Raw genomic sequence first — 72,089 nt, forward strand, 5'->3', positions numbered from 1 at the left:
ATTTTCAAGTTTTATGGAAGAATATTGCAAGAAATAATGTTATTCTTGGAGATAGGCATTGAGAGGCATTCGAGTTTTATGAAAGAATATTGCAAGAATAATGTTATTCTTGGAGATAGGCATTTAGAGGCATTTCAAGTTTTATGAAAGAGTATTTCAAGAATAATGTTATTCTTAGAGATAATAGTGCTCAAGACATTGAGGGACATGGTGATATTCTAATTCAACTTCTTTTTGATAAGAAATAATGTGTCAAAGATGCTTTGTTAATTTCAAAGCTAAATTTGCTTTAATTGGTTGTATTATGGAGATCAAGATATGAAAGTGGAATTTTATAAAGACAAGTGCCTCCTCATCAAAATGACATGAAGAACAACTTTAAGGTTATTTCTTGTGGTGTGAGAAATGATGGAAAGATTTATGATTAGGTAGGTAGCTTTAAAGGACGACAAAAGTCAATCATGGCACGAAACATTTTGACATTTGAGTTATGAAAAACTTTGATTACTTCATGAGAGAAAGGTATGGTTCTTATTCTTCAAAAGATAATGATGAATTCAGGTGTTTGTCAGCTTTGCATAATGGGGAAGCAATCAAGAGCTTCATTTCCAAAGCATGATGTATATAGTGCAAGAGGAGTGCCTAACATGATTCACGGTGATATTTCGGGATCATCTTCAATACTCCAATACAACCTCATGGAGATTCATCATTTTTATGTTACATTTATTAATGATTAATCACAAAAGTGTGGGGTGTATTTCTTGAACCATGGAAGAGATACATAACCTTAAAGTGGAGTAAAGATCACTTTGAATCTAGTGAACAAGCTTCAAAGTGTGTTTTGAGGGAAAGAAATACAAAAAGGGGCACGAATTTTGCATCAATGGTAAATGTATTATAAAATGGAGAGATTATCATCTTATGTAGAAGCTTGTCAAAGTAAGAAGCCATGGGCGAGAGATACTTACAAAATCATCTTGAAGAATGAAGCTTGTCCCATTACCAAAAGGAAAGAAGGCAATTAGAATCAAATGGGTTTACGATCTCATGTGCAAATTAGATGGTAGCATTGACAAACACAAGAAGGCATTGACTTTGATGAAACCTTTGCTCCAATTGTTTTTAATGAACACAATCCTAACACTTCTTAATCATTGCTACCTATTATAGTTAGGATGTTGTTCAAATGGATGTAGAGAGTGCATTTCTAAATGGTTTTCTTAAAGAATAAGTTTACATTCTTGGTTATGTGGTAAAACGAAAGAACATTTTATATACAAATTTTGTATGGTTTGAACCAAGCTCCCAAGAGCTTGGTAGTCAAGGCTTGATGAATTTTTCCTCAAGAATGGTTTCATCAACAAGTAAATGTGATCCAAATCTTTATATTTTGCACAAAGATGGTCACATTTTTGTTGCTTCTTATATAAGTGGATGATCTTATCATCATTGGTAGCTCCAATATGGTTTGATATGAAAGACTTGGGTGTGTACTTCATTATTATCTTGGAAATGAAGTCCATAGGAGACATGAATCAAGCATGTTTTTTATTCAATCCAAGTACATTAAGGAGAGCTATTGGAAAGACTCAACATGATGGGCAACTATGAATCAAAATCTCTCAACTTTTATATAGAAGAATCAAATGCCAACAATACTCTTTTATACAAGACTCAAATGTTGACAATTCTCTATTTTACAGAAAAGCAAAAAGAAAGCAATTGTGGCTTTATCTTCTTCTGAAGTGGAGTATAGTTCAACCAAGGATGTAGTGTGTGAATGTGTTTGGATGAGAAGAATACTTAGTGAGATCATGGAGGATCAAGAACACAACAGTCCGATATTGCTTTGAAAGTGGAAATAAAACAAAAAGAAGTTCATTATAAAAAAGGTTCAGCAAAAGAAGTAGTATGTCTGTTGTGCTGAACCAGAACTAGCCAATCTCTCAAAAAATAACAAAGGGTCGAGAGCTCCTCTATTCTCCACCCAACCATGCCATCTACACAACTCCTTCAAGCTATCCTTGGACACCTCTTTTTTTCTATTCTAGGTTACTTGGCCACACTTAGCCAACTGCCCTTTAAATGTGTGTGAACACTTCCCTAGTGTGCACCACCACGTGTCCTCTAGCTTGGCCATGTTGGCTCCCATTAAACCCCACCCATACCTTCTCCGAACGGTTGAGATCTCTAGGCTCCCATAACTAATTTTGCCATGACATTACTTCCCCCTTAAGAGGAGTTTTTGTCCTTGAAAACAAAATTTGGGAACCTTCGTCTAAGTGTGCTTACCCTTTCCCAAGTAGAACCTTCTTTTGGTCTATCCTTCCACTTGACTAAACACTCCTGTTGTACAGAGTGTCGAGTCCTTTTCTCTTGGAAACACAAGACCTTTTCTTGTTCGTGTGGTAAGGATGGGGGTCCAACAAGTTCTACTAGATCTCTTGACTGACGAGATTATCGTCATCTCCCAATTTCCTTTTCAATCTACTGACATGAAAAACTACATGAACTTTAGAGCTTTCTGGTAAAGCTAACTTATAAGCAACACTACCTATTTTTTTAAGTATTGTGAATGGACCACAATACCTTGGAGATAGCTTTGGATTTCTCCCCATTTTTAAAGACTTGGAACCTTTAAAAACACTTTGTCACCTTCTTCAAAGATGATCTGTTCTATACGATCTTTGTCTGGATAACGTTTAGCACGGTCCTGTGCTCTCCTAACATTATCTTTCACAATTTTTGTCGTCTCCTGGAGATTTTGAAGAAAATTTTTTGACCTTTTGTATCTTTTCTTTCTCGAGTCCAACGGCCACTGGGGCTCGCGATTGAAAACCATACATCAACATGTATGGACTAAATCCCATTTTGTTGAATGTTTGGCACTATTATAAGTGAATTCCAATATGGGTAAATATTCTTCCCAATTGGTTTGCTTTTTGCTTACATATACTCGTAGCATGTCTTCTAGGACTTGGTTGACTCTCTCGGTTTGACAATATCTTTGTGGATGATCATCCATACTCATAGTTAGCATGGTGTCCAATCTCTTGAACACAACATACCAAAAATGACTATTAAACTTTGTATCTATATCACTAACTATATCGACATGTAACCCATATATCGATAGATATTCTCAATGAACAGCCAAGCTAACTCAGGCGTAGTCACTATAGTTTTTGTCGAAATAAACCGACACATTTTTGTTAACCTTTCCACGACCACCCAAACCGAATTGTGGCCTCTGTTTGTTTTAGGTAATCCAAATATAAAGTCCATTGAGATACTCTCCCACTTGCCATTTGGGATCTCTAGTGGACTTAGTAAATCACCTACTTTTAGGTGTTCTACTTTATTGACCTGGCACTTTTGGCATTTTAAGACATAGACCTGGACATCCTTACTTAAGCCAGACCAACAAAATTATCTTTTAACTAGTGTATATGTCTTCCGTATTCTAGGACAGCACTCGGACTATCATGCCATTTATATAAAATATAGCACCAAATGTCTGAGTCCGAAGGTATACATACTCTACCTTTGTAAGTAATCATTATCGATGGAAAAATTCTTCCAATGATTTCTCTCATCACTTGTAAATAAGTGACATGTCTCCTTGAGACATCTCTCGTCGTCCTCGCGAGACTTACCGCCGCTAGTGGAAGTATCTATCTCGTTATAAACGGGGATATCTTTATTTATAGTCAAGGTATTTCTCTTCTCTATTACACTCCACACGTGGGCATAATGCGGATCATCAGCGCATTTCCCCTTCAGTGATTCCAAAAAATCACTTTTAATTTGAGTAAAACTCAACTCGTTAACCGTGGGCATATGACTCAGTGAATCAGGTACCACATTGTAACGTCCTTTCCTATATCTCAGTTGAAAGTCAAACTCCTGGAGCAACTCCTCCCATCAAGTTTTGCGTCCTTTCAACTCTCTTTGACTAGATAACCATTTGATGCTCTCATGATCAAAGACTATCTCAAATTTGGCACCATAAAAATAATGCCTCCACTTCTTTAAGGCATGAATCATAGCATATAACTCTCTTTCATAAGCTGAATAATTTTGTTGAGCTTTGTCCAACTTTTTACTTTCAAATGCAATAGATTTTCTCCCTTGTAAGAGGACGGCGCCTATTGCATCGATACTTGCATCTGTCTCTACCACAAAGGGTTGATTCTGATTGACCACTTTTAGAATGAGAGCCGTAGCTATAGCTACCTTAAGTTTTTCTTTGCTGGGAATCTCCCCAAATGAAAGTCTTTCCCTTGAAGTTGATTCGTCATCAGAACAGCTAGCTCAGCATAAGCTCGAACATACTGTCGATAGAATCCAGACAAACCAAGAAAAATTTGTAATTCTTCTAAGTTTGTGGGATGTGGCCATTTCAATATGGCTTTAACTTTCGCTAGATTCATATGAATGCCATCTTCTGAGATTATGTGTCCCAAGTATTGAATTTCTTTTATGAAAAATTCACATTTGCTCTCTTTGGCATAAAGTGAATGCTTCCTGAGTAATTCAAATACTTGCCATACATATTCGAGATGTTCTTTCTTAGTGCAACTATAGATTAGGATATTGTCTAGGAAAACCACAACAAATTTTCCTAAATAAGGTTTCAAGACACTATCCATATGAGTGTCAAAAATGTGACCAGAGCATTAGTCAAACCGAAGGGCATGACTAAAAACTCATAGTGACCAAACTCAATTCGAAAAGTAATCTTTTGGACATCTGCCTCCCAAATTCTCACTTGATGATATCCGGATCCTGAATCAATTTTCGTAAAGTACTTTGTCCCTTGGAGTTGATCAAACAACTCATCTATTTATGGCAAAGGGTACTTATTCTCAATCATGATTATATTCAAACCATGGTAGTCTACGCATAGTCGCATAGACCCACCTTTTTTCTTCACCAATAGAATCGGTGAAGCCCAATGCAAAGTGCTTGGTTGAATGAATCCACCTTTAAGGTATTTTGTTATAACTGTCGTTCTACTTCTTATGCTTCCTTAAAACTAAGCCGATAAGGATGCTTACTTACTGGCTTTGAGCCAGGTATTATGTCGATTGGATGCTCAACATCTCGGACAGGTGGTAATCCTTATGGTAATTCATTTGGAAACACATCTTTAAGTTATTGTAACAATTGATTTCAAGATTCATTAATCTTTTTATTGTTAACATTCTTTGGTTGAAAAGAAGTCATGTAAACACTGTGCTCACTCAAACCACTTATGTTTTCACATGTGGAAAAACAAATAACATCATCAAGAATCATGTAACACAAAAAGATATCTTTTACTTCATTAGCTTTTACAAGGCGATTGAGTTCCATAGAGCATATGAGAGGTGAGGAGGTTACAACCTGTTCACCTTGCAAACGCACTTTCTTACCATCTACTTCAAACTCAAAAGAATTATGCAAATAACTTATAGACAAAGATCGACCAATGTTATATAACCACTCGAGACCTAGAATAACAACTGCTCGAGTGATATGCATAACTTGAAAATCCAAATGCATCTTATAACCTTGAATGACTAATGGGGCATCATGAACTACTGTATCCCATACATCTTTATCATAACCGTTAATCAAAGAAACCACATACTAATGGTCACTTGAACTTTGCAAAAACTTTAATTTCTTGACTAAAGTATAGTTCAAGAAGTTGTGTGTGTATCATCAATCATAACTCATACCTTGTGACCCTTAACGTGGCCATACATTCGAATAAAGTCATGTGGTCCAAATGTTGGCACCCACATCGATGACATGACATAACACTCATGAGTAGAATCAGCATGGTAAACTTGAACCTCTTTAAACTTACGAGAAGTCTCCAAAGGGAGCACCTGAATAGTGTGCACTTGCTTTTCTTTTCTTTGATCACCCTAATTCTTCTCATTTTAATTTAAGTCTAGGACATTGTAGTTTATGACCCTTTCCCATGCAATGAAAACATAAATCTTCTTTTTTAGCTCTTTCAAAATCCTCATGCTTTTTTTTAGCTCTTCAGAAATCTATGTGGTCCTTTGGACCTTTGGACTTCTTAGGTTGGTCGTTCTTTTGGTTAGGTCCCTTCCTCTTATTTTGGCCTTGATGCTAGAACCCTTATTATGTCGATACATCGGGATCGTCCACTGCCATTCTCGTGTCCAAAATACGACTAGGACCTCCACTTCTAGACTCATTAGGGTTATTAAATTCCATATGGACCCTATAAATGCAATGCAAGAGAATGAACACAAGAACCAACCTCAAGTCCAAGCTCTTGGAAATCAACCAAAGTATTAGCTCGAAGTGAAGTTGTTGGTGGCGATGTTAAAATTTGAAGGTCATTGTTGAAAAGCACCTTAATCTTTTGAAGGATTTGATTTCTTTATATATAAAAAAAGAAATATGAACTCTGCACGTCGAAATGATACAGCAAGACAGCAAACGAATTGACGATGGCAAATTACACTGGAGACTGAGGCGATGAGCTGACGATGTCAAACTGTTGTTGCTGGCTGCTCAACTACAATTAAGTACCTGTACTAGTCAACTCTTCATCTTATGTGAGAATTTACTCCTTTTGGGAGATTTTCTTTTATTCTTGTATTTTTCTCATCCCAACACTTGGATTAGCCCCATTGGCCCTTTAGAACACTCTTTGGACCTTAATCCATAATTTTTTGAAAATGTGAAGCCTTAGACTAAGGTGTCTAATGCACATTTCATTTAATTTCTAATGCATATTAGAAAAGTCTATTATCTCTCTCTAGAATATTTTCTCTCTATACCAAAAACAAAGGAAAACAATGGTTTCTTGCATTCTAAAATAGGGGATGATTACAAGGGACTGAGAGGAGAACTTATACATCTTTTAGGTGCTGAGGAGGAACCTTACATCCTCTCCCTTTTGAAAAATGCGAGATGTCCTCATCTCGCAAAGTGGGGGTAGTCCTTTATCAGTTCTTCTTCTTTCTCCCAAGTGGCGTCCTCTAAAGGATAGAACTTCCACTTGACCAGAAACTCTCTAAGGACTCTGTTCTTAAGAGCCTTCTCCCGAACATCAAGGATTTCTTCAGGTTGGAGTTCCATCTGGCCTTGAGTCTAAGAAGTCAAATGTTCATCATCCAGCACATTACTCGGACTGGGTACATACTCTTTAAGTAAACTGACATGGAACACATTATGCACCTTGAGATGGGGAGGTAGAAGAAGTTCATAAGCTAGATCTCCTACTTTCTTATTAACGGCGTACGGCCCACAGTATCTTGGAGACAGCTTTTTGTACTTCCCTAGAGATAAAGAACTCCTCTTGGGTCGTACACGAATGAAGACCATATCTGATTCTTCAAACACTCTCTCCGTTCTTTTCTTGTCTGCATACTACTTTTGTATGTCTTGGGCAGCCTTAATATCTTTGCGGATTGCCTGCATTTGTTGCTCCATATCATCAATCATCTGTCTAGACATCTCGACACCCTGATCAATGGGTCGGACAGACCAAGAATGGTGTGAGGCAATCTTGTATGTACAGAGCTTTGAATGGGCTCATCCCGAATCTTCGGTGATAAGAGGCATTGTAAGCAAACTCAACTAGATGTAAGTAGCTTAACCACTTTTTGGGTTCCCTGCCAAACAGCATGACTGAAGAATATCTTCAACTACTTGGTTCACTCTTTTAGTCTGGCCATCTGTCTTGGGATGATAAGTTGTACTGAGATCTAATGAAGTTCTCACTGCTTCGAAGAATGCAGTTCGGAACCTTGATGTGAACTTAGAATCTATGTCGCTCACTATTCTTCTAGGTAAGCCATGCAACCTGAAAATCTCCTTGAGGAAGACTCTGGCGCAACATCCACTACAGAGTAGGTTTCTTTTACTAGAATCAGATGGGCAACCTCCTTGGTTAATCTCTCAACTACCACAAAAATGGAGTTGTAACCTGATTGCACAAACGGTAATCCAGTAACAAAATCCATACTGATACATTCCCACTTTATTTGTGGAATGTCTAAGGGATGCAGCTTTCCTGGCATCTTAACCCTTTCTGCCTTGACTCTTTGACATGTTAAGCACTAACATACATGATTGAGGACATCCCTTTTGAGTCCTGGCCAGAAGAAGCTCTTCTTTACAAACATGTAGGTCTTTATGAACCTTGGATGTCCAACTATCGGGCTATCATGGGCTTCCCTCAGAATTTTTTCCTTTTTTTTCCTCATCATTGGGGATGCATAGCCGATTGTCGTATAATACATGTATCCTTTGTCCAATTTGTACCCAAGAACTCGACTCATTTCCTGAGGAGTCTTGCTTTCTTGCATCAGTAGGGTAGCAATAGGGGCAAGAATCTGTCCTGCATAATCTTCTCTGTTGCTTCACTGATCAATGGATTTGACACCAATGTTATTGCAAGCAAGGAGGCTTTCCTACTGAGCGCATCGGTTACCACATTTTCTTTCCCTGGTCGGTACTTTATCTCAAAGTCAAATTCCTATAGGGTCTGCATTCATCTTTTTTGACGCTTGTTGAGATCCCTTTAGGTGAAGATCCACTTCAGACTTTCATGATCTGTCATCAAGGTGAATCTCTGTCCCAAGAGATAATGTCTCCACAACTTTAGAGCATAAACTACTGAGAGTAACTCCAAGTCATGGACATCATAATTCCTCTCATGTGTTCTGTATTCATAGGCTACTGCATGACCTTCCTACATAAGTGTACCTCCTAGGGCAAAACCACTGGCATTTGTCTCACTACCTCAAAGGGTAAGGAAAAATCTAGCAATTTTAGGATAGGGTTGGTTACTAAAGCTATCTTCAGCTTATCAAAAGCACTCTGACACATAGCGGTCCAATGAAATAGGGTGCTCTTCTTGAGAAGGTTAGTCAAAGGGGATGCTATTTGAGCATACCTAGGAATGAAGATTCTATACCACCACCAATTAATCCTAGGAATCCTTTGACTTCTTTCACTGTCCTGGGGGTGTTCTGGCCAATCCATGACTGCTTGGATTTTAGCGAGGTCAGGAGAAATCCCGTCCTTAGATACTATAAATCTCAAGTATTCGACATGGTCAGCAGAGAAAGTGCACTTGCTCTTCTTTGCAAAGAGTTGGTGCTTCCCTAGGATCTCCAGGACTTTGTGCACATGATCAGCTGCATTCTTGGAGTATACCAGGATCAACTGCATTCTTAGAGTATACCAGGATGTCATCGAAGAAGACAAGAACAAATTCATCCAAGTATTCTCTGAGGATGTCTTGCATGAGGCGATTAAATGTTGTTGGGACATTTGTCAGTCCGAATGGCATGACTGTAAAGTCATAATGCCCATATCGAGTATTGATGGGGCTATCTTGGGGATATCTTGATCTTTAATTCTAATCTGGTAATATCCAGATTTGAGATCTATCTTTGTCAATATTTGGGTTCCACTTAACCTATCCAAAAGTTCATCAATCCTAGGAATAGGATATTTATTTTTGACTATCAACTGATTTAATCCTCTGTAATCAATACAGAGTCTTAACGTTCCATCTTTCAAAAGGTAAAACACTGGGTCTTATGAATCCTTGCTCTAGAAGTTGTCTTAACTACTCTTCCAGTTCTATCGCTTCTAGAACTGGCATCTTGTATGCACGCTGGGCTATCGGCTGAGCTCCGGGGGTTAGTTCTATCTCATGATCTACTTCACGAGTTGGAGGCATCTCAATCAACTCTTCTGGGAATACATCAACATACTCACTTAGCCATTATGATTCCTTAGCCTTGCATTTTCTGTTTGTTGGATTCATTTTAACGATATAGACAACTTGCTTCTTTTTGAGTCCCTTCAGCAATTTAGAAGCTTTTACTAATTGCAGAACTAGTGGTCCGAAAATTCCAGTTCCTTGAACTTGATTCCCGTGAAGGTCGAGGAATGAGATGGTTCCATTGTGACAGTGAATGTCAGCCTGATTCTTATGGAGCCAATCCATTCCAAGAATTCCATCATAGATTCCCAAGGGCAAGACTCTGAATTGGCAGTCTATCGCATTCCCATCTAGATTAAACTGAATACGATCTATCTCATGGTGTGTGAAAAGAATCTTCCCATTGGCCAATTCTACTTGCATAGGTTTTCCTATTTTCTGATCGAGGACTAACTTACGCAAGCATCTTGGGGAAATAAAAGAATGTGTACTGCTGCCTGAATCAATCAAAAGCTTAAAGCGCTTACCCTTGTACTCTGCTGGAGTCTCAAGGACTGAGAAGAACTGATGATTGTGCCCTTAATGTTCAATGGCGGCATAAATATGTCCTCTTTCTTCCTCCACTGCAATCAGCTATTGTGACAGCTCTGGCTACTGCTGTCTGGGGTGGGATTCTCTCTCTCTGACTTCCCCAGATCTGGGAGGGGATCTGAGACTACTTTGCATTGAGGCTGCAGGCTGAGCTGGCACTCTTCTGGGGTTGCCCTGATTTTGGCGAGAGGGACCTTGATTCGATTGATACAAAGGAGTTGATCTTGGCATTCTAGGACCTTGGCTTCCCTGGCCCATTGGCATAGAAGGAGTTGGGTAATCCTTGAGTTGGTGTCCAAAACCTTGGCAACCAAAACACCTGTTCTCACTTTGAAGTTCATCCTTCTGCATCCTAGAAAGAGCAGGAGTTCCAGAAAATGTGCTCCGAGGAAAGGGCCTTCCTTCCATTCTGAAACTTCCCGTCTCCTGGTTCTGATTGGGACCTTGATGTCTCTTAGGAGGTGGAAAGTTGGAAGTGCTTCCTGGAGTCTGGGATCTTTTGAAGGACGGTATGCTTTGAGATCGTCCCATGTTTGGGTGTTCCGATCCAAGCGGGTTGTCTCGCATTGGTTTCTCCGTGCTACTCTGGCTATTTCCACAATCTTCAGCTTGGCAAGAGCCACTAGACTTTTTTCATTGTAACCAGTGACATCAAAGTTTTCTTTTATCGCTTCGATCCACTTCTCTACAGCCTCACCTAAGTGTTCCCCTTCACCCTTGAAGGGACCTGGCTGAGACCTGTGTAAAGCCTTGCGAATGTCAGGGTCAAGCTCATCCTCATCCATTTGAGGATCTGGCTGTCTACCACAATTCGCACGTCTCATGATTCTGCCAAAACGATACATCGTTAAATTTTCTATTCGGCTTCGTTCCAAGATTCTAAGACTTAAGAAGTTCAAAATTGATTCATTCAACAAGGTGATCATTCTACTATAGATCCATGCCATATGTCCTAAGAAAACAGAACTTATTTCTTTAAACTCAATATCTGGTGCTCATAATCAGTTAGACAACTCGAATCTTCGCAAAACATTCTTTATTTACATAAGGTTTGTAAAGCATCATGGCTCCAAAAATCAATGCCTCAATTGCATACGCATGTAGTGGTGATTATGTGCTGTGGTGGGCAAGCCGTAATACGTGCGTGTCCTCACTGCCCAACAGCGGTGCTACAATCCTACTCCTCGGGATAAAACGGCTGAGAAGCCTGTAAATATGGCAAGTGACCCTAAAATCTCGAGGTGTGGGTTGATAAAGTATAACACCACAAACCACTTCTAGTCTCATCAAAACCATGGCTAGAGAGACGTTCCATCTCAGCCTTTGAAGCTGATTGCAACAAGCGTAGATATATCCTCCTGAGAACCACATGTGTAGTCATATCTCCATTGGATCTAGAAAATATAGCTCCTCGAAATGATTAGCAAGACTCTCCCTGCTCGATCGAGTCCTGGCGGAGGAGAGGATATGCTCAAAAGCAAAGGCAGTCATATCCTGAATCTAGGTGAGGTCGGGGATACCAGATAAATATGGAATGTCCATCTATAAATTCCAATTTATCAATTATAAGTCTTCATCAATGAAGCTTAATCTGAATGAAAATACAGCATATGAATACATCTTTCTATGATTTTATTATAAATTTCTGACAAAATTCATCTTCGATTCTTGAGCTTTCAACAAAGCTCTCATACCAGCTGTGAGACCCCTGCCCCCTTTGCGCGTCGACTCGAGTGCTAGCAGCGGAAGTAGCCACCTCTCACGCGGGACAGGGCTTCCCACTCAGGGCCTCGCCAACGGATGTCCGGGCAAAGGACTAGTCCGGCGGTCCTTCCAAAAACCGAGACCGGAAAAACTTTCCTCGCGCCCAGAAGAGGCACGGGCGATTCCACCAAGAAAATCTTCTACTCAAACCCCTCCCCCTTCCCTTAAAATTTTGAAATATACCCCCCTGGCCCTTAAGCCCTCCCCTTAATTTTTATCACCCCCCTTTTTACTTTAAATCCCCTCCCCTTTCCCTATTTTTTTAATTTAATTAAAATAAAAATCCCTCCTTCTTTCTTTTCTTTTCAATTATGTTTTTTTTAAAAACCCCCTATTTTCTTTTTCTTTCAAATTTCCAAAGCGAATAAAAAACCCCACCTTTTAAGTAAGCCGCCTACTAGATGTGCTCAGATATACACACTCGCGTAGCACAAACCACCACATACGACCGGACATTGCCGCCTACTAGATGTGCTCAGATATACACACTCGCGTAGCACAAACCCCACCACATACGACCCACTCGCGTAGCACAAACCACCACATACGACCGGACATTGCCCTCGCCCACCAGCGCTCCTTCAGCGCGCAATTCACCAGCTACTCCCGCCAAGAGAGAGAGAAATGCAAGACCTCTCTCGCAACTCTTGAAGAGATAGAGCAGTGGAGGTGCGAGAAGCAACCAAGCCAACCGTCGCTGCCAGCAGCAAGAGAGAGAGAGAGAGAGAGAGAGAGAGAGATGCCCCCTTTCCCCTCCCTCCCAAAAAAAAAGGAAGAAGTAACCAAGAAAGGACATGAAACACTCAAAAAAGCCCATTGGCGCACCAGGTGTCCCCAACAACACCAAGCCACTAAAGAAGGGTAAACTAGAATGCTTGGGTACCTTTATCCTCTTGATTGCTTGCACCTGTACGTTGTCAATGTACTTTGAAAGAACGTGTGTCCTTCCATTCACGTATTAACATCTTTAAGCGCTTGAATGCAAATGGACACTATATCCTATACCAACAAGTACTCTTCGTATGCGTGTCTTTCTCAAGTTTATATAATGAACAGCTTATAGAGCTTGAACGAGTATGAACATCAAGCCTGTGAGGAATTGATGGACATCGACAGAGATCTAAGAGTACATCACAAGGTAGATAATTCCAAATTCATTACCACATTTGAATTTGAGTTACGCAACATCATTTATCAAGTCATAGGATTTTAGTGCTCCTTTCTGTGAGTGAAGTTTTAAAAAAAACCATTCATAAAGTATGGCGGGCAGTTGGCGCAATCCTCTTCGAAACTTTATCAACATAGGAGAACGTGCCATTCCCCATTTCCCAAATACCACTTTCGATATCGAAAGTGGACCAAAACACCTTCAGTTGTGTTGAAGCCAGCCATTAATCCTACGTATTGATTCATGATACAAAACTCATTTTCAAATGTGGTAATGAATTTGTAATTTTCTAATTTGCGAGGTAATTTTGAATCCCCATCGAACATAAGAACAAGCTTCAAGCTCATCCATTTTGCGGATGTCAGTCTAGCATGCTTCTAAGTACACTTTTAAAATCATGTTTATTCGAGCATTTCAAATATGCTCTGCACTACACGAAGTATGCTACCCAAGCACGCACACACAAAACATGGTAAAAGAATTTAAAAAAACAATCTTATTTTGCAAGCTTCTTCAAAGCATGGAGTGCACCTAGTTTTGATGATGATGATGATGATGATGATGATTATGATGATGATGATGTGTGTGTGTGTGTGTGTGTGTGTGTGTGTGTGTGTGTGTGTGTGTGAGAGAGAGAGAGAGAGAGAGAGAGAGAGAGAGAGAGAGAGAGAACGAGCATGAACTTCAAGCCTATGATTATATTTGACGTGAGGAATCGATGAACATCAACAGAGATCTCGAAGTACATCTCAAGGTAGATAATTCCAAATTCATTACCACATTTGAATCTAAGTTACACATCATTTATCAAGTCATAGGATTTTCGTACTGAAGTTTTAAAAAAAACATACATAAAGTATGGCGGAGAGTTTGCACAGTCCTCTCTGAAATTTTATCAACATAGGAGAACGTGCCCTTCTCCCGTTTCCCAAATAGCACTTTTGATATCGAAAGTGGACCAAAACACCTTCAGTGTTGAAGGCGGCCATTAGTCCTACGTATTGATTCATGATACAAAACTCATTTTCAAATGTGGTAATGAATTTGTAATTTTCTAGTTTGCGAGGTAATTTTGAATCCCCATTGAACATAAGAACAGGCTTCAAGCTCATCCATTGCAGATGTCAGTCTAGCATTGCTTCCAAGTATGCTTTTAAATTCATGTCCATTCGATCATTTCAAATATGCTCTACACTACACGAAGTATGCTACCCAAGCACACACACAAAACACGGTAAATTTAAAAAAAAACAATCTTATTTTGCAAGCTTCAGAGCATGGAGTGCACCTAGTTTTGATGATGATGATGATGATGATGATGTGTGTGTGTGTGTGTGTGTGTGTGTGCATGCGTGCATGCATGCATGCGTGTGTGTGTGTGTGTGTGTGTGAGTGAGAGAGAGAGAGAGAGAGAGAGAGAGAGAACGAGCATGAACTTTAAGCCTATGATTATATTCGAAGTGAGGAATCGATGGACATCGACACATATCTCGAAGTACATCGCAAGGTAGATAATTCCAAATTCATTACCACATTTGAATCTAAGTTACACATCATTCATCAAGTCATAGGATTTTCATGCTTGTTTGTGTGAGTGAAGTTTTAAAAAAAACATACATAAAGTATGGCGGAGAGTTTGCACAGTCCTCTCCAAAATTTATCAACATAGGAGAACGTGCCCTTCTCCCATTTCCCAAATAGCACTTTCGATATCGAAAGTGGACCAAAACACCTTCAGTGTTGAAGGCGGCCATTATTCCTACGTATTGATTCATGATACAAAACTCATTTTCAAATGTGGTAATGAATTTGTAATTTTCTAGTTTGCGAGGTAATTTTGAATACCCCATTGAACATAAGAACAGGCTTCAAGCTCATCCATTGAGGATATCAGTCTAGCATTGCTTCCAAGTATGCTTTTAAATTCATGTTCATTCGAACATTTCAAATATGCTCTACACTACACGAAGTATGCTACCCAAGCACTCACACAAAACACGGTAAAAGAATTAAAATAATAATAATCTTGTTTTGCAAGCTTCAGAGCATGGAGTGCACCTGGTTTTGATGATGATGTGTGTGTGAGAGAGAGAACGAGCATGAACATCAAGCCTATGATTATATTCAATGTGAGGAATCGATGGACATCGACAGAGATCTCAGAGTACATCGCAAGGTAGATAATTTCAAATTCAGTACCACATTTGAATCTGAGTTACACGTCATTCATCAAATCATAGGATTTTCGTGCTCGTTTGTGTGAGTGAAGTTTTAAAAAAACCATACATAAAGTATGGCGGGGAGTTTACACAATCCTCCCCGAAATTTTATAAACATAGGAGAACGTACCCTTCCCCCGTATCCCAAATAGCACTCTCAATATCAAAAGTGGACCAAAACACCTTCAATGTGTTGAAGGCGGCCATTAGTCCTACGTATTGATTCATGATACAAAACTCATTTTCAAATGTGGTAATGAATTTATAATTTTCTAATTTGCGAGGTACTTTTAAATCCCCATCGAACATAAGAACGGGCTTCAAGCTCATTGATTGTGGATATAAGTCTAGCATTGCTTCCAAGTATGCTTTTAAATTCATTTTCATTCGAGCATTTCAAATATGCTCTACATTCCATAAAGTATGCTATCCAAGCACTCACACAAAACACGGTAAAAGAATTTTTAAAAACATCTTGTTTTGCAAGCTTTAGAGCATGGAGCATACTTGGTTTTGATGATGTTGATGATGATGTGTGTGTGTGTGTGTGTGTGTGAGAGAGAGAGAGAGAGAGAGAGATAAAGAGTACTTGCTTGTGTTTATGCACCAAGACAACTTGTGCCCCATGAGGTAGTTGGGGATTCTCAAGCATATACAAGCTTGCAAAAGAGGTAGCTTCTTCTAGATGACTAGAATTACATGCAATCCACAACACAAAATCAGCCTAAAAAGTTTCTATGTATCTACCATGGTTGCACAAATCATTAAGTGTCATAGCCATGGTCAAACTCGAGAGATAAGCTCAAAGTCGCATCAAACCAACCCACTTCAAAGCTGAGTATATTGGCCAGTATGAGCTTGTGTGCACGCTTGGTGAGTGAGCATCGTTGCGAAATAGTAGTGTTATACATGCTGCTACACTAGCGCAAACAGTAATTGTCATTATCGGGCGTGCTGTAAGTAAAAGTACTCACTTGGGTCCTGATTAATGAGCATGGCGGTGCCTTTGAAGTCGCAAGTGGCGCATGTTCTACCAGTAGTCATTGATAGCATAGGAGGCGTAGGTGTAAAGTGTGTCAGGAGTGATGCAGGGCCCAGCAGGCAACACGACAGAGCAGTCGAATCTCTACGGGCACGAGAATTCCAACAACTGCTGGAGCATGTTGTCTGGCGTTGCTACCTGCACCATGCAGTATGCCAATCTGCCCACTGCATCATCCTACTTGATGGGCATCATCCACTACATCATCTACTGGCTGGACGTGAAGAACGAGGTGGCCATCCTGTAGAGTTTGCAGGATCATGCAGGCGGCTACCCTAACGTCATCAAGTGCAAGTGCTTGGGCTTCGAGAGAGCGGCACCGTGGATGGCCAACCAGGATGCAAGGTGAAGAGGGTGTCCTTGGAGTACATGGCGGGTAGGAGTCTAGAAGGGTTGGTGCAGGAGCAAGGCTGTTTGCTAGAATCGGAGGCAAGGGTCTTTGCCAGGGCCATCTTAAAAGGCCTAGACTTTCTTCACGTGCAAGGCATCATGCACACTGATGTGAAGTGTGCTAATGTGTTGTTGGGGCCGTCGAACCGATCATGTTGATCAAAAATGAGATGTAAAGCTTGCAAATTTGGCATCAATAGGAAGTGTGCGATCGCAGGGCAAGGCAAATCGATGGGTAGCGTAGTACTTGGAGGAAAGCCACTGGAAGGCATCGGAGTGAGTAGGGGCACCCTATCCCACATGGCACCCGAGCTCAGCCCGACACATGACACCCGAGCTCAACCCGAAGAGAGTCCCCTCTCCTACCTTTGACGTGTGGAGCTTTGGGTGCATGATGGTGGAGATGCAGCAGGACGGATGTTGTACTGTCTGGTTGGCAAAGCTTTTTATCGAGCGAGCTTTTGAAGCAAAGCTTTTTGAGCCATTTTTAGGTAGCTTGTTATTTAACGAGCTTTTCAAGAATTTTTTTTATTATTTACATGCCATGTGGTTTTCTCTCCGTTGATGCTTTTTTGCAAGGATGTTAGGCTACCAAGGTAATAAGCCGTGCACAAGAAGGGATACCCGAACACAACTCACACGCAAAGCCGGCCAACGTGCAAAGCTGGAATCAATGCGAGAAGAAAGGGCAACTCTTAAATCTATAGGGTTTTTATTTTCTAAATCTCTACTATATGTCAGTTTTATAACTAAAATATATGAAAAATCATTCTTTAAAATAAAGGCTACTACAAATCTCAGCAAGTTTTCTTAAATTGTGGCCGGTACAAATACACTAGAATGCCAATTTCCAGATTATTTTAGAGCACTAGTGGGAACACCACAAAGCCGCGAACAACATGGTAGCTTGACAAAGACAAGGCCAACAAGAAGCACTCGAGGACGGCGAGGTAAACACAAGGACGAGAAGATAAGTCTAGACACACAATGAAGAAAGAATGCCGGGAGAAAAGCAAACAACCGATAAGGCACCACATGCAATCGGAAAGGCGGAAGATATACGTGCATGAAGGCAAATGCTTAAAAGGGAGGAAGCAAATAGCATGTTTGCCGAATGCCCCAAAATGCAAATGATACAAGAGGAAAGGTCCCACGTGAATATAGTACCACAGAGTAACATACGCCAACCCATGAACGCAAGCAAAGTATGTAAGACTCGGGCTCAATTGAAAGGCCAACCAACCCTCTTTATAGTTGATGATTATTCCATGGATATCTTTGTATCTGCACGTACGGTCCCTTCCACAAGCATGAATACACCTTGGATTGACGTGTCTATAGAAGCATGCCCTGCATTTGTGAGCAAGGATGCAAATCTAACTCTTGTGATTGTTGGCAAATCGTATACACGTATACAAGGATGCCATGTATTGTTGGGTATGCTTTGGTATGTATGCAACAATCAATCCTCATACGGATCATGTAGCCAAGACCACCACCTTGATGCACAAAGATCGTGAACATGTCATAGAGGCATGATATAATTCATGTTATAAGTCATACACACATGATACAATTCATGTTATAAGTTATGTACAAATCAATAAAACAATGAAGTCGATTTGCACATGAGAATGTTGAGCATAATAATATGCAATTAGATGCATTAAGTAAAGAGACTGGTTTTGTAAATGCATATAATGATTGTTTTGTAAATGCATATAAAGATCGTTTTGTTGATTTATCACCAAGACTTGAGGATCATTGTATAGCGTGGTATGGAGTAGCTTTAACGGCAATTTTTACTTCACTTCATGCATATATGGCTTCACCACCAATATATGATCTTACAAAGAACGTCGTCTGCTGTAATCGGAATGCATTTTAAAAACTTAAGGTTGCCATTGTCACATATCCGATGCTTGTAATTCGAATTTACATAAATTATTCGGAGTTGAATGCGCTGCGTGTGAAAAGCATTGGGACTGTTTTAGATCAAGGACAAGTTGCTTATGAGAGCCGTAAGTTGGCACACGACTACATCCTACCAAGTCCAAAGCCATGAAAGAATGGTCCAAGCTGAAATCAATGCGCGCGCCCTGTTACACCTGTCCACATGTTCCATTTACCTGGCTCCTAATGCAGCAGTGTTTTATTCTTGTTGCAACACTCCCATACGTTGGTATGTCGCCATTTCCTCCGCATAGTTCCAAGTCTTTGGTACGGAGTACTCCAATAACAAGAGGAAAACCTTTGGACGAGCTGTGGTGTTTCCCAAAGCTCTTGCAAGCTGATACACAAGAAGTTTTAGACATTATCCCACATTAATTCCCACTTGACAGATTACGACGACATCATGAGCTCTTGCATGGCAAGAGCACGGACAGCCAGTGACAGGGTCGTCATCGGCGGTCCCCGCCCCTTGCCTGTGCAAGCTAGATATGCACTGGCTCCTGTGCAAGAGCTCATGATATTGAATACTGTAAAAGGAAAAAGAAGGGAAAGGGGTCATCTTTCCCACAAGGGAAAATGTCAAAAACATCTTGTGATAGCTTTGAGTGCAACAGCGTTCAGTGCTGGTGGAGCCACTCCAGCATATCATTGTGGTTGCTGGCCAAACAAGCACAGCTAGCTCCAAGCTAAGGACACAGCCTAAGGAGATTTTTCTCATCAACTTGGAAAGGGGTGTGAAAGGCAAGTAGCGAATCGTCAATAAAAGGTGCAGGAACTACATGCTAAGTTGGTAACAACTGCTCGTTTGAGTTGGGTCCTTCAGTGAGGCAAAAACTAAACCATGATAATGCCAGAATTTAAACCTTTTTTTAAAAGGTAACTCAAGAGTTTACATCTTCTGGAAGCCACATGAGACACTAACAATGATTACAAAACATCCACCATAAGCACAGGTAAGCTCAACAAGAACCCATAGACTCCAGAAATAGAATTAAGGGACTGAAAATCAAGTCCAGCAAGAGCTCCAATGTACACAAGTAATTTACAAAAAGTTGCACTCTCTAACCTCTTATTAAAGCATGATCATGTAAGCTAAGGCCATAAAGCCTTTACTCCTTAACTGATTTTAGGAGCTTCTTAACCCTCTTCAAGAAGCAAAAACCAAGTTTGCCTACGAATCCTGGGAAGTTTCAAACCTTGTTGGTGTGTCGATACCCATCATACAGCATAAACCTGATATCAATATGATCAAAAGCGTGATGGCCTGCAACAAAATCACAGTGAACTTAGAAGCACTGCCATGGACCCAGTCGTGGGTAATTATAAAGTAAAAAGATTATCAGAACATACCACAATCACACCCTCATAGACACCTGCTATGGTTTCACAGACTTCATCACACGTTGAATTGCTGCTGTTTGCATTCAATGCAAGCAAACGACCATGGTATTTGTAAGGACTGCTGGCTGCTAAGGGATCAGAAGCATATAGAACAGCATTCCTTGTCCCTGATTGGCGAAGAGAAGACAAAATTGCAACTAGCATGTCCCCTGTGTGGAAAAAGCAAACATGGGAATTTTAGGATGAGTCGAGGATTGATATGAGACCCTGTATGGAAGAGCATGGATAAATGTGCTACATAGGCATTACGTTTATTTCTGCAAAACACATTTCAAGCACCGTGCACTATATCAATCCTTATTATTAAGCAGCTCCCAAATAAAGTGCTCAAAACAAAAGTGCATTCAAAACCTTTTGCCATAGCTTCACACAATTCTGAGATTCAGACACACCCTCCAAGTGTCAAGCTTGAGCTAACATTTCCACTTTGTAGGTAATTTCATTAACCACATGTATAACTTGTGGCCTCTTCCTGTTGTTAAACCTAAGGAATTCTAACAAACCTGAACAACCCATAGGTAGTCACGTCCAATTCACATAGAATGTAGCTCTATCTTGAGCTGTGTGAAGAGACTCTTTGGGAAGTTTGCAACAGCTCTTCACGTTCCTGATTAAGGTGGTCTTTTCATAGGTGAAAAATAGGGAAAAGGGACAAAAAAACAACTGCAAATAAGTTTGTCCTCTAAAAATATTCAGCACCTATAAATACCCCACTTGTTCCTCGTTCCTCATTCTTGCATGTAACATGCATGCAGAAGCTGCTCGTGATTAACGCTAATCACAAGCTGATAAATACATAGATTAATGCTATTCAAATTGCAAACACACAATAGAAAGGAACACACAAACCTCAACTAAGGTATATTGCTCAAAAGATCTCAACTATGCCAACCGTCCATGACTAGATACAATGGATCAAAAGATATCCACACTGGACCCAGCCATGGGCGCCTCGCTACACATTGTCTGGCTGCCCAAAATCCATGTCCATGAGCTCAAACACCACTTCTGAGCCTACCCAATAGGCGACTGCAGTAGAAGATTGTATCCATGTACATACTCATTAAGGCATGCAAGTGACATCCCCTCCTGCTAAACTTGGAGCCATTGCACCTTTTGCCCCGTGCTCTTGAGATTCTCTTCAGGTCCTGTCCAACAGCAGGATAATGTCTCTACCAGATCTGCTGCATCCTCCATATGGGGTTCAGAGAGACTCTCATGAAACTTCTTGGCTACTTGGTGATCCTCTCAGACTAATTCCGATGCAAGCTCTGCCTCTACCAACATGGCACCTCCTTAGGATCTTCCCTCGGTCTAAACTCCTTACTTGGGGAAACGGAATCCTACACTTCCGGTCCGGGAGGCTGTTCAGCATTCTCGAAAACTCCCTCCTGCTAAGTTTCAACATCGAGTGGACTCCCCAAATGTGTGCCTTTATCCTTCGATACTATGGTTGTCAATGCCGCATGTCATGCCTGGAACCATTTGTGCAATCTCCGCCAACTGTACAAGATCCCACTGCAATAAATCCTAATGCAAATACTAAATGCAACTTGGCTACCTGCAAACCCTAACGCACAGATGAAATCCTAGCACATAAGACAGGATTAACAATAATCAAACTGCAAACACACAATAGGAAGGACAACACAGACCCAAACTAATGATTATATACAAGGGAATCTTAGATCTAAACTTTGGATCTAAATCGTGCATGATTTGCAAGGCTAATAAAAGGTTACTGAGGTTGGCTCTTCTGTTCTCCACATGGGCATACAGTAAACTCATGAGAATTGCCTTCTGGAGGAGGCCGATGCTGATGTCTACAAGCCTAGGGATCTGATCGCCAAACATTTGTCTTTGCTCCTCTACGATGAATGACCCTCAATATACCCTTGAATAGTAGCTAGAAGGCTGATCGGCTGCTAGGATTGGCTGATCAGCGAACCTTGCCAACCGTCAATGACTAGATAAAATGTATCAAAAGCTATCCAGATTAGGCCCAACCATGGGCACATCTAGCTGCCCATTGTCCGGTCACCCAAAATTCATGTCCATGATCCCAAATATTGTCTGAGCCTACCCAATTTGCAGCAGAAGACCATGTCCATGTGCATCCCAAGTGAGGTATGCAAGTGACATCCCCATGTTGCTAAACTTGGAGCACTTCTCGTGAACTTCTTGTCTGGCCTTGTCCAAGGGTAGTCTTTGTTGGTTTAGGGTTAGGGTACAAGCATAAGTTATGGTGGATGGAAGATAAAAATTGCGTGTGGAGAGGTAGAGAGAGATGTGACAAAGCTCAAAGAGATTATGTTGCACAATTGCACAACTCAATGATGTGATTAGTAGATTGATTGAAGTGATTGATACTCACCAAGTACAATGCTTTTGTAGGCTAGGGAGTAGCTTTATCTTTTGACACACAGCTGGCCACATGTCACATACTAGACACACACACATACACTAATGACGCGTGGCACACTTATCCTATGACTCATAGGGAGTGTTCACATGCTCATAGCAAGTACACATAGAGAGGGTGTTCACACAGAGGAGAGCATTCCCACCTACTAGACTCCGAATATCCAACAAAACCCCCTTCGGAGTGAAGGTGAAGATGCTTGAGAAGACCTTCAATAGCCATGGTGATTTGGGCTCTAAACTGCAACACGTGATACAAAAGAACACTGTGCCAACACCTGAAACCCTCCTGTAAGGCGTGAGAGCTTGACCACTCGTGATTGTGCCTACATTAGTCTATGACAAATAAAAATAATAAAAAGGCCAACACCTGAAACCCTCCTGTAAGGCGTGAGAGCTTGACCACTCGTGATTGTGCCTACATTAGTCTATGACAAATAAAAATAATAAAAAGGCTACCCACACGTATACTTTATAAGATGGGTGGCCTTTTAAAGTAAAGTGACCGCTCACTATATAAAATATAGTGTAGAATACAAGGCTCAAACGTTTCATCCCAAGCTAGGAGATTTCATGTTCAAAGACAACAAACAGCTTTGTCAACAAATTAGTTTCACATCACAAGTACAATGGTTGCTTTGTTCCAAGTGTCCTCGGTTCCTCTGAGCAACATATAAACAATTCATGCATGCAATATCACACACATCATGCTTAAGCACAAATTCAATATCCACAAGCCTATTCATGCTAGTGCAAATACACACATGCTAGAAAATCACTCGTTGTCAATGCTTGTACCATAGTTTTCCAATACGTCAATCATATTGCATACGCATACGAGTATGGAAGTATGGTAAAAAGCTCTAGCTTGAAACATACGCGACACTACCCAAGCTGTACGAGACTCCAACTCCTGCAGGTGGTGTATAGGCCCCTACTTAGCACCTTCGAGTCATAATTTCTCACCTTCACCTTCCCCACTTCCTTCGGCTCGTCAATCTCCACACTTCTCTTCCCAAAGCAGCTGTTGTGGGAGCTACTGTGCGGGCGCCCTGGTGACTCTAGCAGTGGCAGCCACATTGCTCTCCACTGTGGCAGGCAAATGGGAGTTCAGTTTGTTGTCTTTACTACAGGGCATGGACAACTATCAGATGATAGATATCTTGCAATGTCCGGCTTCTCTGATGGGCACGTGGTCCAGCTTACGACTCACTGGTGTTGGGAGTCCAACTATTCTAGGCCTCAACACTGCTTCACTGCAGCACCGCCCTCTACTAAGTCTTGCAATGCCTTCTTGGGGTCCAACTATTCTAGGCCTCAACACTGCTTCACTGCAGCACCGCTCTCTACTAAATCTTGCAATGCCTTCTTGTGCGCTCAAGCCTTGTAGCTACTAGCACCTTCTTGCAGCCACTTTGAGCCGCGCTATGGCCTTGCAGCGCCTTCTTGCAGCACTGCCTTCAAAGTTCACACACTACACTTGGGACCAGGGAGACTTCAGCAACAGCAAGCCAGCGGCATAGTAACTGACATTTTCTTCCAAGGATTGTGCAACGCACTATGTGGCAGAGGCTTGAGAGTTATCCAGTGACCAGTCATTCGTTGGAACGTGGAAAATTGAAAAGGATTCGATGAATTTGAGCCGTTCAAAAAAAATGCTAATTTTGGATGGACACGTTTGATTGACAATAACAATCTTATTTTCCAGGCAAACGTTTGCAAACCCAACCAGACACATCTAGAATGAACTATGGCTTGTACATCCACAAGCTCGTCTGCTCGTCTACTCGTCTAACAAGGTCCAAGAATCATATCACTTGACCACAAGGTCTAAGAATTATACCACCTGACCATAGTTGCATGAAATGGAAACAACGGTAACGGTCGGCCTTTGGAAATGGCAACGGCTCAAAACTAGGAAACGGTGGATGTATGATACATAATTAAAAAATAATGAGAAAATTAATAACTTGGGAAAAGTTTGAGGAGTACACCATCATAGTTTGAAATAAATAGTGAGCAAAATTTGTAGAAAATCACTAAGCAAGCACTAGATGAGTCAAATCGATGAGTGATATTTTGATGGGAGATTAGGAAACAGACAATCGAAAACGAAAACGAAAAAGGTGCCTCTCAAAAATGGCATTTTTGGGCTACGAAACGGCCGTTTCCTATTACTATGCACTTGACCCAAGGATCTGAGAATCGTACCACTTGATCCTCTACTTGACATAGATCTGGAATAGTACCAACTTGATCTAGTCAAGTCCAAATGAGCACCCGAAGTAGTACCTCTTGTGACTCATTACCTAGGCCCCGACAGTAGAATTACTTGCGCCTAGAATCACACATAGATCCGAGGAGTAATACCTCATATAGTCTAGTGTCAAATGCATTATTTTATTAAACAAAACCTAACCTTTTGTTACTAAAAGGAGATTTTAATACAAAATTAATTAAAGAGCTTCCAATTGTTGCAAATTTGATCAAGAAACTCTCTGTCACCAATTGGCCGACCATTTGGTCCATCTCCAGTTTTGTCTCGTTCACTTGAGGCCAGGCCGGTGTCCCATGTGAAGAGGCCAGTATTTTTGCTTAACATGGACGGGAGCCAGACTAGTGCCACCCGTGTGTTAGCAGGATGGTGTCGTTTGGACGGGAGCCAGACTGACTGGTGCCACCCGTGTATGACCTGGACTGTGTTCTATCCATGGGATTGTCACGCCATGGAAGAGCCAGTATTGGTGCCGTGTCTTACCTATGGGACTGTCACTCCATAGGAAGGCTCGTGCCTAGAACTGTGTTTTACCTATGGGACTGTCACTCCATAGGAAGACAAGGATCTATGTTTTATGTCGTGCCATTTTTGTGCCGACAGACGTTTTGTACTTGTTCCATGAACAGGAGATATGTCCATGATACTATTTGCACATGCACTCATGTTTTGCATGTTTGAAACTGTTTTCGCATGACTTGTATTCTTGTGTTTGCCTGCTTGACGTGCTACTTACTGAGCGGGGACGCCTGCCAGTGAGTCGTGAAGTTTGCTCTGTCTTCTGACGAGTTTTGTTGCATGTGAATACCCTTTAATGGCACCCACATATGGGCCAAGGTGGGGAGCCACACTTAGCTCCTTAAGTGTGTGTGGGGGTGGGTGCATGGTCACCTACCCACACCACACCATGAAGCTGGCCACCCCCATGCAAACGTGGGGAGCCGGCCAGCTGTGGTGGTGTAACTTCCCCTCCAACACCTACAAAGAGGCGACCACCCTTCTCTCTCTCTCAGACATTTTGGTGCGCCTCCTCCACTTCAAGCTGCGCCACCTTCACCTCTTCCACAGACGACTGCGCATGTTCTAGCTGGTGGCTGTTTCCTTCCATCGGCGCATGCTCCTGCTTCTCCCATACAGGCGGCTGTACCACCTCTTCTGGCGGCTGTACCCTCGCTCCTGTCCTCTCCAGCAGACTGCTGCGCCTACTCCACCTCCCCTCCTGCAGACAGCTGCCCCTTCTCCACTGCAGCCAAGCGACTTTACAGGCGGCTGTGCTCTGCATACAGGCGGCTCCATCTCCAGCAGGCTGCGCATGCTCCACCTCCTGCAGGCTGCGCGCCATCTCCACAAGCAGACAGCTGCGTATGCTCTATACAGGCGGCTGTACTTCTTTTCCATCGGTGGCTGCTCCTCTTCCCATACAGGCGGCTAAGTCCTGCTCAACAATTGGCTATGCTCCTCTGCAGGCGGTCGCACCTCCCTCCATAGGCGGCTACAGGTGGTCTTACACCTCCTAGGTGGCTACACCTTCTACACAGGAAACTCCTCCTCCTCCTCCTCGACAGGCTGCTGCGCCCTGATGTTCCTCTCAAGTAGCTGCACACAGACACCTCGGGTATTTGTCTTCCAATTGCGAGCTACAAGTAAGTGAATTCAGATTTAAGTAAAGAACTTTGTTGTAAATCTGATAAAGGATTCTCTCTACGGCTAACACCCATTCGGTGCCGGGTAGTCCAAGCTTTTGGAGAACCACGGTCCAAAGGTGACGAGATCGGGAGAGCCAGGCGTTAGTACGGAAGCGCCTGTTTGTGCGTGGTCCTGGAACACCAGTGGGGCGCTCTCCGCGGAGTCCAGTGAAGGCACAGGACCGTAGAGACTAGACCACTCAAGTGGTCGCTCTCCTTCGAATATCTACTTCGAGCCTTTTGTTTGGTACTGTATTCATTTGTACATGGACATCATCTGGTTCATTGAACCCATGGAGCATTGTATTTGTTAAATACTCCCAATAATATATCATATATTGAGGGGGGGGTCGGCCCGTTCCGACCCCAGTGCTGGTGTCCATCTATTTCATTTCAATTTTTCAGTTGTTATTAAGTTGTCCATTTCAAATTGTGGTATTAAGTTGTGCTATTACGCGTGTGGGTGTCCAACGGAGTCTATTCCCACTTGATGGGATCGGTTTCACCCTCCATGCCTTAAATTACCTAGCAAAAGCTTCCATTTGTAGCATCTTTGGGAGGCTTGGGCCGCCTTTTTTGAATTGTTGTAGGCCTGGTGAGTAGCACACTAACCAATTGGACCCTACGACCAAGCAAAGCTGGTTGGCCCAGTTTAACTGCTACCTACCTGCCAAGTGGGCAAGCTACTTTGGATGGCCGACTGTCCCAAGACGTGGCTGGCTGAGCCTAGCCATTGGAGGTAACCATATTCTTCCTAAATCCCCACTACAACTATTGTTGTCCTCAAATGTACCGTGTCCGTCCTAGAAGGCAAAGATCCAAGCGAAGCTTATCCAATTCACCTAAGATCCCGAGCACTATCAGACCACATTGTGTCCGATGTGAAGGCTACTAGCCGACCCAAGAAAAATTACCATTTCATGAGTCATTATCCAGATTTCACATTACAATAAAATAGGAAACTAAGTCTACAATGAATCCTAAATGAAAAGAGCTCCCTGTAACATGCGGAAGCTTCGGAGAAGATCGGTAACTTCAAAGCTCAGAAAAGAGCACTCTTTTCGCGATGGAATTAACGCACAAACTGAAAGAAGATGTGCAGAAAATAGAGAGAGGGAGGGAGAGATGGAGAGGACACAGTATTGGGTCCCAAATACCCTCTGTAGGGCCCCCACCACGGATGGTGTATTTGCTTTATTAGAATGATGTAAATTTGAAAAGAAAATACATAAATCTTGACCTTTCTTGGGTGAGAAAATCCCTGCCCTTGACCTACAATCCTTCACCCCTTTGCTTAGCACCTTCTTAGCTTGTCTAGCCCCCTTTTATGCTTGAGCTCTTGGTGAGAAATGAGATGAACTAATGTGGGCTCACCCTTTTATACTACTCCAACAATAGTAGTCGGCCAGCTGAAGTCCAGGCGGCCAGCAATAAATGTCCCACGACTGAGTACTTCAACATTTAACGCTGAAAAAAATCACATAAATTTCATAAAATGTTGCACATTGTTCCATATATGGCTGGGCATCATGCGCCTTATTCAGGGATGGTTGGCTTTTCTACAAAGGCCGACTATGTGTCATGAAGTCGTTCAGGGTAGCTCTTCTCCATGATGCCCATGACGCCATTACAGGTGGTCATAGGGACATGAATTCAACTCTGGAGAAATTGAAACGGCAATATTATTGGCCAAAGATGAGACGAGACGTGTTTACATATGTACAACGCTGTGATATTTGTCAAAAGGTGAAAGCTCCTAGTGGAAAGAAAATAGGGTTATTACTGCCCTTGCCAATACCCGAGGGTCCTTTCCAAGACATTTCAATGGACTTTGTCGCGCATCTGCCTCCCAGTCTGAGTAAGCGTAATACGCAGTGCTTAACTATTGTTGATAGATTTAGCAAATTTGTTATGCTTATTCCTTGCAGGGCCCATGTGATCGCCGAGGATGTTGTCCAATTGTTCATTCGGCATTGGTACCCAATTGGCGGGATTCCTAGGACCATAGTGTCAGACCGAGATGCCAAGTTTACCAGTCATTTTTGGAGGGCATTGTTTGATAACTTTGGTACTAAGTTGAATTTTTCTAGTGCATTCCACCAACAGACGGACGGCCAGACAGAGATATACAACCAATTGGCCTTTGATGTGCTAAAGTGTTATGTCCACGATCAGCAAGGTAAGTAGGAATCATATTTGCCTTTAGTTCAAGCTGTTTTGAATGATTCTTTTTCTTCAGCTATTGGCAAGACTCCATATGAGACAGCATTTGGAAGACCTTTCCAATCATTGTTGACCAAGACCTCGTCTTCAGTACCTGAAGCGAACAGAGTGACGGAGTCTTACCAGGAGATTTTAGAGTCAGTAAAAGACAGATTGGCTAAAGCGCAAGAGGCCTACACTCGATAGGCCAATAAGGACCGAAGGGATATGAAGTTTTCGGAAGGGGATTGGGTTTATCTTCGGATTATGAAGCAAAGATTGAAACAGGTGAGCAAGCGATACCCAAAGTTGTCTTTCAGGAGCTTAGAACCTTTTCCCATCAGGAAACAGATTAATGAGGTGTCTATGCAGTTAAAGCTACCTCCGAGTTGGACTATGCACGATGTGTTTCACGTCAGTTGGTTAAAGCCATATACAGGTCCTATCCCTTCAGAAGTCAAAGACGAAGCGGAACTAGATATTGTTGATGAAGCAGAAGTTATGGTTCCAGAACAGATCCTTCTGCACCGTTTCAAGCATGGCTCAGGCCGAAGACTAAGACAGTTCCTCACGAAGTTTCAGGACCGAGGGACCCATGAAGCGGTATGGCGAGACAAAGAGTTTTTCGAAGACTATCCGACGTTATTAACGGATTATTTAGAGGCTATGCAACTTCCGTCAAGTTAAGCAGAAGGGGATGTCACGTGCATCCCGCACTTGGATGCCACGTAGACATATCTGTGCAGAAGGTACAGGACCTAGGATGGTGAACTGGTCCCATGTGAGCCCAGTCCGGAATCAACCAGGGATCCATCTCAGTCGTCCGAGGTCAGGTGTGCATTGTCCTCCACATGAGTCCAAGGTCAAGTGTGCACTGTCCTACACATGAAAACAGTGCCAGTCCGCGCTGTGAGTCTCCCTCTGGAATGATGTCAATGATTCTATGTATCTGGTATGGTACCGGGTGCCAGATCACTGAGTAGTTAGTTAGGGTTTGCTTTTAGAACAAGGGGCCAGCCCATAGAGCTACCCCAGGTCTTTGTGTGGGTGTGGGGATAGTGTGAAACCACTCCCATGAGGGCCAGGAAGGCCCTGGCTGAACCCACCAGCCATGCCCTAGGGGCTGTAGGACAGCCCTAGGGGCAATCTAAAGGCAAACATTCAGGAGATGTAGGGCAGGTATGGGGCAGCCCATACAGGCTGCCCAGCCCTCAGATTGTTTGCAAAAGCATTGTCCAGCCATGTAGAAGCATGCACATAATGCCCAACCAACAAGGGAAAGAAGCGCTCGAATTTATGTGATTTTTTCAGCATTAAATGCTGAAACACTCAATCGTGGGACATTTAATGCTGGCCGCCTGGACTTTAGCTAGCCGACTGCTCTAGGTGGAGTAGTATAAATAGGAGAGTCCATAATCCCATCAGTTCATCTCATTTCTCACCAAGAGCTCAAGCATAAAGGGGCTAGACAAGCCAAGAAGGTGCTAAGCAAAGGGGTGAAGGACTGCAGGTCAAGGGCAAGGAATGCCCAGCCAAGAAAGGTCAAGGATTTCTATATTTTCTTTCAGATTCACATCATTCTAATAAAGCAAATACACCATCCGTGGTGGGGGCCCTACAGAGGGTATTTGGGACCCAATACTGTGTCCTCTCCATCTCTCTCTCCCTCTCTCTCTATTTTCCGCACATCTTCATTCAATTTGTGCGTTAATTCCATCGCGAAAAGAGTGCTGATTTCTGAGCATTGAAGTTACCGATCTTCTCCGAAGCTTCCGCATGTTACAGTCAATAACGCCGGATAGTCTTCAAAAAACACTTCGTCAAACCATACCGCTTCATGGGTCCCTCGGTCCTGAAACTTCGTGAGGAACTGTCGTAGTCTTCGGCCTTAGCCATTCTTGAAACGGTGCAGAAGGATCTGTTCTAGAACCATAACTTCTGCTTCATCAACAATATCTGGTTCCACTTCGTCTTTGACTTCTGAAGGGATAGGACTTGCATATGGCTTTAACCAACTGACGTGAAACACATCGTGCATAGTCCAACTCGGAGGTAGCTTTAACTGCATAGACACCTCATTAATCTTTTTCCGGATGGGAAAAAGGTCCGAAGCTCTTGAAAGACAACTTTGGGCATCGCTTGCCCACCTGTTTCAACCTTTGCTTCATAATCCGAAGATAAACCCAATCCCCTTCCGAAAACTTCATATCCCTTCGGTCTTTATTGGCCTATCGAGTGTAGGCCTCTTGCGCTTTAGCCAATCTGTCTTTTACTGACTCTAAAATCTCCTGGTAAGACTCCGTCACTCTGTTCGCTTCAGGTACTGAAGACGAGGTCCTGGTCAACAAAAGGTCTTCCAAATGCTATCTCATATGGAGTCCTGCTAATTGCTGAAGAAAAAGAATCATTCAAAACAGCTTGAACTAAAGGCAAATAAGATTCCCACTTACCTTGCTGATCGTGGACATAACACTTCAGCACATCAAAGGCCAACTGGTTGTATATCTCTGTCTGGCCATCCATCTGTGGGTGGAATGCACTGGAAAAATTCAACTTAGTACCAAAGTTATCAAACAATGCCCTCCAAAAATGACTGGTAAACTTAGCATCTCGGTCTGACACTATGGTCCTAGGAATCCCGCCAATCGGGTACCAATGCCGAATGAACAACTGGGCAACATCCTCGGCGGTGACCCTGCAAGGAATAAGCATAACAAATTTGCTAAATCTATCAACAATAGTTTTTTTTTTTCCGAGAAAAGATCCTTTCATTAGTTATGTAAAAAACGCCCGTAGGACTACAAAAGAGATCTCTCCTGCTCCTAACAGGGAGAAGAGCAGTGAATACATCATGGCAGCCCGGGAGACTCTCCCTAGGAGCTGCAAAATACAAGCATCAGTCTAAAGAACTGAGCGGCTAAATCATACAATAGGGGGGGGGGGAGAGCCAAACAGGTGGCCTGTAGTGCCAACGGGGGGATCCCGTGTGTAGGGTGTAGAACGGGCCGCAGCGCCAAGTGGTGTGAAAGGCCTGGCGCCGTAAGATCGCCTCATCCGAGTCTCCCCGGATGCGGTCGTACTGTCCTCGCAGGGTGTGGATCAACTCCTGCCAAATCCCCCGAACAGTCTCTGCTGGTGGCTCTAATCTCCCCTCAAAGGCCGTAAAGCACCGGGCCCTCCAGGTGAACCAGATGGTGAGGCTGCTGAGGAGCTCCCATCGTAAATCCCTCTCCTGTGTCCAGCTGGCGGACGAGAAATCCGGTGCCGGAACCAGGCGAGGCTGGCCCCTAATAAATCTGATGGCCTGACTGCCCTGCTCCATCTCATAGCCCATAGCAGGCCCTGATGAAGTCGACCAAGCAGCGGCACTCCACGTAAACATACCCTCTGGAGAGAGGGGGGCCAGAATACGCAGCATCCGCAGCCAAATCTGCTGTGCCTGAGGGCAGTCCCAAAGGCAATGTCTCTGTGTCTCCATAGGCTGGCCGCATCGGACGCAGGCCGCCGGAAGACCGCTATAAACAAGCCAAGTGCCAACCGCTGAGCCCCTGTGGGCGACCAGCCACTGAAAAGCCGAGATCCTGCGGGCCTGTCGACTAGCCCAGAGCCGAGCCCAGAAATCCTCCAGGAACTCCTGTGATAGTCCCTGCAATCGCCAATGCCCCGCTGCCGCTGGAGAAACCGTCCTCCTCGCCGTCAAAATATGCCGTCCCAGCCGAACAGTATACTGGAAAAAGGTGATCTCTGTGGCCTCAAGGGATGCATAAGGATCATGCCACTCGTACTCCCCGGGGTCCCACTGTAGCCGGGCCAAGGGGCGCGCTGCATATGCCCATATGCGCCAATCCGGGAGCACGTCAGCAGGGTCGGGGTCAATATGCCACTTCCGAGAAGCGGCAGCCACTACCCGAATCCTCTGAAAAGTGCACTCTGCAACCAAAGGCGACTCCACCTCCACTCTCTGGAGTCTGCCCTCATCCTGTATCTCATAATAGAGGCATCTGCCATCCTCAGTGCTAGCTCTGACAGCGATCAGGATCTCCAACTGTGTAAAGGCTCCCATCCACCGTGGGGCCACTGGCTCGAGAGGTGTGAACCACTCCTCTGTAAGTGCCTCCTGAATATCATCCCTCATAATCAACCCCCCTCTGAAGTGACTCAGCCTCTCCACCTGGGTCTCCTCTGGTAGACTGCAGAAAGCCTGCCAGTCTCCAAAACTACGAGCTGGGCCTGCCGCTAAAGGTCCCCAGGCTAGACGAGGCCGAGAACCCAGCATATGACCCTGCTCTGTACGAACCGCTGGGCTCCAGATGAGCGGCTGCCTGGCCCGCTCCTCAACACAAGAAGGAGGCCGCTGAGAGAGCCCCGGTCTCAGCAGCTCCCAAGCTCTCAGGATACTCAAAGCAAATCTGTCCTCCCATCCTCTACTGAGGCCTGTCCTCCTCATCTCTATGAAGATCCAGCGAATCTCTGGTGCCCAAGTACCCCCTGCAGGAGGCGCCCGGGCCTGCAGTCGCTGCAAGAGGAGCTCTTTCCAAGGCTCAGCTCCTGGAAGCAACCCCCGAACAATAAGCTTCCCCAATAAGGCTCTACTCTGATCGACTGGATCTATAATGCCCAAACCACCCTGAGCCAGCGGAAGTGTAATAACTACCCATGCAACCTTTGCCCGAGCTGGCTGACCGTCCCGCCCAGACCACAGAAAGTTCCTGATCAGCCTCTGTACCTGGCTGATGCAAGAGCTCGAGGAAATCCAGCAAGACGTAATGTACCACATAGTCGCTAACAGCACCTGATTTGCCACCACCACCCTCCCAGCCAAGGATAGTCTAGCTGTACTCCAATACAATAGCTTCTTCCGAATGCTCAGAAGAAGCGGGGCAATCTGCTGCTCAGGTGACAAATCAAGGCCAATCTGGCATCCCAAATACCGCACTGCTGTGCCTGGAGGAATCCATCTAAAACCGGGGTCCGGGCTCCATGCCGGAGTGGGAGCACTACTGATCCAAAAGGCCACTGTCTTGCGCCAATTGATCAATGCTCCCGAAGCTGCACTAAAAACCTGGAGCGACTGCTCTGCCCGAATAAGATTGGCCTCTTGGCCATGCAAAAATAAGCCCGTGTCGTCTGCAAACTCAGCATCAAGCAAATCCTCCCCCCGGACTGGGAGCTGAAGTCCTCTCAAACCAACCTCCTCTGCCGTCAAATACATACTCATAGCCTCCGCAAAGAAGAGAAAAAGGAAAGGGGCGAGAGGACACCCCTGACGGACTGATCTGGTAAGCTCAAAACTCGGCCCCCGACCTCCTGCAATCAGCACCTGGCTGCGAGCTGTGGAATACAAAGCTGCCACCCCTCTGATCCATCCTGGCTCAAAGCCCAGGCGTAGCATAGTGCCCTCTATCAACAATAGTTAAGCACTGCGTATTGCGCTTACTCGGACTGGGAGACAGATTCGTGACAAAGTCCATTGAAATGTCTTGGAAAGGACCCTCAGGAATTGGCAAGGGCTGTAATAACCCTATTTTCTTTCCACGAGGAGCTTTCACCTTTTGACAAATATCACAGCGTTGTACATATGTAAACATGTCTCGCCTCATCTTTGGCCAATAATATTGCCGTTCCAATTTCTCCAGAGTCGAATTCATGCCCCTATAACCACCTGTAATGGCGTCATGGGCATCATGGAGAAGAGCTGCCCTGAACAAGTTCATGACACACAGTCGGCCTTTGTAGAAAAGCCAACCATCGCGTATCAAAAAGTAGCATGGTCCTGTGGCATCCAATGCCTGTTCCCACTGTGTACCGTATTCCTCAGAATCCGCGTACGTGTGCTTCATGTCATCTAGTCTTGTACCAACAAGATCGAGTCTAGTGGTTTTAATCGTAGTCACTTGTCCCTTCATGCTCAAAGCATCGGCCACTGGATTAGCCTTTCCTGGAAGGTACTCAATCATACCACCGAATTGCTGAAATAGCTGACTCCAACGGTGTTGTCGATCACTCCACTGTGCACTTGGCATTGTCTGAATCCAGCGTAATGTCTGATGGTCAGTGCGAACCTCAAAGTCACGGCCATACAGAAAATGTTTCCAATGTTTCAAGGCCTGTATAACTGCTAGGAGTTCACGATCATAGATTGAGTAGTTTTTCTCTACGGGCAGTAACTTACGAGACATGTAAGCTATTGGATGGCCATTCTGTTGCAATAGACCTCCAATTGCGATGTTACTCGCATCGGCGATCACCTGAAATGGTTTGTCCCACGAGGCAAGTGCTAAACAAGGCGCTTCTGATAAAGCCACCTTGAGGTTCTTGAATGCCTCCAACGCTCGTGGAGTCATTCGAATCTTTTGCCTTCTTGTCTTCACTTCCTTTAGCAGATCGGTGAGATCTGCCGAGGTGTCAGAAAACTTGTCGATGTGCGTGGAATATGCCTGGCATATACCCACAAATGATCTGATGTCATAGGCTGTCTGAGGTACTTCGCAATTGACAATCTCGGCCACTTTAGCCGGATCCAGTCGAATGCCTTCGGCACTAATTATGTATCCCAAGTAATGCACCTGGAACAGATAAAATTCCGACTTCTTTTCATTGACGTAGAGCTCGTTGCTTTCCAGCAACTTAAGGACTTTCTCCACATCAATGTCATGCTGCTCAACTGTAGCTGAAAATACCAGTATGTCGTCCAAAAATATGAACACACACTTTCCAATCAAATCCCGGAAAACACGCATCATCATGCGGTTAAATGTAGCTGGGGCGTCCGTCAAGCCAAATGGCATGACCACAAATTCATAGTGGGCCCGTTCCGTACGGAAGGCTGTCTTAGGAATGTCCCCCTCCACAATCCGCACGTGGTGATACCCACTCTTTAAATCAAGTTTCGAGAACACCTTTGCTCCATTCAGCCTCTCAAGAATATAATCAATTCGAGGCATCGGGAATCTGCTCTTGATAGTCAGCTTGTTGAGTGCACGATAATCGACACACAAACGGGAAGACCCATCTTTCTTCGTGACAAATAAGATCGGTGTTGCAAATGGTGACACGCCGGGGCGGATGAAGCCAGATTGCAACAATTCTTGGAGTTGGCAGTCCGACTCCGATTCCATTACCTTGGAAAGGCGATATGGAAACTTGCTCGGGGGTTCCAAGCCTGGGAGGAGGTCAATCTTGTGGTCCTCTGGTGGACGAGGAAAGCTAGGGAGGGAGGCTGTCCCAAAGAAAAATCTTCTGGAACTTTTCATGAAGAGCCGAGTACTTCTCGGAAGCATTGGCCACCATCTGGGCTGTCTGGATGTAAATCATCGCACACTGTGCGCCTTTCCTAACTGCTCGCTTAGCCTGCAAGTGACTTATGAGTGGAAATTCGGAATTCCTGGCTCACACTTAATGGTCACTGGGACGTTTGACACATTCCGATTGATCTAGAACGTGCTTGTCCCACTTGACATCAGAAAGAAACATGTGAAACGACTGAATGCCCAAAATTATGTCTGCTCCTCCAAGAGGTGCAACCATAAAATCACGCACAAAATTTGATGCCCTAAATAACTAACTTAGCACCTAGAGCTTCATACTCGACGCTCGTTGTCATGCCTATGTTGAAACCCTCAACCTGTTTGTCCACCGAAGTCAGGTCAAAACGGGCACGCCTAGCGGCCTGTTCCGTGACCACATCCTCCGTGTGGCCGTTGTCAAACAAGACGACGACTCTCTGGCCACCTATGTAGCCAAAGAATTTGAGTAATTTGTTGCGCTCATACTCCTGGTCAGGGGCGCCCTTCTGCTTATCTCCAAGCTCCCAGCTAATAATTGCTCCAACTGAAGCACAGGGGTTTGAAGAACTAGGGGTAGCTGTTGGGGTCTGTGTGGGAGCGAAGCTCACCACGGAAGCTATGGAGGCAGCGGCAGCGGGCTTTGGAGGCTTCTTAGGACAATCCCGAGAAGTATGTCCTTTTGTATGACAAAAGAAACATCTACCCTCCTTGTACTGAGAAAGCTCCTCAGCACTCAACTTGCCACCTGTCTTGCCTGCCTCCGCTTTCTGGTCTGGAGTAAGCTTAGACGCATTGTTCAAGTTCTTGGAGCCAGAGGCTCCCAGGCTCTGTCCTGGGGAAGACCCCGTCTGGTTCTAGCCTTTGGCCCCCGAGGCGGTAGCCCTGGGAGAAGCCGGCTGGGAAGTCTTGGGCTTGCCACCATTATGTTTCATTTCTGCACTCTGCGCAAGCGAGAGTGTGTCTTCAAAGGTGGCTGGCCTAAACATACGCACCTCCCATTGGATTTGCATGTCAAGGCCATACAAAAACTGCCCTTTCTTGTTCGAATCAGATAAGCCTGATTGCAAACATAAAGTCGAAATTCTATTGGCAAACTGAAGGATTGGTTGCGCATTCTGACGCGCTCCCCTGAACTCATCTTCGAGTCGCTCAAGGTAGTGGGGCGGTAGAAACCGCTGCTTAAGGTCGTGGACAAACTCGTCCCACACATAAGCTGCCATACCTAATCTAGTGTGGGCATGAGTCCACTGAGTCCTCCAAGGAATGGCCTCACCTTCCAAGTACCAACAGGCTAACATCACTCTATCAGTATCTGTTTTTCTAACTGCGGCAAAGTAAGCTTCAAACTGATGCAACCATGAATAGAGAGTTATGGGATCGTGTTTACCATTATACTTACTCAAATTCATTTTCTCGGGAAAATGATTCGAGGGCGCCGCCGATGTCAATCTGGCGTCCAAAGCTGCTAGGTAATGCTCGTGCTCCACGCGTCGCATGGCTTTGTCTTCACCTTGTCGGATCTCCAATGCACGCATCTGCAACTCGAACAAAGAGCTCGGCTGCGTCTGTGACCCCGCAAAAGGGTCCCTGTGTCGAGGATTTGGAATCTGGGATACGGAAGGAGAGGGAGGAGGAGATGGAAAACGCGACGCTGGAGAACGGGTACACTCTTCCAGAGCCAAGATCTGCGCGTTCTCCTCGTCCAACTTGGTTGTCTGGTCTGCGATTGCTCGCATCATCTGCTGGAACATATATGTAACACTCAAGCTTGGTGCCCTAGCTGGGCTGCCTGGTGCACTTTGGTCCCATGGTTCTTGGTCTCTCTCGTCGTCGAAGTTGCCATAGCAGAAAAATGCACTTCCTTTCCGAAATGCAATCTGACCATCCACTATCTGTGTGGGAGATGTCCGGAGGCTTTCGGAGGCTGAAAAACCAACCGTCCTTCGAGGAACAGGAGTCACTCCGAAAAGGGTAGTCCACCGGCGACTGAAAACCAACCACACGAGAAAGAAAAAATTCTGGTTTCTTTGCTGAATCTTTGCACTTGAAGTAGGCTCTGATACCACTGTAACATGCGGAAGCTTCGGAGATGATCAGTAACTTCAAAGCTCAGAAAACAACACTCTTTTCGCGACGGAATTAACGCACAAACTAAATGAAGATGTGCTGAAAATAGAGGGAGGGAGAGATGGAGAGGACACAGTATTGGGTCCCAAATACCCTCTGTAGGGCCCCCCCACCACGGATGGTGTATTTGCTTTATTAGAATGATGTAAATCTGAAAAGAAAATACAGAAATCTTGACCTTTCTTGGCTGAGAAAATCCCTGCCCTTGAACTACAGTCCTTCACCCCTTTGCTTAGCACCTTCTTGGCTTGTCTAGCCCCTTTTATGCTTGAGCTCTTGGTGAGAAATGAGATAAACTAATGGGCTTGTGGGCTCACCCTTTTATACTACTCCAACAATAGCAGTCGGCCAGCTGAAGTCCAGGCGGCCAGCAATAAATGTCCCACGATTGAGTACTTCAGCATTTAATGCTGAAAAAATCCACATAAATTCCATAAAATGCTGCGCATTGTTCCATATATGGCTGGGCATCATGCGCCTTATTCAGGATGGGCTGGACACTGTTTTGCAAACAGTCTAGGGGCTGGGCAGCCTGTATGGGCTGCCCCGTACCTGCCCTACAGCCATACAAAGACTATCTCCTGAGTGTTTGCCCTTAGGGCTGTCCTACAGCCCCTCCATGGCTGGTGGGTTCAGCCAGGGCCTTCCTAGCCCTCATGGGGGTGGTTTCACACTATCCCCATGCCCACACAAAGACCCGGGGTAGCCCTATGGGCTGGCCCCTTGTTCTAAAAGCAAACCCTAACTAACTACTCAGTGATATGGCATCGGGTACCATACCAAATACACAGAATCACTGACATCATTCCAGAGGGAGACTTACAGCGCGGACGAGCACTGTTTCATGTGCAGGAGGACAGTGCACACCTGACCTTGGACTCATGTGTAGGACAATGCACACCTGACATCGGCTGACTGAGATGGATCCCTGGCTGACTCGTCCCATACTAGGCTCACATGGGACCAGTTCACCATCCCAGGTCCTGCACACCTTCTGTACAGATATGTCTACGTGGCATCCAAGTGCAAGATGCACGTGACACTCTCAAAGAGCGGCAAGTGCTTGACTCAAAGCTCCTCTTAGGAGAGTTGTGTTCGTGAAACTCTCTCGCTGTTCTTATCCTTCGTGGCCTTATAGTTCCTTCATTTGGAGCCTTCAACTACTAGATTTTCTACTAGATTCTAGACTTGGAACACTTTTAGAGGATAGTAGCCATTTGTTTCGCGTTCTAACAGATCATGTGGATGGAGTACATGCATATCTGTGTGGAGAGGACAATTTCAAACCATCCACAAAAGACTCAACTTGCTTCGAATGTGCAGAAGCATGAGCTACAACAAACGGGCTAGGTAGTTGGTTGGCTGCTCGCCCAACCTCTGGGCAAAGCACTCTCATTGCCACTTTAACTCATGGTGATAGTCCACAGAAACAAACTGCTTTAGAACATCCCAATAGGTCATGGCATGATACCTTAGGTGGTCTCCCCCTTGCCTGACCTAAAATTGTCTACAACTAACACACATGCAATGGGATAACGCAAACCTAGCAGTGGGCTGCCCTATGCAACCTAGCACTTTGATACCAATGTAACATGCTTTGCAGATGTGTGGCCTAATTAGCATTAATTAGCTATTAACCAATATTTAATTAGTGTTAATCAAGTCACACTTCCACAAGCATGTTACATTTTACTATCCATGCCCCAACATGCTTCTAAATTTAATGCCTAGTGTCCAATGTCCCAATTGCCCACTCCAAGCAGACCGTTCGTGATGGAGGCTACTCACCTTATGTTGGATGTGACAATGCTTGTGAATGGAGTATGTTGGTGAATGGGCAATTGATATCTGTGTCATCGCGCGAGAATCCGTCAAACTGAGACACTCAACCAGTTTTAAATTCATTCACCGCCTTGCCCTTGGCAAAGGCTCAAGTGAAACACCAATGAGCATTCTTGTCAATGGCCTCTTGCACTTAGGCATATCAACATACATTTCATTTGCCCAAAGAACTCTCACAGCTAAGAATAGAATCATTGTTTCGCCTACATCGTGTACCTAAAACACATGATTCTTACCAATATTTCATCAATGAATCCTCGAGATTTAAGAGCTGTTGCATAATTTTTAGGTCTGAAATTAGGGTTTGCAGACCCTAATTCTTAGAAAGCAACACCTCTCTATGTGGGCAACACGCACAATCAAAAAGACACCGAGCAGCAACTAAAAAGAGCCAACAATGGGCTATAAAACAGTTTTCCAGCATAAAGAGATAAAAATTGCTCCCCATCAAGAGTAGGATGAAGATAATGATTGTAGTAGACTATAGAGGAGAGCAAGCTATAGCTCTAGGGTTTTTCAGCACTTCAAACCAGTTTTTACTTCATAAGATATGAGCAACAACTCTCAAAATCAGTTTTCTTAGCCAAAAAAAAAAAGAGATACGAATTTTTTTCTTTTCTCTAGAGAGGAGAGAGAATATGAAGTGGTGGTAGCATGAGGTGACCTGGTATGGGAAGCAGTGCCATGTGTCCCCTGAGTTGGCCCCCTGAACCTACGCCCAAAGCCCAATTTTTGGGGCTTATGAGTTTTATCTACCAGGGAGGATGGACATCTGGTGTCCGCCCAAAAATGTAGTGTTGTGCGAACTGACAACCATTCATTATGAATTAAGGTTCTAAACTAAATACTTACCCCTTGCAAAACCCATCAAATGTCTCGTTAGGCAAACAAGTGATGCAACACGCTTGTCCATCAAGGCGTTCCAATCGTCTGGACATCACAGGCTTTTGAGCCAGGCATTCAAAACCATACATACAAATCAAAATCAAATTCACAAGCACTTATGCTTTCAATTTGAGTTCATCAAGGAAAGAAGTCCCATCTACTAATGACGCCTAAAAATACATCCTGCCATGTCAATGGGCTCCCCAGGATCCATCCATAGTACATGTCAACAGACACCTGGCATGCCACGCGCACATGTCAAATGGTGACCCATCCATGGCCATGTACATGCACAGGGTTTAATCTTAAGCCTACAAAATTATAGATTTGTGACATTCCCTTCTACAACACACACACACACCCTCCTTCTAAAGAAAAGAGAAAGCTGCCTCTGTGTCCCCATCGAACTGCCCCTGCTCTCACTACAAACTGTAGAACCAGTCCCTTGCAGCTGTGCAACTTGGGCAACCAGAGCTACGCCACCATACTGAGAGGTGTGCTGCTGCTCTGAGACTGTTGTATCGACAGGTGTACACTGATTGCTAGCAGCAGTACAGACAAGTCCATGACTGTTCAGCCAGCAGTGTGCTGCTCTACAGCTGAGTTGCACTGTTGTACAGACAGCTACTATGAGATCTAAATTTCTAATAGCAGAATGGTGTGTGTGGTGATCAAAGACACCGAAGACCCGCTTAACTCTAGTTGTTTATGAGATAACAACTCGGTCACACTAGAGGACCAAGACCATCCTATCCAACTACCCGTATTTGGTATGTTTGATTGTGTGCAATACAGTGTGCCTCTGCAAAGCATTGTACCCCATCCCCCCCTTCCCATTTTGTCATACGGTCTTCATTCCAGACCTCAGCCTCATCTCAAAAGAAATCAGTGGCCTACCCAAAAACGGCAATACTCACTGGATCAGCCAAAGGCGCTTACTGAGGTATGATGCCGAAAGCAACACCCTTAACCTTAGAAGCATTGACATACTTTTTTATTAGCAGTAGTGGCTATGGCCTGGTCATTCTTCCGAGAGAAACTTCACGCACTGCTAAAAGCATGACCCTATGTCTACTCTCCTAAGGTAAGTGAGCCTAGTTGATCACAGGGCTATGTTCATCTTTTTAAAAAACTTTGCACGAACAATTACTCAGTCGGTGTGAGCTACCTTCAGACTCAGCCTCCTTAGGTCCAACATCCAATGTCGGGCATGCTACTATGATATCCGTTTCGCTGGTCGGCCTGCTCGCCTTCCTACTGTAAATAAACTCCTGTATCACCACATCAGCTAGGATCAGATTCAAGCTACATGGATACAAACTATTAGCTTCAACAAAAATTCCCCCCAATTCAACATGACCCACCTCGGCATCTTCAGCATTTTCAACCAATTCAAGGCCCTCAGTCAAGATGGACCATTTTGGATCAAACATTTGCCTAAGGCATGGTCCCACAATCAGCGTCTTTCCAGGTCTTGACTTCAGATCGCAGCTGTTCTTGATGGTGGACACCAACATATTTACAATTCCTGGTCCTTCAACCGGGATAGAAACATAGGGAAGAGCCATTGAATAATTCGAAGACGAGAAAAACTCCTGAAAAGATCTAAATGTAAGCAAGTTTCCTGGTTTACAGGTACCACAAAACCTTTGTCTAGATGTTTTAGAAGTACCTTGAGTGTCGTAAGCACAGCAAAATTGCCGTCGCTTATTGCATCATGAGAGAGATCCTCTGACCGTAACTGTGCATTGCAGCCGATTGTGAGCACCACTACCACTAATCATATTGTTATTCCAGCACAGCACCTACATGAATTTCTCCCTTAGACTATAGGTAAGGATTTAAATGGCCCATTTGCCAGAAAAGAAGGCACCTGATTGCCAATAAAAGCTACAACTGCGTCCACCGTTTCCTCTCCTCTACCATGAGAGGCACACTGTCAATAACCATTCCAATTAGAGCCCATTTAAAGAACCTTATACTAGCATCTCATAAAAGAGAACCTGAAACTAGTATCAAGAAAATACTTTTGAAAAAAGAGAGTCTTTCATCTTACCAGCAAACTTGACCAGCCTAACTTTTGCATAAGAGTGTCCAATAGAGTTAGGGGTGTAAAAACCCGATAATCCACAGCACCTTGGGTCTGCAACCCAAAGGATCTACAAGGTTGCAAAAGTCAGCTTAAGTATATATCGCATTGCTACTCCAAAAAGCCTCTGTCATAAGGTCAATCAGAAAAAAGAGAGAAAGGGCAACATGGACACACAAAAACTGCCCAGATATCTATGTCACAATATACCATAGCATCCACATGACACAATAGAAAAGCTGAAATCTCCATAAGATCGTGGTGAAGCAAATTTCCAATTAGCATTGTTGGAAAGCAGATGTGCACGAAAGTCATCCATGTTAAAACAAGGCATCTACAGTATTACAACAGAGCAAACATCTATGTCATCCGTGCGATGTTATGGCAAAGCAGACATCTGTGTGATATAAAGGCAAAGCAGACATCTATGTGATGTCATGGCATTGCGCTAAACTAGACATCTGTGGCAAAGCAGACATCTGTGTGACATTGTAACATCTATGAAGTATCATGGAAGAGAAGACACCCATATGAAATTATGTCATCTATATGATGTAATGGCAAAGAACACATCTATGAGGCATTAGCAGAAGTCAATGTTATGTTACGGCAAAGCACGCATCTAAGTGACATTATGGTAAAGCAGACGTCTCTGTGATATTAGGTTGAAAAAGCATGCACAATCTTAATTCTAAATTGGCCCCAATCAGAATAAGAAACCCTGATCAGAGAGAAGACCAGCGCATTATTTAGGAGCTTTCTGAGAAACAGAAAATTGATCTTGCAAAATCCTAAACACAATCTTTTTGAGTATCTGAAACAGTCCTAAAAGCCAGAAGTGATTCTTGTGCGTCTGAAACAAAACAAGATCCAGAAGAATCGAACCTGTGATCAGACCAGATAAAAGCCGGTGCCGTGAGAGACGAAGCAGTTGCGGGCGAGAAGCCATGGCAGACCAACGCGAGGGCGAGCAAGTATGGGACGAAGGATGCCATGGACGCTGACCTCAGTACCTCACTTCGTATACCTATCAATGGCATGGTGGTACATAGAATTTTGTTTACCATGTTTTGTATCTTATACCCATTGAGTTCATAGCTACTCGAGAAAAAAAGCTCTAATTTGAAGTTTCCTTCAAAGCTTTTTAGGGCAAAAAATGAAGTGTGTGTGTGTGCGCGCGCGCTGTGGGGGGGTGTGTGTGTGTGTGTGTGTGTGTGTGAGAGAGAGAGAGAGAGAGAGAGGAAGGGAAAGAGAGGATTGCTTCTTGTTGTTTGAGAGATTGAACAAAAGCTTAGAGCAAAGAGAGAGAGAGAGGAAGGGAAAGAGAGGATTGCTTCTTGTTGTTTGAGAGATTGAACAAAAGCTTAGAGCAAAGAGAGAGACTAGCAAAGAATATGGGATGTGTGTGTGTGTGTGAGAGAGAGAGAGAGAGAGATTTATATCAATTTATACGCCACTGTTATTGCTTTGGGTAGCCTAACATCCTTGCAAAAAAGCAAGCAAAGATATAAGTCCACGTGGCATGCAATAAAATGAAAAGAAACGTAAAAATAGAAGTCCACGTGCAAATGCAATAAAATAAACACCTTTAGAATAGCGTGAGCGTTTTAGAATAGCGTGAGCGTAAGAAAAGCTCTCTCACTCATGCACGAGGAATTTTGAGTGATTGTGAGGAAGCAAAGTGGTTTCGAGTGACTATGAGAAAGCAAAGTGGCTATGGCGACAAAGTCTCTTTCTGAGGTGGAGCACGACTCAGAGGCCCTTTAATGATCAAAACAACTCCTCCCAGCAAGCCGTACACATCCTCATCCTCTTCTCCCATCGTAGTGTAAATATCAAAATATATTATTCAATACTTCAGCGCAAAGTCTACTTGTACCTAAGGCCATGTGGGAGTTGGCCCTGGAAGGTGGTGTAGCCGTGGGTGGCATTGTAAAGGTGGGGGGTCTACACAGCAGGGAAGCCTCAAAGCACAGGGAGAGGCCTAGCCCTTGGAAGTTGTGGTAGACATAGGCTAGGCGGCTGCCTAGGGTGCCAAACACATCCTTGGAGGTCAGGGCGATGGTGCCTCAGCCCACGGTCTGCAAGAAGTGGGCAATTCTCGGGTCATCCTCCCGACAGCCATGCGCATGTGTGTGGAGAGGGGTGTGGGGAAGGGAATGAGGGGGGCTCCTTGTCATGCAACAACTTATGCTTGACCAATATCGTCTGTAGGATGCAAATGCACGGAGCCGATCCTATTTCCCCTCTACGGGTATACGCAATGCTCCCCCATGTTGTGTGTACTCTTAATTGCGACTTATATAGCCTTGACTTTAAAGTACAGGCGGGATCAGGTGCTTTTCTTGCGCTTGAAGGATCCAAACAACTCCTCCTCTCGCAGAATCTTAACAATCGTGCTGGATCAGGTGATCTCTCTCTCTCTCTGCTTGCTACAATGCATCCTTCTCTCTCTCTCTCTCTCTCTCTCTCTCTCTCTCTCTCTCTCTCTCTCTCTCTCTCTCTCTCTCTCTCTCAATGCAGAGCTATATCAATACACTTCCTTCCTTTTAGCCTAATTTATCGTCCTTCCTTGTTTGCCCTTGTACATCTAGTATCACCTGTTTATGAGCTTGCTCATGTACCCCAGGGGGAAAATGAGCGAGCCCAAGCCTCCATGTGTGTTGGCATGGTGCTTGCAGAGAGGGCCATACCTAGATCCAATAGTAGGTGGTTTCGTGCCGAGGAAGCCAACCTGGGCCTCCTTAGAAGCAAGAATCACCTATTGCGCTCTACCCAAGACGATGGTACCAAAGTCTCTTAGCTATTGATGGTGGCAACAGAGAGAGAGAGAGAGAGAGAGAGAGAGAGAGAGAGAGAGAGAGAGAGAGAGAGAGAGAGAGAGAGTTGCGCATGTATATCTATGGTATGTTACGTGTGTTACCATATTATAGTAGTGATGTGTGTGAACACACTTAGGACCGCCGGGGCACTTTTTCCCTCACTAGGAGGTTTTTTCCCCCGTGCATTGTATATACGCCCATTATCTTCTAGGGCTTGTTATCTTTCATTTTTGGCACTCATAATACACTACTGTGTTGTGCTCAAGCTTCCTCATCTTCTTGAAGTTGTGTGTGCATTCCTGCAACCCTAATTCCAACAATTGGTATCAGAGCAGGCTTCCTCCTCCCGGGCAGCATCACCGGCACCTGCCGCTTCATCTCCTCCGATTGCGACGAGATTTCACGAGCGTCTGCAGGTTAGTATATGCCGTGGGATAGCCCGTAGGGCTTGGTCATTTTAGAATTTTGATCTGAGGTCATTTTGCCCTCCGTTTTTGCATTCCAAGTACTGCGCAGGCAATATCGTCCTACTGTGCAGATTTTCTGTCAAGATTGAAATCTGCAGGACAGGTGCCCATTCGTCTGTTTTGGGCTGTGCTACATAGCACAGGTCGATTTTATACAGGTTTACCTCTTACAGACAGCATTTACATCCAGTAGTACAGTCATTGGCCATGGCTGACAACAATGATGTATTCCGCATGTTGGCTGCTGAGGATAAGTTGGATGGCACCAACTATCCATTGTGGGCATATATGATGCGACATGTATTGGTAGCAAAGGGGTTATGGAACATTGTGCAGGGTATTGATGCACGTCCTATTGTGGCTGGGAATGCTGCAAACACATCAGAAACAGGTACTGTTGATGATGGTGCAGGCACAAGTGCTGTAGCAGCTGTTCGAGAACCACCACTTTCAGCAGAGCAGATTCGTTGGGATGGTAGAGATGCGCAGGCTCATGCCTTGATTGCGCTGTCTGTCAAACGTACCATTATCCCACATATTCGCTCCTGCAGGACTTCTAAGGATGCTTGGGATGTACTTGCCACATTGTATCAGGCAAGAAATGAGGCTCGTGTTGCTTACCTCCGAAAACAGTTGGAGAGTGAGCATATGAACGAAGGTGATTCTATGGATAGCTTTTTGACAAAGATCAAGGATTTCAAAGAGCAGCTCATTTCTGCAGATGAAATCCTGTCAGACAGTTCACTTGTGCAGACTGTTTTGAATGGTCTACCAGATTCTTATCAGGGTTTTGCTTCCACTCTTCGCTTGATGATGAAAGGCAATCCCAATGCCTTATCATTTGAGGAGTTAGTTTCTGTTTTGCTGCAAGAAGACCAGTCAAGGCAAAACAGGAATATTATGCGTGTCGCAGATCAAGCTTTCGTTGCTGGTCAGAGAAGCGGGAAAGGTAAAGCTGGCTTTTCTTCTAGTAAGCAGAAATCTGCAAATGCTGCGCAACCAAAGAAGGAAGACAAAGATGAGAAGAAGGGTGACAAACAGAAAACATTTTGCAAGTACTGTAAAGGAAATGATCATGTCATCAAAGCGTGTCCTAAGCTGGCTGCGAAAGAGGCTAAGAAGAAAGAGGCTGGTATGGCTGTTGCAGATGCCTCTCCTTCTAACAATGAATCTGCTAATGTTGTGCTAGATACAGAATGGGCATTCAATGCGCAGTGCAGTTATGACCCATCTTTGCATGACACATGTATGTCTGCAGTAGATTCAGATGTATGGTACTTTGACAGTGGTGCCACTAAGCATATCACCTCGCAGCGCAGTTTATTCACTTTCCTTGAGTCTGCTCCCACAGGGAATACTGTCACTTGTGCCAATAACTCCTCTTATCCCGTTAAAGGAGTTGGACAGATTGTGCTGAATGTTGCAAATGGCAACACCTTTACACTTTTTGATGCATTGTATGTGCCAGGGATCAAAAAGAATCTGCTGTCAGTCTCCGCATTTGCCAAAACAGGTTTGGTTATAAAATTTGTGGATGACAGATGTACTGTTCATGATCTCTCTTGTGGTGACATCATTGTAGCATCTGGTTCACTATGTCGAGGGCTGTATAAGCTCAATATGGATGGCAAATGTGTAGAGGATTCAGCATGTGCTATTATGGATACGCAGGCTATTTCAAATGCAAAACTGTGGCATGCACGTTTTGGTCATCTGAATTTTGCAAGTTTGCTGCGCCTGCAGAAATCTGAAATGGTGTCTTCTTTGCCTAAGCTTGAGGCACCTGTCAAGCATGTTTGTGAGGGCTGCATATTGGGCAAAATGCAGCGTGCTTCCTTTCCCAAAGATGGATCAGTGAGAGCTGAACGCAGATTACAGCTTGTTCACAGTGATGTTTGTGGTCCCATGCAAACTCCATCATTTGGAAACTACCTTTACTTCGTGACTTTCATTGATGATTTTACCAGGCATGCATGGGTATATCCTTTGAAGGCAAAGTCCGAAGTGTTTTTGTGCTTCAAACAGTTTTTGGTTATGGCTGAAAATGTGTCAGAAAGTAAGATGGGCACCCTCCGTTCAGATCGAGGGGGGGAGTATATGTCTTCAGAATTTAATGCATTTCTGGCTGAGCGTGGGATAAAACACCAATGTACAGTGCCGTATACACCACAGCAAAATGGTGTGGCTGAGAGAAAAAACAGGTCTCTCATGGAAATGGCAAGATGTATGGTTAAGAGTCAAAGTCTACCACATGGTTTTTGGCTTGAGGCTGTCATGTGTGCCACTTATGTACTAAACAGGTGTCCCACCAAAGCATTACAGGTTGTCACTCCATATGAGGCTTGGCATGGCCGCAAGCCATCTGTTGGCCATTTACGTGTTTTTGGTTGCCTGGCATATGCATTAGTGCCTGTGCAACATCGCAGAAAATTGGATGACAAAGCTGTCAAATGTATTTTTGTTGGATATAGTGCTGAGAGCAAAGGCTATCGTTTGTATCATCCACAGACAAAGCGCATTTTGGTTAGCCGTGATGTTGTATTTGTGGAAGATGCAGTTCAGCCCTTGGTTTCATGTACTAAGGAGACAGATATCAGCTCACGTGATGTCTATGATACATTGTTGCCTCTTTTCAGTGGTGCACAGTCAAGTGCAATACCTCATGAGGCAGTTTTTCAGCCTATGCAGGTTTTAAATGATGGCACAGATCAGCCTATATCTGATGCAGATGTGCATGATGCACTTGAGGATGAGAGACAAGAGATTGAGGGCTCTAGAAACATGCCTAGATGGCTGGTGCAAACTTTGCGTGACAGCAAGTTGGATGCCCCTTTGTCTAGTCGCACTCGTTCTAACTCTCATGGTGCCTCTTATGCGTCAGATTGTTATGCATTGGCTGTTTCTAGTCTGTGCGATGAAAGTGAGCCTGTTTCATTTGATGAGGCACAAAGTTCATTGGCACTAAGTGGGTATACAAATTGAAGCGTAAGCCTGATGGCACAGTGGATCGCCATAAGGCTAGGCTTGTTGCAAAAGGTTATGCTCAAGAGAAGGGCATTGATTTTGATGAGACTTTTGCTCCCACATGTCGTATGACCACTGTTCGTAGCATCTGTGCATTAGCAGCTCATAATGGTTGGAATGTACATCAGCTGGACATAAAGACTGCGTTCTTAAATGGAGATTTGCATGAGGAGGTGTATGTATCGCAGCCTCGTGGTTTTGTTCAAAGAGGGCAGGAAAACAAAGTGTGCAGGTTAAAAAAGGCTTTATATGGTTTAAAGCAAGCTCCACGAGCTTGGTATGAAAAAATTCATGCATATTTGACTGCACATGGGTTTCAGAATAGTCCAACAGAAAGCACTTTGTATGCTAAACGTGTGGATGGTGTACATCTAATCATTGCTCTCTATGTCGATGACATGCTGCTCACAGGACCAAATGAGAGTCATATTGCTGATTTTAAGGCTGATTTGAATGCCTCTTTTGAGATGTCAGATTTGGGGCATTTGCATCATTATTTGGGGATACAATTTAAGCAGTGTGATGGAGGTATTGCTTTGTGTCAGACAAAGTATATTGAAACATTGTTGCGGAGATTTGGCCTTGAAGACTGCAAGCCTATTGCTACTCCAATGGAGACAGGTTTGAAGTTGAGTCTTCATGATGCTGGAGATCACTTTGATGTCACACTCTATCAGACAGCTGTTGGTTGCCTCATTTATGTATGCATTACGAGGCCAGACATTCAGTTTGCAGTCTCACAGGTGAGCAGATTTATGCATAGCCCAGGCATTAAGCATTGGCAGGCAGTGAAGCGTATCTTTCGCTATTTGAGTGGTACTCGGCATCTTGGGTTGTTTTATCCCAAGGGGGGATCATTGCCGCCAGATTTACATGCTTTTTCAGATTCTGACTGGGCTGGTTGTTATGACACACGCGTGTCCACGAGTGGTTTTTGCTTCATGCTTGGAAGCTCATGCATATCATGGTTGAGCAAGAAGCAGCCTACTGTGGCCACTTCTAGTTGTGAAGCTGAGTACAGGGCAGCTTTCACAGCTACGGTTGAGTGTGTGTGGCTCAGACGCCTTATGGCTGATTTGGGTGTTGGGCAGCCATCTGCCACCACCATCTTCACTGACAGTCAGAGCGCATTAGCAGTTGCGCGGAACCCAGTGTTCCATGCTCGTACGAAGCACATTGAGGTGCACTACCATTATGTCAGGGAGAGACTCTCTGCAGGAGAGATCAGTTTGGCTTATGTGCCAACACAGGATAACCTTGCAGACCTTTTCACAAAGGCTCTGCCTCGTGAGAAGTTCGAAGCTTTTCGCAAAGCTTTGGGCTTACTCCCTTTTGTGGATTCGTCCACATAGCTAGACACTTCCCTATACATGAGTGCTAGCTCTTGTTCACCGCATCACTCCAGGGGGGATTTGTTACCATATTATAGTAGTGATGTGTGTGAACACACTTAGGACCGCCGGGGCACTTTTTCCCTCACTAGGAGGTTTTTTCCCCCGTGCATTGTATATACGCCCATTATCTTCTAGGGCTTGTTATCTTTCATTTTTGGCACTCATAATACACTACTGTGTTGTGCTCAAGCTTCCTCATCTTCTTGAAGTTGTGTGTGCATTCCTGCAACCCTAATTCCAACAACGTGTAGTCGGCGAAACGCCCAATGGTGCTAAGTGGAGGGGCGCATTAAAAACGGCTATGATAACAACCAGAAGCTTCTCCTTATCCATGACATCAAACTAGACTGACATCCGCAATCAACGAGCTTGAAGCCTATTCTTATGTTTGATAAGGATTCAAAAGTACCTCGCAATTTAGAAAATTACAAATTCATTACCACATTTGAAAATGAGTTCTGTATCATGAATCAATATGTAGGACTAATGCCGCCTTTAACATTGAAGGTGTTTTGGTCCACTTTCGATATCGAAAGTGCTATTTGGGAAATGGGGGAAGGGCATGTTCTCCTATGTTTATAAAATTTTAGGGAGGATTGTGCCAACTCCCCACCATACTTTATGTATGATTATTATTTTTTACTTCACTCACACAAAAAAGCATGAAAATCCTATGACTTGATGAATGACATGTAACTCTGATTCAAATGTGGTAATGAATTTGGAATTATCAACCTTGCGATATACCCTGAGATCTCTGTCAATGTCCATCAATTCCTCACATCGAATATAATCATAGCCTTGATGTTCATGTTCATTTGAGCTCTATAAGTTGTTCATATAAACTTGAGAAAGACACGCATACGAAGAGGACATGCTGCAGAAATGGTATGGGTTGCAGTGTTCATCTTCATTCAAGCGCTTCAAGATGTTATACGTGAACAGGACACACGTTCTTTCAAAGTACGTTGATAATGCACAAGTGCAAGCAATCAAGAGGATAAGGGTACCCAAGCATTCTAGTTGTTGCTTCAAAATACATTTTTGCAATGTGTAGCTGTGGTGGTAAGTTACTACACAAACACACATTCATAAAAGCTTTAGCTAGCCTTAAAACGTATCAAGAGTATTCTCCAGTTTTTTAATGGATAAAATAATTTATTTCATTGTACCACCAATAATTACAATTGTATAGCCATTCATATCCATATTTATGATAAAATAGTTTCATCGAATAAGCAATCAATAAAATCACAAAATTGAACCACAATTGAGAAGAGCATGCCGTTAACTTGAGAAGAGCATGCCGTTAACTTGATTGATTGAGTGTGTGTGTGTGTGTGTATACAAAAGCATACGCTTGGGCTTTCTTAAATAGCCCTCACATGGGAATGTCAAAGGTCTTAACCTTTGGAGCATCCATACAACTCTTGATATCCCATATCCAATGCATAATAATCACCAAATATGGACATTAACCTTAGTCATAACCATACAACTAAATTAACATCTATAGGTCAATGAGAATGAACATTATCCTTCAAATATCCCCCTAAATGATTAAGTTATTCTCAAACATGAGCTTTCTAAGTGGCTTTGTGAAAATATCAACTATTTGTGCTTCAATAGAGCAATAGACAAGTTCCACTTCTTGTCACGACAACAGCAGTTATGGGAGCCTAGAGGGCTCAACCGGGGTTCAGTGGGAGCCTAGAGGGCTCAACCATCCAGACAAGGTACGGGCGGGGTTTAGTGGGAGCCAGCATGGCCCAGCTAGAGGACACATGGTGGTGCGCACTAGGGAAGTGTTCACACACATTTAAAGGGCAGTTGGCTAAGTGTTGCCAAGTAGCCTAGAATAGCAAAAAGGAGGTGTCTAAGTGTTCACACACATTTAAAGGGCAGTTGGCTAAGTGTTGCCAAGTAGCCTAGAATAGCAAAAAGGAGGTGTCTAAGGATAGCTTTGATGAAGGAGTCCTGTAGATGGCATGGTTGGGTGGAGAATAGAGAAGCTCTCGATTGTAAGGTTCCTCCTCAACCCCTAAAAGATGTATAAGTTCTCCTCTCAGTCCCCTGTAATCATCCCCCTATTTCAGAATGTAAGAAAACATTGTTTTCCTTTGTTTTTGGTCTAGAGAGAGAAAATATTATAGAGAGAGATAATACAGTTTTGAGATATCTTTGGATATAAAGTTATCCCTTTTATTCAAGATGAATTCCCCTGAAACACAAGTTTAAAGAGTTTTCTAATATGCATTAGAAATTAAATGAAATTTGCATTAGACACCTTAGCCTAAGGGTCCACATTTTCAAAAAATTATGGATTAAGGTCCAAAGAGTGTTCTCAAGGGCCAATGGGGTTAATCCAAGTGTTGGGATGAGAAAAATACAAGAATAAAAGAAAATCTCCCAAAAAGGAGTAAATTCTCACATAAGATGAAGAGTTGACTAGTATAGGTACTTAATAGTTAAAAAATGAGGATTTATTAGTAAAAATTTAAATTTTTGACACCTCATGAGCTCATGAAGGAGACACCTAGAATCTCATCATTGCTTCCAGTTTTTAATTCAAAAAAATGAGATATTTCATCTCTCCTCTCTCCTCTTTCAAACTGGATAAAAAAAAGTGAGCTAAACTGGTCCAAAACTTGTCCAAATTGGATCAAACTGAAGCTAGAAGCCTCTAGATCCCAGTTGGACTTGGTTGGTGGATTCCCTCTCCTATAAAAAGAACCTTATTCCTTTGTATTTTCATATGGGAGTAACTCTATGCTAGTGTAATTTTCAGTATTAGTGTATTTCTATTATCTCTCTACCTTGCCTCTCCTTTGTGGAGCTTTGGAACTTCAGCAATCCTCACCTTCTCTTGGAGATTACCCTCTCCATCTTGGTGTCCAAGCTTCCTCTTGTGGGCTTCACTTCTCTCTAAAAAATCAAACCAAAAACCAAGGGTAAGCCTAAAACAATGGTGTTTTTTCTCTCTTTTTGAATGTTAACCTTCTTCCCGACCTCTCTAATGCTTGGGAAGCATTTCAATCCATGGTTTCTTCTTAAAACCATGCTTTTATTTATTTTTATTGTTTAAATGGATTAATGCTAATCTTTTATGTTTAAATATAATATTTTTGATTTGTAAATCTCTCTTTTTATAGGAATACTCACCTTGATGGATTGATCCTTCTTGGAAGGATGGATCTTAGTCCTAATCTCATTTTCTTATCCAAAACTCTAGGCCTAACAAGCTAGAGATGGAGATTAAGCTTTCTTTTGTGATTTTTAATCTATTTAAAATGAGGATTAATTCATTTAAGCTTTCTTTTATGATTTTTAATCTATTTAAAATGAGGATTAATTCATTTAAGCTTGTTTTAAGTTAAGAAAATTCATAATTATTCATTCTAAGTTGAAAGAGAGCTTATGCTAACATTCTTATAATTATTTTCATATAGAAGTCATATTTGGGTATTATTCTAAAATAAATAAGGTGCTTAAATGTAATTATGTTTATGTTAAGCTTAAGTTTATGCATAAACTAATTTTTATGTAATAAATTTTATTCTAAAAGTGTAATTTTAAGTATTCTCATTTCATAGAAAATGCGGGGAAACTATGGTATAATTTTTATCATTAGAAAAATAAATTTTATGCATAATAAATTTTATTCTAAAAGTGTAATTTTAAGTATTCTCATTTCATAGAAAATGCGAGAAAACTATGATAGAATTTTTATCATTAGAAAAATGAATTTTATGCATAATAAATTTTATTCTAAAAGTGTAATTTTAAGTATTCTCATTTCATAGAAAATGTAGGGAAACTATGGTAGAATTTTTATTATTAGAAAAATGAATTTTATGTATAATTAATTTTTTATGCTAAAAGTGGAATTTTAAGCATTCTCATTTCATAGAAAATAGGGAAAAGTTATGGTAAAATCTTTATTATTATAAAATGAAATTCATGCATAAAAATCTAGATGTAAAAAGAGGAATTTTCACCACATTCTATGCACAAACATTTTGAATATTAAAAGAGAAATTTTTGTCATATTTTAAAATAGGTTTATTCATGGTATGTATATACATAGGTATTTTTATTTATTTATCAAAAGAGGAATTTTTATCATATTATTTAATTAAGAAAATACATAAATTAATTTTGGTATCAAAAGAGAAAGTTTCACCACTTTTCGATATAGATAAATTATGGCATGTTGATGCCTATGTCCAATTGGAGAAAAGAATATTTTAGTATAATTTTATGTGAATATTTTAAATAAATGATGTATGCATATTCATTAAAAGAATCATTGGAAAAAGAAATATCCTTGTTAATTCCCATTACTCACAAATAGAATTATTTATAGTTCTATTATGTCCAAGAAGGAATGAATTTTCATAATTTTGATATTTGTCTTTATGATTAGAAATCACAGTTAATTTATCAGATAAATGGAGAATTATCTTTAGGAAATATCCTTAGGAATAAATTCGAGTAATTCAGTGCTAGACCATGACCACGTGAGAAGGTGGGTCAATAAGATGATTGCCCATCTCTTGAATCAGACATTAAGCCAAGTCTTGTGACCAATCCCATTTCTTCAGTACGAAGAATGGATAACTGGTTGATTTAGAGAAGTTTTCCCTAAGACCCAAAATCGTCTAGAAATAAGTTAGAAAATCATTGTAATTGATAGACGGATCACCAAGATACAAGATTCGTGATTTTCATTAAGAAAGTCCGTTCTTTTGAAATCAACTCAATGGAAAATTCTTACTTGCATAGAAACTCTGTTTTTGTAAAAGATTATCTTATGCCAGAATGCTAGAGGAAGCATTTGGCTTATCGTTAAACTAAGCAGAGTTAATGTTGCAAACAGTTTGCGCGGAGTCATCGAAGGATGTCTCTACGGCAAAGCCTGCCAAGGTTTTGACCAGCCTTGGTACGGTTGAAAATGGTGTGCTTCTGGTGTACGATGGGCAAGGGCCGACGAAGCGGTCCCTAAGTGAAGTTCTAGGACACCTAAGGAGGATTCTAGAGGGTTCTGACCAGGTGATGCACGGGCTCGCGGCTACTAGGACACCAATACATATGTCGAGGAAGATATTCATGGATTGGTGAGAATTATTTAAGTGAATTGGAAACTATGGAATTGGATCTCGTTGGTTGACTAGCTAGTCTTCAACGGAGAGTCCACATGAGACTTGTTTGTAAACAATGGAACTGGAATATTGAGGATTATAATGGAAACACTATGGTTTTATTATAATTCTGTCTTAAAGATAGTTGAATCTGAGAAAAAAGAAATTTCATATTGGTTGTGTAAGTGGTGTGTCTATTTAATATAATTGTATGAGTGCCGGCTAGGGGGCCTGGGAACTCTTTTTCCTGGTACCCGCCGGGACAAACACAACCTAATTTTTATAAAAAGGGATCCCACCAATACAGTGGTTGGGGGGTTGGCTAACCCATGGGTCGGTTGGCTATAACAAAATTCAATTAGGTTTAAGTAACGATAGTTAAAGTAAGTCCCAGCAGGGAGATTCTTGTTCTATGGGAAAGAATCAACGGTTGTGCCTTGCTTCAGGGGAAAAAAGCGATGATTTCTATGAACCAAGTGCAAGTCCCTTCCTTGATTCGGCCATGTGACCTACGGGTTCGGTCAGAATAGAAAGGACAGTCAAGGCTCTCGACCCCGTTAGATAAATTTTACTTAGAAGATTTTCTTGGTGGAATCGCCCGTGCCTTCTGGGCAAGGAAAGTTTTTCCGGTCCCCGCCGGACTAGTCCCTTGCCCCCGGACATCTGTGGGCGAGGCGAGTGGGAAGCCCTATCCTATGCAAGAGGTGGCTACTTCCGCTGCTAGCACTCCTGAGTCGACGCGCAGACGGGGCAGGGGTCTCACAGTTGGTATTAGAGCTTTGTTGAAAGCTCAAGAATCGAAGATGAATTTTGTCAAAAATTTATAATAAAATCATAGAAAGATGTATTCATATGCTGTATTTTCATTTAATATAGGCTTCATTGATGAAGACTTATAATTGATAAATTGGATTTTATAGATGGGCACTTCGTATTTATCTGGTATCCCCAACCTCACCCAGAATCAGGATATGACTGCCTTAGCTTTTGAGCATATCCTCTCCTCTGCCACCCACAGGACTTGAACGAGTAAGGCGAGTCTTGCTAATCATTTCGAGGAGCTATATTTTCTGGATCCAGTGGAGAGACGACTACACATGTGGTTCTCAGGAGGATATATCCACGCCTATTGCAATCAGCTCTAGAGGCTGAGATAGAATGTCTCTCTAGCCATGGTTTTGATGAGACTAGGAGTGGTTCGTGGTGTTATACTTTATCAACCCACACCTCGAGATTTTAGGGTCACTTGCCATATTTACAGGCTTCTCAGCCGTTTTATCCCGAGGAGTAGGATTGTAGCACCGCTGGCAATGAGGACATGCACGTATCGCGGCTTGCCCACAGCACAATATCACCACTACATGCGTATGCAATTGAGGCATTGACTTTTGGAGCCATGATGTTCTATGTATATATTACAAACCTTATGTAAATAAAGAATGTTTTTTGAAGATTCCAGTTTTCTAAGTGATTATGAGCTCCAGACATTGAGTTTAAAGAAATAAGTTCTATTTTCTCAGGACATATGTCATGGATCTATAGTAGAATGATCACCTTGTTGAATGAATTAATTTTGAACTTCTTAAGTCTTAGAATCTCGAAACGAAGCTGAATAGAAAATTTAACGATGTATCGTTTTGGCATAATCATGAGACGTGTGAATCGTGGTAAACAGCCAGATCCTCAAACATATGAGGATGAGCTTGACCCTGAAATTCGCAACAGTCAGGTCTCAGCCAGGTCCCTTCAAGGGCGAAGGGGAACACTTAAGTGAGGCTGTAGAAAAGTGGACCGAAGCGATGGAAGAATACTTCGATGTCACTGGTTACAATATAAAAAGTAAAGTGGCAGGCTGAAGATTGTTGAAACAGCCAGAGTAGCATGGAGAAACCACTGCGAGACAAACCGCTTGGATCGGAACACCCAGACGTGGGATGATCTCAAAGCATACCTCAGGAAGAGATTTTGTCCTCCCAGCTTCTTAGAAACAAAGATGAATGAGTTCCTAGAACTAACCCAGGGAAGCCGTACCACGAAGGAATATCACTAGGCATTCGCTCTTCTCCTCAAATACTCTCCCCACTGCTGGATGAGGAATAGTTGATGGCCAAGTTCATTCGAGGAATGAACGAACCTTTGGATACCATGGTAAAGAATGCTAAACCAGTTTCAATGGCCGAAGCAGTGCGGATGGCGAAGGATTTCACCAAGGCCTTTGTTGTCAAGGTCCCGCCAAAGCCAGCTCCCTCGTCCTTCAAAAGATTCTAAACTCCAAGAAGCATTTCCAACTTTCCACCTCCTAAGAGACATTAAGGTCCTAATCAGAACCAGGAGACGGAAAGTTTCAGAATGGAAGGAAGGCCTTTTCCTCGGAGCACATTTTCTAGAACTCCGGCTCTTTCCAGGATGTAAAAGGATGAACTTCCAAGTGAGAACAGGTGTTTTGGACACCATGTTAGATTCCTCCCTCCAACTTTTGAGGTGTGCAGGTGTAAGTACCTCCCCTTATGATCTTAAAATTATTCCCCTCTCAGAAATAAAAGAAAGATCTTGTTTTACCCAGTTTTGACCTGGCGAGAGAAAATGTCTAGAGGGAGGTAATTCAAAATTGAGATATTTTTTGATATAAAAAACCTCCTAGTGTCTAAAATGATTTCCCTTGAAACAAAAATTCAAAAAGAACTTTCCAATGTGCAATTGGAATTAATTGAAAATAGGTAAAAAGGACCTTCCAGATTTTCAAAAAAATTTGGATTATGGTCCAATTAAGTTCCTATGGACCAATAAGATTAATCCAAATGTAGGGAGGAGATAAATTGAAGAATAAAAGAAAAACCCCCAAAAAATGAGTAAATGCTCACATAAGAGTTGACTGAGTACAAGGTTTATTAGTTAAAAATTAAGAGATATTTAGAGGAAATGATGCATTTTTTACACCTCAGTGTGGGGATCTCCCCTCATGAAGGAGGCGCCTATTTCACATGTGTGGAGGAGTTTTAAACTCAACAATAATGAGATATTTTCATCTCTCCTGTTTCAACTAGATCGCCAAAAAGTAAGCTAAACTGACCTAAAAATGGTCAAAAATTGACCAAACTGATCTGAAAAATTCTAGAATCAATTTGCTTGGTTAGAGGCTCACTGTTTCCTATAAATAGAAGCCTCCCCCTTTGTAAAAGCTTAATGGTGTTTTATACACTATTACTCTACTCCTACCCAGAGCCATTTACATTGAATTTTCTTGATAATTCAAGTGTTTTTGGCTTAATTCTCTCCAAAGCAATCGGTAGCCACTCTTGCTTCAAACAAGAGTAGAACCCTCAATCCCTCAAGCCAAAGGAAAGCTTACAACTCCATGTAAGCTAAATTTTTCATACTTTTTAAATTTTAATATATGGTTTTCTTGATTTTCTTGTTTATTTAGTTGATTAAAGTAAATTCTAATGCTATGCCTTGATGAAAAGGCCATCCCCTTCTCTTCTTTACAATTCAGCCTTTCTTTATCCTAGAATGTTTAACAAAAAGATTAATTAAACTTTTCTTATTGTTTACTCTCTTGGAAATTAAAATTTGTGTAGATTAGAGTCCTTTACATCTAATTGGGGTTAATTTAAATTGAAAATAGAATGTTAAAAATGAGAAATGGTCAGCCATACAAAGGAGGTTATGGTAAAATTTTCTAGAATTTTGTGGAAAAGAAAGTTTATTTTTATGTTATTCCAAAAGAGTAATTCCCACCGTTTGTGCATTCTAAAAGAAATATTCTAATTTACTCCATGTACATATTCACTTATGAATATGTATGGATATCACTGATATTAATTATTGAATTTAATTTCTATGCATAGAAAGATGCCTAATGGAAATATTTTTATTATAAAAGTGTTGTTTTCATTGAATTTAATTTCTATGCATAGAAAGGTGCATAATGGAGATTTTTATTATAAAAGTGTTCTTTTCATTGAATTTAATTTCTATGCATAGAAAGGTGCATAATGAAAATTTTTATTATAAAAGTGTTGTTTTCATTGAATTTAATTTCTATGCATAGAAAGGTGCATAATGGAAATTTTATTATAAAAGTGTTGTTTTCATTGAATTTAATTTCTATGCATAGAAAGGTGCATAATGGAATTTTTTTTATTATAAAAGTGTTATTTTCATTGAATTTAATTTCTATGCATAGAAAGATGCATAATGGAAATTGTTTTATTATAAAAGTGTTATTTTTCTTAAATTTAAATTTATGCATAGAAAGATGTATAAAGGATTTATTTTTATTTCAAAAGTGTTATTCTCATTAAAATTGATTTTATGCATAGAAAGATGCATAAAAGATTTATTTTTATTTCAAAAGTGTTATTTTCCTTAAATTTGAATTTATGCATAAATTGATACATAAAAGGATTTTTATAAAAGTGTTATTCCCATTGAAGTTGATTTTTATGCATAAATAGATGCGTAAAGAATCTTTATATCAAAATTAGAATTCTCTTAAATTCTATGAAATAAATGAGATGTGATGTGAATCAGATAGATGTGAATGAATTGGATGGATGGATGTGATGTGATGTGAATAGAGGTGATGAGATGTGAGGTGAATAGATGTGATGAGATGTGATGTGAATCAGATAAATGCGAATGAATGGATGGATGGATGTGATGATGTGATGAGATGTGAGGTAAATAGATGTGATGTGAATCAGATAAATGTGAATGAATGGATGGATGGATGTGATGTGAATAGAGGTGATGAGATGTGAGGTGAATAGATGTGATGAGACGTAATGTGAATAGATGTGATGAGACGTGATGTGAATCAGATGGATGTGAATGAATGGATGGATGGATGTGATGTGAATAGAGGTGTTGAGATGTGAGGTGAATAGACGTGATGAGATGTGATGTGAATCAGATGGATGTGAATGAATGGATGGATGGATGTGATGTATAGAGGTGATGAGATGTGAGGTGAATAGATGTGATGTGATGTGAATCAGATAGATGTGAATGAATGGATGAGATGTGATGTCATGTGAATCACGATGTAAATGAATGATATGGGATGTGAGTGGATATATGTGAATGAGTATGTGAAAGAATGGATGTGGATATGTATGTGAAATAATGGATGTGGATGTATGTGAAAGAATTGATGTGGATGTGTATGTGAAAGAATGGATATGGATGTATGTGAAAGAATGGATGTGGATGTGTATGTGAAAGAATGGATGTAGATGAGTATGTGAAAGAATGTGATGTGATGTGACATGAATATATGTGGATGTGAAGTGATAGATATGAATGTATGAATAGATGTGGGTAGTCGTATAGGTGAACAATTAGATGGATGTGGATGAATGAGATGGATGTGTATGAATGAGATATGATGTGGATAGATGTGATTAGATGTTATGTGGATAGAATGTATGTGATGGGATGGTGATGAGAATGAATGTGATGGATATGAATGAATGTGATGTGAATAAATGAGATGTGATGTGAATAAATGAGATGTGATGTCATGTGAATTGAGATGTGAATGAATGTGATGTGAATGAGATGTGGAGATGGGTAGATGAATGGATGTGATGTGATGAGATGTGGAGATGGGTAGATGCAAATGGATGAGATCTGATGAGGATAAATAAGGAAAGATGCGATGAGATGAAAATGATGCAGTTGGATGAGAATGGGAATACATATGAAATGGATGTGATTTAAATAATGTGGATTGATGAGGAACAATGTGAAAAGACGAGCGTTCATTATAGAAACTGTATTTATGACCTGTTTTTAAATGACTGTTTTATGTCAAGAATGTTGGGGAAGCATCTTGACCGTCTTGTGAATGAGGTCGTGGGACACCTAATCTGATAAAGTTGCAACAGCTGATGGAGAATCAATGGAGGACGTCTCGCGTAGCAAGGTCAGCCGAGGTCTTGACCAGCCTCGGTTTGATTATTAAAATGGTAAGCTTCTGGTACGATGGATGAGGGACCAAAAGGAAGCGGCCTATGAGAAGCGCTAGGTCACCTGCGAAGGATACTAGAGGGTGCTGACCATACAGTGCTCGAGCTCTGGGTCGCCGAAGATACCCACACGTGTGTCGTGGAAGATATTGGAACAAGGAGTAAGAGTTATTTTCTGAATTCGGGCATGGATCTGGTTGATTGACCTTGCTGGTCCTCAATGGATGAGTCCATGGTTCTTTTATATGGATCTGTTGGTTGATCTTACTGATCTTCAATGGAGATTCCATTTCGATATGTAAATATATTGCCGAATACTACGAGCTAGGAACCATCGAAAAGGCCCCTGAGTGGACAGGTGGTGAGCGTTCTGGTTGCCAATGATGCCACAGGTACACCGATGAAGGAATGATTAGAAATAAGGATTCAACCAGAGATTTTGAGGATTATGATCAGTGACACTATGATTTCATTAAATGATTTTTTTAAAGACAATTGACTCTGTGAAAAAGGCAATTTCATATTGGGTGTGTAAGTGGTGTGACTAGTTTTAAGTTTGCATGAATATCTGGTAGGGGGCCTGGGAACTCTTTTCCCTGGTACCCGAGACAAAACCTAACCAAATTCCTAATTGGATCCCATCACTACAGTGGTTGGGCGGTTGGCTAACCCACAAGACTGGATGGGGTTAGGTTGGACTGATGGATCCCTAAAATGAGACTCAATTCTGTTATGGTACGATAGATGAAGTAAATCCCAGATAAAAATTGTTCTATGGAAAAGAATCAACGGCTGTGCCTCTCAATGAGGAAAAAAGCGTTGGTCTCTATGATCCAAGTGCAATCTTTTCCTTGATCTAACTATGGGACTTACGAGTTCGGTCAGATCAGTTCAGTTAGTTAAGGCTTTTGACTACGTTAGAGTAAAAATTATCCTGGAGGAATCGCCCGTGCTTTCCGGGCGAGGGAAGTTTTTCCGGGCTCGATTTTGGAAGAACCAAGGGATTAGTCTCTTGTCCAGATATCCGTGGGCGAGGTCCTGAGTGAGGGACCCTGCCCCATGCAAGAAGTGCTACTTCCACTGCTAGTACCCCTGAATTTGTTGCGCGGAGGGGACAACGATATTTCACACCAACTCAAGGATTGCCCAACTCCTTCTATGATAATGGGCCAAGGAAGCCAAGGTCCTAGAATGCTAAGACCGACTCCTTCGTAGTATCAATCAAATCAAGGTCCCTCTCACCAAAATCAAGGCAATCCCAGAAGAGTGCCAGCTCAGAATGCAGCCTCAATGCAAAAAGTAGTCTCAGATCCCCTCCCAGAATTGGAGAAGCCAGAGAGAGAGAATCCCACCCCACACAGTAGCAGCCAGAGCTGTCACAATAGCTGATTGCAGTGGAGGAAGAAAGAGGAAATATTTATGCCGCCATTGAACATCAAGGGCAGAATCGTCAGACTCCAATAGAGTACAAGGGTAAGCACTTTAACCTTTTGATTGATTCAGGTAGTACACATTCTTTTATTTCCCCAGGATGCTTGCGTAAGTTAGTCCTACATTAGAAAACAGGGAAACCTATGCAAGTAGAATTGGCCAATGGGAAGATTCTTTTCACACACCATGAGACAGACTGTATTCAGTTTAATCTAGATGGGAATGCGACAGACTACCAGTTCACAGTCCTACCCTTAGGAATCTATTCTGGAATTCTTGGAATGGATTGGCTCCATAAGAATCAGGCTGACATTCACTGTCACAATGGAACCATCTCGTTCCTCGACCTTCACGGGAATCAAGTTCAAGTAACTGGAATTTTCGGATCATCAGTTCTGCAATTAGTAAAAGCTTCTAAATTGCTGAAGGGACTCAGAAAGAAGCAAGCTGTCTATATCGTTAAAATGAATCCAGCAGATAGAAAATGCAAGCCTAAGAAACCAGAATGGCTAAGTGAATATGCTGATGTATTCCCAGAAGAGCTGACTGAGATGCCTCCAACTCATGAAGTAGATCATGAGATAGAACTAACCCCCGGAGCTCAGCCGATAGCCTAGCGTGCATACAAGATGCCAGTTCCAGAAGCCATAGAACTTAAAGATCAGTTAAGACAACTGCTAAAGCAAGGATTCAGAAGACCCAGTGTTTCACCTTGGGGTGCGCCCGTTCTCTTTCAAAAAAAGAAAGATAGAACATTAAGACTCTGTATGAGGATTAAATCATTTGACAGTAAAAAATAAATATCATATTCCTATGATTGATGAACTTTTGGATCGGTTAAGTGGAACCCAAATGTTCACAAAGATAGATCTCAAATCTAGATATTACTAGATCAGGATTAAAGATCAAGATATCCCCAAGACAGCCATCAATACTCGATATGGGCATTATGCATTTACAATCGTGCCATTCGGATTGACAAATGCCCCAGCAATATTTAATCGCCTCATGCAAGACATCCTCAGAGAATACTTGGATGAATTTTTTCTTGTCTTCTTTGATGACATCCTGGTATACTCCAAGAATGCAGCTAATCATGAAGATCATGTGCACAAAGTCTTGGAGATCCTAAGGAAGCTCCAACTCTTTGCAAAGAAGAGCAAGTCCACTTTCTCTACTGAGACCATGTTGAATACTTGGAATTTATAGTATCTAAGGATGGGATTTCTCCTGACCCCGCTAAAATCCAAGCAGTCGTGGATTGGCCAGAACCCAAGACCGTGAAAGAAGTCAGAGGATTCCTAGGATTAACCGGGTGGTATAGAATCTTTATACCCAGGTATGCTCAAATAGCATCCCCTTTGACTAACCTTCTCAAGAAGAGCACCCTATTTCATTGGACCGCTATGTGTTAGAGTGCTTTTGATAAGCTGAAGATAGCTTTAGTAACCAACCCTGTCCTAAAATTGCCAGATTCTTCCTTACCCTTTGAGGTAATGATAGATGCTAGTGGTTTTGCCCTAGGAGGTGCACTTATGCAGGAAGGTCATGCAGTAGCCTATGAATCCAGAAAACTCAGAACGCATGAGAGGAATTATGATGTCCATGACTTGGAGTTACTCTCAGTAGTTTATGCTCTAAAGTTGAGAAATTATCTCTTGGGACATAGATTCACCTTGATGATAGATCATCAAAGTCTGAAGTAGATTCTCACCCAAAGGGATCTCAACATGCATCAAAGAAGGTGGATGCAGACCCTGTAGGAATTTGACTTTGAGATAAAGTACCGACCACCACGAAAAGAAAATGTGGTAGTCGATGCGCCCTGTAGGAAAGCCTCCGTGCTTGCAATAACATTGGTGTCAAATCCATTGATCAATGAAGCAACACAGAGAAGATCATGCAGGACACATTCTTGTCCCTATTGCTACCCTACTGATGTAGGAAAGGAGGACTCCTTAGGAAATGAGTCGGATACAAATTGGACGAAGGATGCATGTATTCACAATCGGCTATGCATCCCCAATGATGAGGAAACAAAGGGGAAAATTCTGAGAGAAGCCTATGATAGCCCGATAGCTAGACATTCAGGGTTCATAAAGACCTACATGTCTGTAAAGAAGAGCTTCTTCTGGCCAAGACTCAAAAGGGATGTACTCAATTATGTACGTTAGTGCTTAACATGTCAAAGAGTTAAGATGCCAGGAAAGCTGCATCCCTTAGACATTCCACAAATGAAGTGGGAATGTATTAGTGTGGATTTTGTTGCTGGATTACCGTCAGTGCAATCAAGTTACAACTCCATTTTTGTGGTAGTTGACAGATTAACCAAGGTTGCCCATCTGATTCCAGTAAAAGAAACCTACTCTGCAGTGGATGTTGCCAGAGTCTTCCTTAAGGAGATTTTCAGGCTGCTGCATGGCTTACCCAGAAGAATAGTGAGAGCGGTAGAGATTGTAAGTTCACATCAAGGTTTTGGACTGCATTCTTCAAAGTAGTAGAAACTTCCTTAGATCTCAGTATAGCTTATCATCTCGAGACAGATGGCCAAACTGAAAGAGTAAACCAAGTAATTGAAGATATTCTTCGGTCATGCTGTGGTAGGGAACCCAGAAAGTGGTTAATTGAAGATATTCTTCGGTCATGCTGTGGTAGGGAACCCAGAAAGTGGTTAAGCTACTTACATCTAGTTGAGTTTGCTTACAATGCCTCTTATCACTGAAGTATCGAGATGAGCCCATTCAAAGCTCTGTACATACAAGATTGCCTCACACCATTAACTTGGTCCGACCCATTGAACAGGGTCGAGATGTCCAGACAGATGATTGATGATATGGAGCAGCAAATGCAGGCAATCCGCAAAGATATTAAGGTTGCCCAAGACAGACAAAAGCAGTATGTAGAAAAGAAAAGAACAGAGAGTGTTTGAAGAATCAGATATGGTCTTTATTTGTGTACGACCAAAGAGGATTTCTTTATCTCTAGGGAAGAACAAAAAGCTGTCTCCAAGATACTGTGGGCCATACGCCGTTACTAAGAAAGTAGGAGATCTAGCTTATGAACTTCTTCTACCTCCCCATCTCAAGGTGCATAATGTGTTCCATGTCAGTTTACTTAAAAAGTATGTACCCAACCCGAGTCATGTGCTGCATGATGAACAGTTGACTTCTTAGACTCAAGGCCAGATGGAACTCCAACCCGATCTCAAGGTGCATAATGTGTTCCATGTCAGTTTACTTAAAAAGTATGTACCCAACCCGAGTCATGTGCTGGATGATGAACAGTTGACTTCTTAGACTCAAGGCCAGATGGGCCGTACGCCGTTACTAAGAAAGTAGGAGATCTAGCTTATGAACTTCTTCTACCTCCCCATCTCAAGGTGCATAATGTGTTCCATACATGTCAGTTTACTTAAAAAGTATGTACCCAACCCGAGTCATGTGCTGGATGATGAACAGTTGACTTCTTAGACTCAAGGCCAGATGGAACTCCAACCCGAAGAAATCTTTGATGTTCGGGAGAAGGTTCTCAGGAACAGAGTCCTTATGGTCAAGTGTAAGTTCTATCCTTTAGAGGATGCCACTTGGGAGAAAGAAGGACTACCCCCACTTTGGGAGAAAGAAGGACTACCCCCACTTTGCAAGATGAGGACATCTCGCATTTTTCAAGTGGGAGAGGATGTAAGGTTCCTCCTCAGCGGCCCCTAAAAGATGTATAAGTTCTCCTCTCAGTCCCCTGTAATCATCCCCTATTTCAAAATGCAAGAAACCATTGTTTTCCTTTGTTTTTGGTCTAGAGAGAGGTAATACAGTTTTGAGATATTTTTGGATATAAAGTTATCCCTTTTATTTAAGATGAATTCCCCTGAAACAGAAGTTTAAAAAGAGTTTTCTAATATGCATTAGAAATTAAATGAAATGTGCATTAGACACCTTAGCCTAAGGGTCCACATTTTCAGAAAATTAGCCTAAGGGTCCACATTTTCAGAAAATTATGGATTAAGGTCCAAAGAGTGTTCTAAAGAGCCAATGGGGTTAATCCAAGTGTTGGGATGAGAAAAATACAAGAATAAAAGAAAATCTCCCAAAAGGAGTAAATTCTCACATAAGATGAAGAGTTGACTAGTACAAGTACTTAATAGTACAGGTACTTAATAGTAAAAAAATGAGGATTCATTAGTAAAAATTTAAATTTTCGACACCTCAAGAGCTCATGAAGGAGGCACCTAGAATCTCATCATTGCTTCCAATTTTTAATTCAAAAAATGAGATATTTCATCTCTCCTCTCTCCTCTTTCAAACTGGATAAAAAAAAGTGAGCTAAATTAGTCCAAAACTTGTCCAAATCGGATCAAACTGAAGCTGGAAGGCTCTAGATCCCAGTTGGACTTGGTTGGTGGCCTCCCTCTCCTATAAATAGAACCCCATTCCTTTGTATTTTCATATGGGAGTAACTCTATGCTAGTGTAATTTTCAGTATTAGTGTATTTCTATTATCTCTCTACCTTTGCCTCTCCTTCTTGGTGTCCAAGCTTCCTCTTGTGGGCTTCACTTCTCTCTAAAGAATCAAGCCAAAAACCAAGCGTAAGCCTAAAACAATGGTGTTTTTTCTCTCGTTTTGAATGTTAACCTTCTTCCCAACGTAAGCCTAAAACAATGGTGTTTTTTCTCTCGTTTTGAATGTTAACCTTCTCGTTTTGTAGACACCTTAGCCTAAGGGTCCACATTTTCAGAAAATTAGCCTAAGGGTCCACATTTTCAGAAAATTATGGATTAAGGTCCAAAGAGTGTTCTAAAGGGCCAATGGGATTAATCCAAGTGTTGGGATGAGAAAAATACAAGAATAAAAGAAAATCTCCCAAAAGGAGTAAATTCTCACATAAGATGAAGAGTTGACTAGTACAGGTACTTAATAGTACAGGTACTTAATAGTAAAAAAATGAGGATTCATTAGTAAAAATTTAAATTTTCGACACCTCAAGAGCTCATGAAGGAGGCACCTAGAATCTCATCATTGCTTCCAATTTTTAATTCAAAAAAATGAGATATTTCATCTCTCCTCTCTCCTCTTTCAAATTGGATAAAAAAAGTGAGCTAAATTAGTCCAAAACTTGTCCAAATTGGATCAAACTGAAGCTGGAAGCCTCTAGATCCCAGTTGGACTTGGTTGGTGGCCTCCCTCTCCTATAAATAGAATCCCATTCCTTTGTATTTTCATATGGGAGTAACTCTATGCTAGTGTAATTTTCAGTATTAGTGTATTTCTATTATCTCTCTACCTTTGCCTCTCCTTCTTGGTGTCCAAGCTTCCTCTTGTGGGCTTCACTTCTCTCTAAAGAATCAAGCCAAAAACCAAGCGTAAGCCTAAAACAATGGTGTTTTTTCTCTCGTTTTGAATGTTAACCTTCTTCCCAACGTAAGCCTAAAACAATGGTGTTTTTTCTCTCGTTTTGAATGTTAACCTTCTCGTTTTGTAGACACCTTAGCCTAAGGGTCCACATTTTCAGAAAATTAGCCTAAGGGTCCACATTTTCAGAAAATTATGGATTAAGGTCCAAAGAGTGTTCTAAAGGGCCAATGGGGTTAATCCAAGTGTTGGGATGAGAAAAATACAAGAATAAAAGAAAATCTCCCAAAAGGAGTAAATTCTCACATAAGATGAAGAGTTGACTAGTACAGGTACTTAATAGTACAGGTACTTAATAGTAAAAAAATGAGGATTCATTAGTAAAAATTTAAATTTTCGACACCTCAAGAGCTCATGAAGGAGGCACCTAGAATCTCATCATTGCTTCCAATTTTTAATTCAAAAAAATGAGATATTTCATCTCTCCTCTCTCCTCTTTCAAACTGGATAAAAAAAGTGAGCTAAATTAGTCCAAAACTTGTCCAAATCGGATCAAACTGAAGCTGGAAGCCTCTAGATCCCAGTTGGACTTGGTTGGTGGCCTCCCTCTCCTATAAATAGAACCCCATTCCTTTGTATTTTCATATGGGAGTAACTCTATGCTAGTGTAATTTTCAGTATTAGTGTATTTCTATTATCTCTCTACCTTTGCCTCTCCTTCTTGGTGTCCAAGCTTCCTCTTGTGGGCTTCACTTCTCTCTAAAGAATCAAGCCAAAAACCAAGCGTAAGCCTAAAACAATGGTGTTTTTTCTCTCGTTTTGAATGTTAACCTTCTTTCCAACGTAAGCCTAAAACAATGTTGTTTTTTCTCTCGTTTTGAATGTTAACCTTCTCGTTTTGTAGACACCTTAGCCTAAGGGTCCACATTTTCAGAAAATTAGCCTAAGGGTCCACATTTTCAGAAAATTATGGATTAAGGTCCAAAGAGTGTTCTAAAGGGCCAATGGGGTTAATCCAAGTGTTGGGATGAGAAAAATACAAGAATAAAAGAAAATCTCCCAAAAGGAGTAAATTCTCACATAAGATGAAGAGTTGACTAGTACAGGTACTTAATAGTACAGGTACTTAATAGTAAAAAAATGAGGATTCATTAGTAAAAATTTAAATTTTCGACACCTCAAGAGCTCATGAAGGAGGCACCTAGAATCTCATCATTGCTTCCAATTTTTAATTCAAAAAAATGAGATATTTCATCTCTCCTCTCTCCTCTTTCAAACTGGATAAAAAAAGTGAGCTAAATTAGTCCAAAACTTGTCCAAATTGGATCAAACTGAAGCTGGAAGCCTCTAGATCCCAGTTGGACTTGGTTGGTGGCCTCCCTCTCCTATAAATAGAACCCCATTCCTTTGTATTTTCATATGGGAGTAACTCTATGCTAGTGTAATTTTCAGTATTAGTGTATTTCTATTATCTCTCTACCTTTGCCTCTCCTTCTTGGTGTCCAAGCTTCCTCTTGTGGGCTTCACTTCTCTCTAAAGAATCAAGCCAAAAACCAAGCATAAGCCTAAAACAATGGTGTTTTTTCTCTCGTTTTGAATGTTAACCTTCTTCCCAACGTAAGCCTAAAACAATGGTGTTTTTTCTCTCGTTTTGAATGTTAACCTTCTCGTTTTGTAGACACCTTAGCCTAAGGGTCCACATTTTTAGAAAATTAGCCTAAGGGTCCACATTTTCAGAAAATTATGGATTAAGGTCCAAAGAGTGTTCTAAAGGGCCAATGGGGTTAATCTAAGTGTTGGGATGAGAAAAATACAAGAATAAAAGAAAATCTCCCAAAAGGAGTAAATTCTCATATAAGATGAAGAGTTGACTAGTACAGGTACTTAATAGTACAGGTACTTAATAGTAAAAAAATGAGGATTCATTAGTAAAAATTTAAATTTTTGACACCTCAAGAGCTCATGAAGGAGGCACCTAGAATCTCATCATTGCTTCCAGTTTTTAATTCAAAAAAATGAGATATTTCATCTCTCCTCTCTCCTCTTTCAAACTGGATAAAAAAAGTGAGCTAAATTAGTCCAAAACTTGTCCAAATTGGATCAAACTGAAGCTGGAAGCCTCTAGATCCCAGTTGGACTTGGTTGGTGGCCTCCCTCGGACATCTCGCGTTTTTTAAGTGGAGTAGAATGTAAGATTCCTCCCCCAACCCCCTTTTTGATGTCTAGTATCTTCCCCTGTAATCAATCCCTCTTCAGAAATATAAAGACCTTGTTTCTAACTGTTTTAACCTAGAGAGAGAAAATATTCTAGAGAGAGAATATTCAGATTTTGAATATTTTTGGATAGAAAAATATCTCATATAATTAAGATGAATTCCCCTGAAACAGAAATTCAAAAAGAAATTTCAAATGTGCAATTGGAATTAATTGGAAATAGGTATAAAGAACCTTAGTCTAAGGGTCTAGATTTTCAGAAATCTTTAGACTATGGTCTAATTAAGGTTCCTATGGGCCAATAGCATCAATACATGTGTAGGGAGGAGATAAATCCAATTTGTAAAAAGAAGATACCCAAAAATGAGTAAATGCTCACATAAGATGAAGAGTTGAAAATGTACAAGGTTTATTAGTTAAAAAAAAACACATATGTAAGGAAGGGGAGTTCTTTAAAGGAGGTGCATATTTCACATAAGATGAAGAGTTGAAAATGTACAAGGTTTATTAGTTTAAAAAAAACTATGACACATATGTAAGGAAGAGGAGTTCTTTAAAGGAGGTGCATATTTCACATAAGATGAAGAGTTGAAAATGTACAAGGTTTATTAGTTAAAAAAAAACACATATGTAAGGAAGGGGAGTTCTTTAAAGGAGGTGCATATTTCACATAAGATGAAGAGTTGAAAATGTACAAGGTTTATTAGTTTAAAAAAAACTATGACACATATGTAAGGAAGAGGAGTTCTTTAAAGGAGGTGCATATTTCACATAAGATGAAGAGTTGAAAATGTACAAGGTTTATTAGTAAAAAACTATGAGCAATATTAAAAATATGAGATATTTTGGGTATCCAAAAATGAGTAAATGCTCACATAAGATGAATAGTTGAAAATGTACAAGGTTTATTAGTAAAAAAAAAACACATATGTAAGGAAGGGAAGTTCTTTAAAGGAGGTGCATATTTCACATAAGATGAAGAGTTGAAAATGTACAAGGTTTATTAGTAAAAAAAAACTATGACACATATGTAAGGAAGGAGAGTTCTTTAAAGGAGATGCATATTTCACATGCTTGAATGAGTTTTAAACTCATAAAAATTGAGATATTTTATCTCTCCTCTCTCCTCATTCAAGTCTAGTTCCAAAAAGTTAGCTTAACTGACCTAAAAATGGTCAAAAAGTGACTTAACTGACTTGGAAAATTCTAGAATTAGTTTGTTT

General features: G+C 42.0%; 1 protein-coding gene across 1 annotated transcript; it reads right to left on the reverse strand.

Moving 5' to 3' along the window:
- Positions 1-19,735: 19,735 nt before the first annotated feature.
- On the reverse strand, positions 19,736-44,153 carry LOC147632649 (2-C-methyl-D-erythritol 4-phosphate cytidylyltransferase). Its single transcript, XM_086807460.1, has 8 exons — positions 43,941-44,153; positions 43,023-43,125; positions 42,840-42,902; positions 42,639-42,707; positions 42,331-42,561; positions 42,135-42,237; positions 20,193-20,392; positions 19,736-20,106 (listed from the first exon to the last, which is right to left on the reverse strand). The coding sequence occupies exons 1-8, from the start codon at positions 44,120-44,122 to the stop codon at positions 20,014-20,016; spliced, it is 1,044 nt and encodes a 347-aa protein (XP_086663586.1). The 5' UTR covers positions 44,123-44,153; the 3' UTR covers positions 19,736-20,013.
- Positions 44,154-72,089: the final 27,936 nt, after the last annotated feature.

This window comes from Cibotium barometz, chromosome 13, assembly GCF_041138505.1.
Source record: "Cibotium barometz isolate CiBa-2024 chromosome 13, ASM4113850v1, whole genome shotgun sequence".
Taxonomy (NCBI): domain Eukaryota; kingdom Viridiplantae; phylum Streptophyta; class Polypodiopsida; order Cyatheales; family Cibotiaceae; genus Cibotium; species Cibotium barometz.

Excerpts from the sequence above, each read along its gene's own strand:
- LOC147632649 (XM_086807460.1), bottom strand. The coding sequence starts at position 44,122 with ATGGTAAACAAAATTCTATGTACCACCATGCCATTGATAGGTATACGA. Across the intron at positions 42,903-43,022 it reads TAGGCTGGTCAAGTTTGCTG|TGTGCCTCTCATGGTAGAGG; the intron begins GTAAGATGAAAG and ends GGTTATTGACAG. Across the intron at positions 42,562-42,638 it reads CTGTGCTTACGACACTCAAG|GAGTTTTTCTCGTCTTCGAA; the intron begins GTACTTCTAAAA and ends AGATCTTTTCAG.